The sequence below is a fragment of the Abrus precatorius genome, unplaced genomic scaffold (genome assembly GCF_003935025.1).
Source record: "Abrus precatorius isolate BTA unplaced genomic scaffold, Abrus_2018 Scaffold2, whole genome shotgun sequence".
Classification (NCBI taxonomy): domain Eukaryota; kingdom Viridiplantae; phylum Streptophyta; class Magnoliopsida; order Fabales; family Fabaceae; genus Abrus; species Abrus precatorius.
Window position 1 is genome coordinate 7,327,164 of NW_020874362.1, and position 72,089 is coordinate 7,399,252.

General features: G+C 28.0%; 5 protein-coding genes across 5 annotated transcripts; 3 read left to right on the forward strand and 2 right to left on the reverse strand.

Moving 5' to 3' along the window:
• Positions 1–3,598: 3,598 nt before the first annotated feature.
• LOC113859010 (rac-like GTP-binding protein RHO1) lies at positions 3,599–12,597 on the reverse strand. The gene is made up of 8 exons (XM_027491827.1): positions 12,568–12,597; positions 6,212–6,310; positions 5,627–5,714; positions 5,425–5,534; positions 5,193–5,256; positions 3,958–4,022; positions 3,787–3,852; positions 3,599–3,700 (listed from the first exon to the last, which is right to left on the reverse strand). The coding sequence occupies exons 2-8, from the start codon at positions 6,308–6,310 to the stop codon at positions 3,599–3,601; spliced, it is 594 nt and encodes a 197-aa protein (XP_027347628.1). The 5' UTR covers positions 12,568–12,597.
• Positions 12,598–22,869: 10,272 nt separating this feature from the next.
• LOC113859180 (GDSL esterase/lipase EXL3-like) lies at positions 22,870–25,375 on the forward strand. Its single transcript, XM_027491995.1, has 5 exons — positions 22,870–23,137; positions 23,254–23,384; positions 23,488–23,721; positions 24,380–24,635; positions 25,182–25,375. Exons 1-5 carry the CDS (start codon positions 22,870–22,872, stop codon positions 25,373–25,375), a joined length of 1,083 nt encoding a protein of 360 aa, XP_027347796.1.
• Positions 25,376–30,555: 5,180 nt separating this feature from the next.
• LOC113859221 (F-box protein At4g35930) lies at positions 30,556–33,116 on the reverse strand. Its single transcript, XM_027492034.1, has 5 exons — positions 33,076–33,116; positions 32,569–32,970; positions 31,419–31,493; positions 31,204–31,313; positions 30,556–31,125 (listed from the first exon to the last, which is right to left on the reverse strand). The coding sequence occupies exons 2-5, from the start codon at positions 32,941–32,943 to the stop codon at positions 30,864–30,866; spliced, it is 822 nt and encodes a 273-aa protein (XP_027347835.1). The 5' UTR covers positions 32,944–32,970; positions 33,076–33,116; the 3' UTR covers positions 30,556–30,863.
• Positions 33,117–45,342: 12,226 nt separating this feature from the next.
• On the forward strand, positions 45,343–51,220 carry LOC113858787 (protein MID1-COMPLEMENTING ACTIVITY 1). The gene is made up of 9 exons (XM_027491538.1): positions 45,343–45,539; positions 45,639–45,734; positions 45,913–46,340; positions 47,469–47,893; positions 48,186–48,286; positions 49,011–49,082; positions 50,336–50,442; positions 50,842–50,935; positions 51,154–51,220. Exons 3-9 carry the CDS (start codon positions 45,930–45,932, stop codon positions 51,204–51,206), a joined length of 1,263 nt encoding a protein of 420 aa, XP_027347339.1. The 5' UTR covers positions 45,343–45,539; positions 45,639–45,734; positions 45,913–45,929; the 3' UTR covers positions 51,207–51,220.
• Positions 51,221–59,786: 8,566 nt separating this feature from the next.
• Positions 59,787–62,404, forward strand: LOC113857956 (SKP1-like protein 1A). Its single transcript, XM_027490309.1, has 2 exons — positions 59,787–60,128; positions 61,497–62,404. Exons 1-2 carry the CDS (start codon positions 59,835–59,837, stop codon positions 61,668–61,670), a joined length of 468 nt encoding a protein of 155 aa, XP_027346110.1. The 5' UTR covers positions 59,787–59,834; the 3' UTR covers positions 61,671–62,404.
• Positions 62,405–72,089: the final 9,685 nt, after the last annotated feature.

Below are 72,089 nucleotides of genomic sequence, written 5' to 3' on the forward strand. Positions count from 1 at the left end.
TAACTCTACTTAGTGTGGGGACAAAAGTGATAGGAAAAAACACCACTAGATATCTATTTAAGTTCCTTGGAACATCAATTTCACGGTGTCCTAAGGAGCAATTTGTGGTAGTTCTAATAAGTTTGTATTTTGACATGCTTTTATAGCCTATTTATTTATGTATGGTCATTATATTAATTTAGTTTTATGTTGATTTATCTATTAATTATGAAATTTAGTATAAAAAGGCCACAGTTGAGTTTTTGGGCATTTTTTGCCCAAATTGGTTGAAAAATAGGATTTTAGTCAGCACATCCAGACCTCAACAACCAGCACGAAAGTGCTTCAACCACATGCACGGTTGTGCTCACCTTTGGCAAGCTTAATTATAAAGAGATTTTAGGATTTTCAAACCCTATTAAAAGATACCTCAAGGGCAGCAACGAGGCATCCTATTCATTATCCTGTTTACAAGTTGTTTTGACTTTATTTCCACCTCATCCTTCCACACCCCTGAGTCATCTCTTTCATCACATTCTTGGTGGAACTTGGAGTTTTGAGCAACTATACTTGAAAACTAGGAACTCATCTCATCCCTCAACCCTAAGAGACATTCTAATTTGCTATTTTTTTTTTACTATGGCTTTATTTATGATTGTTTTATTTATTTTCTTTAACATGAGTAACCAAGTCTATAGTTAGGGTTATGAAAATTCTTGTTCATGAATTTATGAGATTTTGATGTTTGAATCTAAATTTAATTTTCATCTGTGATTAATGTTTATCTTATTGCACATAATTGTATGTTGTGAATTGATCAATTGTAACATAACAATGGTTAATTATATCGTTAGGCAACCATACCTCGATTACTTAATGGATCTCTAGTAAAATATAAGGCAAATGATTAGGTGAACCAAACTAATTTTTCTCTTCCAATCGTTATTAAATTAACAAGTTCATAAGTGCTTTATGCATTCTTAAATTGATATATTGGATGACCATTATGGATATTAATTTAGAAAAAAAAATTATTAATATTACATGATCATTGAGCATTGATAGTATTTGTATGAATTATTAGTAATCATAAAGAAATCAAATTTAGAGTCAAACAGAAAAATAACATAAAGAATTGAATGAGTAAACTCACATGTCTTAAGTTCCTTTCCTATAAGTTTAACCAAGAAGTATGTTACATTACTTGCTCTTAATTTTAGTGATAATTGATTTAATTTTAATCCTTGTTTTTATTTTTACATCCTTTAAGTTCAAATTATTAGAGTTAAGAAATTTTTGGTACTTGAAACAATCCTTGTGTGATGATAATTCAAGAACTTATTTTAAAATATTTTATTACTTTTCAACGGTACACTTGCTCACAAACAAACTCTATCTACCTTTGAGTCAAAATACATTGCAATATCTTTTGTTGCTTGTCAAGCAATTTGGATAGACTTATTGTTGCATGAACTTAAAATTGAAGTTGACAAGCATGTGAAGTTGTTGGTTGACAACAAATCAACCATTAATCTGGCAAAAAATCTAGTGTCTCACGGGAGAAGCAAGCTCATTGAGACAGGGTTTCACTTTTTACAAGAGCAAGTCAATACTGAAAAGCTTGAAGTAGTTTATTGCATAACTAAAGCTCAATTGGCAAATATTTTAACTAAGGCATTAAGATTTGACAGGTTCGTAAAGTTAAAGAATAAGTTAGGAATTGTTTCCATGAGAACTTGGATTAAGGGAGAGTATATGGTTAATCCAAGTGTGTGGTAGTTAGTTGTATTGTTAATTAATTTATGTTAGTTGTTGAAATTGCTTTTGTCTTTAGTTAACACTATATTTTCAAAGTGCTGAACTTTTAATAAAATACACAAGCATTTTATCTTTCTTATTCATAATTTATTCGCCTTCTTTTTAAACAAACACATGTTTGTGAGTGTGAATGAAATATTTCTATAAAAAAAATCATAAATTAATAGACTCAACGAGTTAATATAATTTAGAAAAGAAAAAAAAACAAACATGGTATGAATAGTAGCAAGAGAATACTAGAATTCTTTAGCCTACCTATAACATAGTAGGAGACTACAATGAGGATAACTTATATAGGTTGTTGGTGATGAGGTAGCATTGAAGTAAGGAGGCATTGATTTCAAAACCTAAGGTGACATTATGTATTCTTAAGGGCTTAATATTGTGGAGTTGTGAATCAAAAACCATGAGATACGTAGGTGGAGGTTAGAATGGGTAGTGGAAAGTTGGCATATAACGTTTCAATAGATTTGGATTTCTATATATGTTTGGGATAGGTTGAAGGTTAAATTGCAAGATACTTGGAAGTTGAAGTTACTATGGTCCTAACATTTGTGTTAGGTTTTATTTAGTTTAAAGAGGAAAATGGGTCATAAAAAATCATTGAAAATAATTGCTTGCTTGCATTATAATATGTAATAACAGGTTTTAATTGAAGATATTTGAAAGAAACTCTTGTTCATCGAAGCATTTTAACGTTTTGTTTCATATCATCATGTGCATTGTTTTAAATTTGATAACTCGTTATCTTTCAATATTGTAAGCCTTATAAATATTTGCAGCTTAACTCAATTTAGCAAACTGTAGAAAATTTCAAATAATCTTATAAGCAAATATGGAGGCAGGTTCTTTTTAATTACTACTATTTTTTTTTACTCTTGATGATAATGTCTTGCTTGTAGGATTAAAAAAAAAAAACTCATACTATAATTTTGGTTTTTTTATTTGGTTTTTTTTATAACTAGTAAAATTTATAACTAGGAAAGTGTTTAATGTTCATATTTTTAATTTGTTACCGTTTGAGATAGACTATCAGTCACCCATGAAAAGTAGTAAAAAACTACGTCAAATCAAGTCTTCATTGTAATTAATTCAATGCAAAATATATAATATATGAAATCTAAGCATTTCCTCGTAGTATAAGATGAAGTTTGAAGTTTATATTGTAATGTATTTGCCTTATATTAATTAAAATAATGATACGTACTTATATAATAAAACAATTGTTAAGCAATAACAATATGTTGAGGCTTTTTAGCCTCACTTGTAAAACTGTTTGGTTGATTATCACACTAGTTATGAAAAATAAAACAATTGTTTTAAATTAGAACCTAACCCTACATATGTTAAAATAAAGCCTTCCAAATCACTATTTCAACAAAATTTAAAAAAAAATGATACAAGAAAAGGAAGAAAGAACTTCCGTTAACTAAAGAGTAATTACACGCCGACTAAGAAACAAAGATTATTTAAAATAATAATAAACATTATAGAAAATGCAAAATCATTTAAATATATATTCAAACAAACAAGGTTATTATCCTAACTGGGATATTCCAGTCTATTAATACATGAAATGTATGTTAAGAAAAAGGTGGGAACCATGAAATGCAATTTAGACAATTAGAATTCACAATAATTTTGAGAAACCAAAGCATCAACCACCTTATGCTTCAAAGCGTACGTCAAATGAACACCCAATAGACTCCAACTTCTTTAATAGCAAAGGAATGAAGAAATTGAAGAAGAGGAGGTAAACATAGGTAGAACAAATGGTTGTCAAATGATTAGAACTAGTGAATCACAATATTGAACATGCCTTTTGTGCTTTACCCTTCTTTTTCTTTTGCTTTGGTGGTTGAAGGACTACTCTTATGGCTGCATCAAAGACTCCTTTTACATTCTGCAATTGAGGCCAAAAGTAAAATTACTAATTAAGTTAACCATTGTGTATGAGAGAAGAAGAAAATTATATATTCAATTATATACCAGCTGTGTTTTTGAACTGCACTCAATGTAAGCTGGTGCATTAATAAGCTTCCTAAGCTCTTCTCCCTTCAATAAGATAAGCAAATTTTGATTAAATAGCTAAAATTGATTACAAACATGTACTTGAAGCATATAGACATTGAAGAATTACAAAAACCAATATTTACGTACTTGAGCAGAGGTAATAGGTACGGCACCAGGATGATCTACGAAGAATTGCTTATCATCTCGAAGGTCTGCTTCATATTAAATCACAAAATAGTAAAGGACTAACTCTTAGTTGAAAAAACAATTAATAGAATACTTAGAAGTTGAGAGAGTTATTATCATAATCATTTCTCCCTTAAACTCATGTACTACTTAATAACTTATATATCATTGTTATAAACTTTTTGTAACTTTTTTTTAAACGCCTAATTAAATTGTATTTTCAAAAAGACTTTAAACATGCTAAAAAAGTTAATTATTTGATTGTAAATGTCATTGTAAATAAACTCTCTACCTTGCAAACCATCATGATATATAGAGATATTAAAATAGAGTAATGTCCAATCAAAACAATATAAAAAGCACGATCTATCATGACAAGCGTTAAAAGATAAATGCACAAAAGTATTTGGCAAAATTAGCGAACAAGCAAGCTAAAAATTTAAAACCTAGTTGATAAATGTAAAATAATAAATAAAGATATCTTAAATTAAAATTTAAAAATCATATATAATAATAATAATAATAATAATAATAATAATTTAGCTAAACTTATTTTTCATCTTCAAATTAGAATAATAAATTTTTGAATGACTTCGTTAAATTCTTTTGAAAATATTAACAATTTATTATTTTCTAAAATAATGAATATTGTGACGTTTATTTATTTTTATTGTGTAATAAATTTCCTTCCTTTCCAACATATCAAAAATTTTTTAAAAAGTAAATTTTAAGAAATTAAATAAACAAAGAAGAGATTATTTAAATAATAGGAACAAAAAAAAAAAAATACTTCTAACTAAAAAAAAAAACTAGTATGTACTAGATAATTTTCTTAACTAGTAAAATAAGTTTTGTCAAACACACTTTATCTCAAAATTATAAATAAAAAGAATAAAAAGGAAAAATGCGTATATTAGAATAACATCCGTCTATTTTTAGAAAACAAAAGTTTCTTTTCCATAGCTCATGAATTATAAAATGAATGTTATCAACAAAGAATTGAAAATCAACCACTTTAATATTTATAGTTTCCAAAACTCTAAAGAAAACATTTATTGATGATGAAATTCACGTAATTGTATAATTACATAACACAAACATCGGTTAATATTATAAATTAATATGTTGGAAGAAAACAGGTATTAAATGCATGGTATTACAATATTAAACATCACATTAGGTAGCAATTAATTTACCAAGCTTTGTGCCAACCAGAATAATGGGAACACCTGGTGCATAATGTTTCAACTCAGGAATCCACTGAAAAATGAAAATAACACATACACAATTTATTAACATTTTTTAATTAATGTAAATAGAATATTGTTCTTTCTATCAAAACATCATATTCATATTAAAGGAAATATGTTAAAGTGCATTCTAAAACTCCAGAAATGTTGGGAACATAATATATTGTAAGAAAAGTACCTTTTTAGAAACATTTTCATAACTAGCCTTGCTTATGAGAGAGAAAGCCAATATGAAAACATCAGCACCACGATAACTCAAAGGTCGTAATCTATTATAATCCTCTTGTCCTGTTCCACAAAATAAAATAGTAAAAATCTACAAAGAAATTAACATCTTAGATTTACAATAAATAAATAAATAAAAATGCAACAATATATACCGGCGGTGTCCCATAAACCCAGATTAACAGTGCTTCCATTCACAACCACATTTGCACTGAAATTGTCGAAAACAGTTGGCACATAATCCTGTTTCCAAACAAAGTGAAGAGATGCAAAAAATGATAACAATCTTTCTTTTCGAATAGGCACAAATATATAATAATAAGATATCAAAACACTGCCCCAAAATCTTAGAGTATGTTTATTTGTATTTTTAAAAATCAAACAAATATACCCTTGTTGTTTTATTTATCACATTTAAACACCTTTTATTGCTTTGCAAATGAAGACATGCAATTATATATATCGAACAAATCATAAAGAATCCCAATATTTTTCTTTGGTTTTTTAAAAAAGTATTTTGTCCGAACTTATAAAATACTAATGTTTTAGAAAAGCAATATTTTCTTAATCCAAACAAGAGAGAGAGAATACTTTACTTTTGGCAACCAAAGTTTCCAAATAAATTAACGACAACCTTGCAATCAATTAATTCAAAATCCAAATTCAAATTCTCTTAAAAATTAAAACAACTTTATCAGCAATCCATTGAATAAAAGAAAAGAGAAAAGAAAAGAACTCACAGTAGGGAAGGTGTTGCTAGTATAAGAGATTAGCAAACAAGTTTTGCCCACAGCTCCATCCCCCACAGTGACACACTTGATGAATCTAGAAGCACTCATCTTCAATTACGCTTTATTCAACTCAACCTCCCAGCAAAAATGAAAGCCTCAGATCATTCACCTGAGGACCTTGATTACTCACCCTCACACACCCTTCCACTTCTTCTCCTCCAATTGTTGCAATTTTCTGCTTCAATCATGCATCTGTTTAAGGCAAAATCAAAACCAAGAAACTTCCATAAATGCAAAGAGGGGACATTGTAAAGCACACAAAAACAAAAGGACCAAAATGAATGGAAAAGTGTAATAAATAATGCACGAAAAGGGGAGAAATTTTGGAAGAAGAAAAAAAAAATGAGAAACCTTAACCCTTCTGGAGGAGATGGAAATTATGCATGAGGAATGTGAGTTGTTGTGGATTGAGATCAAAGAGAGAGAGAGAGACACGAATACTTCTAGCCCGAAAATTTTTGCTGTTGAAACGTTCATTATGTGAACAAAACTTTGCCAACAAACTTGTCACTTTGAAGTTATTACTATTGTTACTTTTATTATTTATTTTTTTAATTTTATTTCTATAATAATTTATTTCTTTTAAAACATATTTTTGTGTTTTGTCTATTTGTGTGCCTTTCCTTTTTAAGGAAATATTACATGGCACTTTAATCGCAACGAAACTCGGTTTCCTCTAAATATGTTTGGATCATGACCCAATTTTAAGTGTATTTAGAAATTGTTTTATTTTGAGAAAAAGTAAGAGAAAAGATTGGACAAGGGGAAAAAGAAATAGCATTGGCAAAACGAGCCGAAGATTTTTTATTATATGTATTATAAATGGATCTTTTTCTTTAAAATAATGAATTTTTGCTTCCTTATGTTTCTATGCATGATCCTACAGTGGAATGTAATAGTATTTATTACTTTAACAAAATACAAATATGATATTTAAACCAGAACAATTTTCTTACCGAGGTTCGATGAGCAGTTTAGGGGATAAAATAATTAAGCTAAAATAGAAAGATTAAGGGTTCAAATTGCCTATAGCTGTAACAACTTTACCAAAAAAAGAATAACCAATATTATGTATTTTAAATTCTAATATTGACATAAAAGTTATCATAGATATCAATTTGTTATTTTCTTTAAACAAAAATGGTTGTGAAATTTGATCTACTGTTGGTGAAAAGTTTTTAATAGAAAAAATAGTAAATTTCATGTTCTAAAATTTGACCTGTCACTGAAATGGATCTGAAAAATTTGAACACTGCATCAGTCTTTAATGAATTTTATTTTTAATGTATAAAGACTTTGTTGTGATTTCATGGCACAATACTTTTTTTTATATATATATCATTACACAATATTTAAAAACTAATATCGTGACCGATTGAATATTTAAGGGATAAATTTGGTAATAATTTAAAAAAAAACTAATATAAAGACATACACAACTTTAAATGAAAATGATGCGTTAGATAAAGGTAAAGCATATTTTTAGTGTTTATAAATATGATTAAGTTTGATTTTAAACCTCCGTTGTTTTAGTTTTGGTTATTATATATAAGTTTTAAAACTTTGAAAAATATTTTTATCATCAGTGAAAAATCACTTTTAATATTAGTTAAAATTGATATTGGAGGTAGTAAGTCATTGCTTTTTATATTGATTATAATAATTGATGTAAAAATAATAATTATTTTTACATCAACTATAAAACAATCGATGTAGAAAGCATTCTTCTCAACAAAATTTATTAATAATATTAATGTTTCTTTGACAATTTAGTAAGTAATTCATTAATAATGTCAATGTTTATTAGTGACATCAATATTTTTCAGTGTTCATCTTATTGAAAATTTCATCTTTGTTGAGTTTATAAATAAAAAATATATAATATTTTTTGATATTGTGTATCAAAATAAATAAATTAATAAAGAAGAAAACACGTAATGAAGCAAGCAAAATTCATTATTAATGTATATTAATGTGAGTAAAAGTTTGTATTCGTCGTTAGTATAACAAAAAAATGATAACAGAAATTTAAGAATGTAACAATTTGTATTTATCATCTTTAATTTATGTTGTTTTACTAACGCTGCCTCCAAAATCTTAAATTCTAAATCATTTTAACATTGCTTATAAGATAATCAATTTAGAAAGTGACATAGTTACAGGAACAATCGATGTAAAATGTTATATTTAAATTATTTTTTATATTAATTTTAAAATTAATCAATATAAAAAGTACTTTTTACATTAATTATTTAAGAATTAATTTATAAAATTCTACAATTTTTTACTTTTTTATCGTAAATATTGAAGAAACATAATTTTTAGCATAAAATTTTAATTTATACAAATTATATATTTATTTTATATAACTTTTTAAAATCTATTTTACTAAACATTTAAAGGGTTTGGAATAAATTATTTTCCAAAATTCCAACAATTCTGCCCATTTTTTCTATTTGTTTTGTATGTTTTAGTGTTATTTTCTTATGTTTTTATGATTCATAATTTTTGTAGAAAATAACAATATTAAAATGTATTAGGATAATTTATAGATTTTGGTCTCATATTAACTAAAATTCAAATGATGATTTTTTTTATTATTAAAAAATTAATCCATTTAAAAAGTAAAAAATTTATATAGTTCAAAAATTTAACTAATTTAAAATATATTTTTTATATCAATTATTTTGATAATTAATCTTTAAAAAATTATGTTAATTTAAAAAATGACACGATATTTTTTATTAGATCAATTAATAATTAATCAATGTAAAATTTTAATATAAATTTTTTTTTATATTAGTGTATTATCATTAGTATTACACACATGAAGTAATATAAAATGTGAGGCTCAGAATTTCAAGGGATTCTAAATTTCTTTTACTAATGCTTTTATTTTTTGTTCTTCTCGTTCTCTGTTTTTGTTTTTCTTGATATCCTCTAGCTTTTCAATTTAAAATTTGTTCCTTAATTTCCATTTTTTTACTGTCTTTCTTTTTTTTAGGTTCTTTTTTCTCTGTTTCCCTGTTTTCATTTTTTTTGCTTTTCCTCTCTATTTTTAATTCTTCCTTTTATAATTCCTCTCCTTTCTTAACCTTTTTAGACTATGATTTAGTATTTCCAATTCCTTAATTTTACTTAAAAGATTATCAACTTTAATAAAAATAGTATTAATTAAAAGAATTTTTTTGCTAACGACTTTTTTTTTCTTTTCTTTCTTTTGGATTAGACTACACACTTTGTCAACTTTGTTGGAGTTGGTAATAAATCTTCTTTTTATTTTTACTTTTATTTTTGTCTTGAGTTAAATCTAAATCTTTTTATTTAATTGATTAATTAAATAGAACTTTTTTGTGTTTTAATTTTATGACATAATTAATAAATAAGTGAATAAAATAAAAAGTAAGTGCAAGCGGGATCAAATTTAGCATTCACATTTACAATTATAGGTGTCTTACCATTTAGGTATTATTTCACAAACCATTACTCAATAACTACAGTATTCTTAATCAAGCATGCATCTTTAAGCTTTACTCTCCAAATTCTCAGGAGAGAAAAATTAATGTTAGATGTGAACATCTAATTTTACCTGAAGCTTGTTGCTTTTATTTTTATGTCATTTAATTTAATTTAATTTTTTTAAAAATAAAATTAATAATTTTTATTTTATTTTAAACCTTTATTTTATGTTAATTTTATTATTTATTTCATCTTTTTGTAATTAACTTTTATTTTTATATCTAGTTTTGTGTGTGTGCGCTTCTCTTGTTCAAATCATTTAATGTGTTCAAAAAGTTGTTATTGGTAACTTTTCTCTTTTGTTTAAGTAAAAGAACCTTAATTTTCTCCTAAGTCAATAGATCCATTCTCCTTAAACATATCTTAGAATAGTTTTATTGTTGTCATATTAATCCCTTGTATAAGTGATAAGTTTCTTCACCACCTCTTTAACAAATACACTATATGCAAATCCTCTAACTTGGTACAAAATCAATCTTTGACCGTGATAGAGAGACAATGTCCATTACATTTTTATTAGTGGGTTCCACCCCCTTTCTTTAAGTGATAAGTTTCTTCACCAACCTCTTTAACAACTACACCATATGCAAATCTTCCAACCTGGTCCAAAATTAATCCTTGACCATGATGGAGAGACAATGTCATTGCATTTGCATTAATGGGTTCCACCTCCTTTCTCTGAACCCCTCCTCTTTTGCGCACTTTTAGCATATGCTTGCACTTCATAGGAATCACCAATAAGAACGCTAGTAACATCGAGTGCCTCCATAGATTTCCATTGTAAAATTACAAGAGACAAAGACAAAAATGTATAAGTTAATTAACCATATTTTTTTTTCTAAACACTACCAGAAAAGTGGTATATACAGACGGATTTTACAGACGTATTTTTATCCGTCTGTAATACAGACGGATCTGTGGATTATTAATTTTTTTTTTTTTTTTGAAAAATCTGTCTGTATTACAGATGGATTTTTATCTCTCTGTAAATTTCGTCTGTAGTTTGCCCGCCATTTGGCGCGAACACATATAGATAGGAATTACATACAGATTTTTTCATCTGTAATTTGAAAATAGGAGGAAATTTTATAGCGGGAGTTACAGACGGATTTTTTTGTCTGTAAATATGGTCGTTTTTAACCGACCTTTCAGGTGGCAAATTACAGACAGATTTTTCCATCTGTAAATGGACTTGACAAATTTACAGATGAAAAAATCTGTCTGTAATGTGACACCTAAAACGTACCATTTTATTAAACCCTTTACAGACGGATTTTTCTGTCTGTAATGATAGAAACCCATAAAACGCTGCCTCCCCCTTTCCCTTCCTCATTTTTACATAACTCTCTCTCTCTCGCCCCTCTCTCTCTCACTCTCTCTAGGAGCTCAGTGTTTTGGCCTTTGCGAGTGATTGGAGCATCCATTTGAAAGAATATTTGCATCATTGTATTTCTGGTACGATACTCTAACTTTAAATCGGTTTAGTTTTTTAATTTTTAATGTTTTTAAGAGACTTAAAATTTTTAAGATAGAGTTGTAGGATTGGAGATTATATGACCGGGGGAAGGGCGTAGAGGTCCTTCTCTGAACCTGATTATTGTGTGCTGTGGGATTGTTTGTGTTTGTGGAGTTTGTAGAATATGCATGTTGTGGAGTTACAAGGGGATGTGCTCTAGAACGGTTTAGAATTGTGATGTGTTTGTGTTTGATGTATCGATTAATATATTGTTATATAATATATTAGTTATGTGTGGTGAAATTTTGATTTTTGTAAAAAAGTGGTAAGCAAATGTAAGGAAATTGACATGCATTAGGGGAGATTCTGCCAAAATTTATATTAAAAATTTGTGTAATGTATAATAGAATGTTTATACCACATTGTATATTTGTATTAGGTTTATATAGTTCTTGAGGAAGATGTTTCTCAGGAATCGTTAGTGGATGTATGATAGGTTGCACCCAAGTCGGGGGGAATAAAACCTGAATTCTTTGAGGGTGTAGAGGAATTCATACGTGTCTATTGTAATTCGTAGCAATTCATCACAAATCAAAAAGTTAGATGTCCATGTTCTAAGTGCAAGTGTAGAAAGTTTTTGGATATTGATTCAATTAGATATGATTTGTATAAGTTTGGATTTAAACATGATTATTGGATATGAACTGAGTATGGGGAAGTAGTTAATTTGGAAAATCAAGTAGGTAATTCAAATATATTGCAATCAGGTGAGGATGTAGGTAATGTAAGTTGGGAAGAAAGCAATAGTCGTTATCAAGAAATGGTTTATGATGTTGTTGATCCTCAATTTGAAATTTTTTGTGGTTTTGAAGCTGAACAAGAACCTAATTGAGAGACTACAAAGTTTTATAATATTTTAGAAGCAGCAAACAAGCCTTTATGGGATGGGTGTGTGCATTCAGAGTTATCTTTACCAGTAAGAATGTTAAGCATAAAGTTAGAAAGCAATCAAAGTCAGAGTTCATTTAATCAATGGGCAATGTTAATTAGTGAGCTTAGTCCTCAACCTGACTCCATCCCAAAGGACTTTTACCAAGCAAAAAAATTAGTTTCCAAACTTGGATTAAAGGAAGTCAAAATTGATTGTTGTTTGAAAGGCTGCATGTTGTATTACAAAGATGATGCTGTTTTGACCAATTGCAAATTCTATGGAGAGCCTAGGTTTAAACCAAGAAGAAGTGGTAGAAGTGGTAAACTAATATCTACTTATCTGAACTGAACTATAGGATGATTATGTTCAAAGGTTTGAAGAGGCATCTTCTCAGGATACAGAGTTAGTAGATGAGGATGCTATGTGGTCACAGACAGCGGGTGGCCTTTATAAAGGTCACATTTATGGCATAGGGGGCGCTTTGCAGACTCCATGTCCCCTGCATCTATCATTGGAAATGCCCCTTCTCTTGCACCTGAGGAAGTTGAGGACATGGTCCACACTCAGGTAAATGCCCTCAATGAAGAACTCCAAAAGCAGAATGAGAAGATGTGAAAGAGTAAGGAAAGTGCATGGAAGAAGAAATGGACAAAGAAAATGGAGAAGAAGGTAGAGAAGAAGGTGGCCTCGAGAATGCAAAGGGAGGTCCAACAGCAGATGAAGCAGTAGCATATGCAGATACAGCAGATGCATGCTTATTTTGAGCTCATGAGAGCAAGCAGCTTCACACCTCTTCTTCCTCCTCCACCAGCTACAGCACCATCGGTTTTCACCTACATGCATCATTCATCCTTTGACTCCTCGTCTACTGATAATGATGCTTCTTCGGATGATGATCATACAGATTATTCATGATGAAGACTTATATTTTATTTTTAAATGTATTTATTTGGATACTTTTGTCTTCCTTTGTAATAATATTTAAATTTTATATTTTATAAATCTTTTTTAAATGTTTAGATGCCCAATTTATAGTTATTATTATGTTTATAAATTGTGATAATCAGGAACAGTCAGAAATCACTATCTACATAAACAAAAAATACTAATAATAGTAAAATATATTACAGACGTATTACAGACGAATTGTGAAATTCGTCTGTAATTCCTTACCAACAACGATATCACAGACGATTTATGTCCGTTTCTGAATCCATCTGTAATTTCAAAAACTGTCTGTAATGGGTAAAAAATCCGTCTGTATATACAGACTTTTTAGTAGTGAGAAGATATAAAAATGAAACAAGATAGTAAACGTAAACATATAAAGAAAAAGACACCTTAATTTCTTGAGTGGTAACAAGCATAACAATCACAACAACAACGGAAGTCTCTGCTACCTCCACATATTTAGAACACAACTATTTGAACAATGAAACAATGTTGTTTTTAGTCAAGTTTGTAACACCCTTATTTTTTATTATTGCGTAATTATTTAATTTATTATTGCATTTCATTTTAAATTAGAAGAATTTTAAATTTTTGAAAGTTGCAGAAGGTCTCACCCATCAAGCGAGACAGAGTTTTTGGACCAAACATTTCAGAGCATTCTCGCTCAAGTGAAATAAATCACACCATAGTGAGAATGGATAATACCACCTCAACTATCCTCTCACCCAAGCGAGAGGCACAGGAGAAAGTGGGAGCTCTCTGGACCTGATTTGACTCAGACAAGAAGAAATCTCGCTCAAGTAAGATTATTAGAAACTTATTTAAAAAATTTTGTCTTCTATTCTTGCACAGGCGAGAGGTAAGAAGGGTCTCTCTCAGACGAAAATATGTCTCACTCAAGCGAGAATTAGCAGACTAAAAAGGGTATTTAAAGAATTTTTCTATTTTAAAACTTGTATTGTAAACCAAGCAAATCCTTATTTTTTTTCTCTCCATTCTCTCACTTTCTTTCTCAGAGAAACCTCTCCTAAACTATACATAGCGTAAGTTATACATAAATCTTTTATAATTTATTAGACAATCGAAGACAATATAAATTACACATCAATGTTGCAAAAATTTGTATAATAAAATGGAAAAATTAAATCAAGTAATCAAATATTTGGTTATTTAATTTATCAAAGTTAAAAATATGACTTAAGAAAATTTAAAATATAAATTAATTCCACTTAATGAAAGAAATAAATATATTTGAATTAATTAAAGAAAATAATTTTTTTGCTCATAAGAAGATAATTATTTAATAAAAAGATTAAAACTTTATTTAATAATTTTTTATTGCATAAGACTCAAGGTAATGTGGGTACACAAAATTCTTAACAATTTAAAGCGTATAAATGTAAATATGCTGCACAATAACATTATAAATTGATGTGTTAAAGTAACTCTTAACTTAATTTAATGAATCAATTAATAATCTAATAATTAAGGAAAAACATCTAAACAACAGTATTTTAAAAATTTAAAATATTCATCTAATTGATTAAAGTTAAAATGTATAAAATTTTCATTTCATAAAACTAGGTAACATAGGTACATGTAAGCTTTGTTAATTCATAACATATGATGATAGAAAAGTTACACATTAATGTTATAAATTGATGCAAAGATTATATTATTTATTTATTTAATAAAATAAAATGTAATTCACTAACTACAAAATAAGAGAATACTAAATATAAAATTAAACTATATTAACATTCTAAAATTGTGCAATACAATAAAGAATAATAATGCTAAAGAACAAATAATTTAAAATTAAAATAAAATAAATAACTCAGATATAAACAAAAGCATAAAAATTATTGGCAATTTTTTTTTATGTTACGCTACTTATCTTTTATGATTTTTTATGAAGAGATAAATTTGACAAGTAAAAATAAAAGGTCAATATGATATAATAAAAAAATAATAATTAATATTATATTTTAATAAAAAATTCTCTTATTATTATCATTATTATTATAATTATAATTTTAAGTTTAAAGAACTAAATTTAAAATGTGTATATGGAAAAAAGATTAGATTAGAAAAAAGATTAGATATTTTTATTAAGATAGATTCAAAAATACTAATAATAAAAAATGGAGCAATATAAAAAAAAAAAAACTAAACTAAAATCTACCTTTGATATAAATAATGCAACATTTTCTTTATACATACGAGGTCTTCTTTGACTACAAAGATCAAGAATAAAAAATAATATAAAGTATCGAAAGTTGCTTTAAGCTTTTGTAGTGGTTGCATGTATATCGTCTGTGGATCAACGATTTTTATGCAACTTTATAAATTATAAAAAAGAAAAACTTAAAAGACCATAGAGCTTTTATTGTGCATCTAGTAGCTACTCTTCTCCTCATTTTTGTTATATTTGAATGGGAAGTAAGTTTTATACTTAGAGAGAAGGAGAATACCTAAGCCATAGTGGAAGATGGTAAAATGACAAAAATGGTGACCAACTATGGTAGTTTGAGTGGTAATCAGTGAAGCAGTTTTCTTTTCTTTTTCTTCTTAGTAGTTTTCTTCCCATCTAAAGCACTTGTTTTTCATTTTTTTTATATTCTATCTTTTGAAAAATTTTGCTCTCTCTTTTTCTTCTCTTTGATTTTAGATCTCCTCTCTTAAAAATTTTGCTCTCCCACTGAAAACTTGTTGCTGCCATCTCTAAGAAATTTGTGTTTCTCCTTCTGATCCCTTATTTTACTATTTATATTTGTTACATTTTAGGGTTTCATAAGAGGTTAAAATTGAGTTTTTCTCTTTTTTCATTTATAAAGCATATATTAATTTATGAGTTTTATTTTTTGCGATGTTTCATTTTTCGTTTTTGAGTTAATTCTAAATTTTTTTATTTTATTAAGACCAATGTATTTTTAAAAGCTTTTTTTTCCATTCTCAAATTTTCAAAAATGTAAATATAGGGATTTTTAGGCAAAATTGTAGTATTCACACAATTCTAAAGAAGCCATTAATAAATATCAATAAATACCTATATCCATGCATAGTTGTGGATGAAATAGGTCCACCCATATTCGAATGAATCAAATGCAATACACAAAATTCCTTTCTTAAAGAGTCTCTCAAGACGAGACTTAGAAATATGTCCCAAACATATATGTCATAACATAGAAAAGTTCTCATTAATCCTACTATGTTTGTGCCTAACAACAAAGTTCACGACATATCATTCAATTTCAACATATATAAACAATCATATAAAACTGCAAACTCAATAAAAGTGGAATTAAAACTAATGTCAACTTTTTCATTTCCAAAAACAAATAAATAACCATAATTGTCTAGATTTGAAATTAAAATCAAAGTTCTCTTTATAAAAGAAACATAAATAGTGTCTTTCAAAACTAACACATGATCAAAAGGTAAACACAAAGATATTACTCATGTCTTCAACGAACTCCAACTCCATCTCCCATAATAATCTTCAATTTAGTATTACTTAGTTTCCTCAAACTCATGAACTCCTGTAAAAAATTCACAACATGAATGATTGCAGATCAAGTATTGGGAGTAACAACAATAACAATTGATTTAAAACAAGTTAGAGCTAAAAGTGTACCCTCTTTTTTGTTCTTCTTAAGGATATAACAATCCCTCAACTTATGTCTGAAAATTTTACAAATACTTGCAATTTCCTTTAAAGAACTTTTTATCAGGTACAAGATGTTGAACGACCTTTCCAACCTTCTTATTTTCATTCTTAATTTTTTTTACTTTAATCCTTTTGATCATTCTTAGTTTTAGATGCAGAGGGAGTAAACTTATCTCTATAGAATTTTTCAGCAAACTAAACTATCTATTAAAATGTTATATGTGATCTTCAAAATATCAACCTAAGGAGACAACGACTCTAAAATCTTTCAGATTAGATAATCAATTTAAATTTTAATCACTTTCAACTTATTGCAAATAATGCACCATTTTTAACATGTGCTCATGAACCTCACTCACGCCAACATATCTAACTTTATCAAAAAGTGAGAAATAATGACTCTTCTAAACTTTATCAAAAATCTTGAACTTGTCTCCACTAAACTTCAAAAAAGTCTTATCACTAGTGCTCTTTGGAATATTCTAGCAAATGAACTTTTGCATGGTAAACTTAATCACCATTAAACACACTTGATTTGAATATTCTCAATTCTCATGAGAAGTCCTCAAAATTAAGTCAATATTTTCCATAAACAAATACAAATCAAGAGATTATTTAAGGTAGAGGGCATAATAACTAGTGAAAAAAATAATAAAAATTATTATTTAATACACAGAAAAATTTAAAAAGTGTAATTAAATATATCCAATACAAACTATTTTATATATTATAACCAACCCAAGAGTCCCAAACCATAATAAAAAATATAAAATATAATGTATAAAACTTTGTGTCAAAAAAAATCTTAACAACCAATAGGTATCATTATAAAATTGACACAAACAAAACAAATATACACTATATTTATAAAAGAATTACATTAATAAAGTAATGCAATATAAATTTCATTAAATAACTTTAATTATTTCATTTACACGAAATTTTTGTATAACTGTTTTCATAGTGGGTGAGGTCACAATTATACAAATCAATAATATTCATATGCATAAAGACATGATTAAATACTTTAAATATGAAAACAATAATTATCATATAATTATTATCATAATTAATTCGCATAAAAAGTACAGAATAATTTATTAACCGTGTTAGCATATGAAAGAGAGTCCAGAATGCTACAAAATTATAAAATAACTTTAAATTACCCATAAAAATCATAAAGCCAAAAAACTGAGTACAGTATCCAAATTTGTGATTTATTACTAAATAATTATTGTAAAATATTTATTGTAAAATATTTCTCAGTACCAAAAATTCCAAAGAACATAAAAATATTAGAAATAATTAATTATTTAATTTTGACCCTGGAAGTAAAGAAAATGGCTCCAAATTGGAAATACACAGGCATTACATACTCCATTGAAAATCGAACTAAAAAAAGGAGGCAAACAAAGTACATTCTTGTGAAAATCCGAACAATTCTTAAACATTACATAACGAATGAAATCAACTCAAAATTTGATATGTTTTTGGTATAAACTTGTGAAAAAGAAGCCCTCAAAGATTTCATTGAAGAGATGCTTATACGAGATTGTTAGTTGTTAGTGACTGCATACATTGGTTCATACGAAGTTCACTGCCTTAGTGAAGCCAAAGTGTGATCCAATGGTAGTATACTGTTCTGGTCAATAGATACATGCATTCAGTTAGTTAAAAATTGCTTTCAGCACATATGTACAAGCACATGCCAAGAATATGAGTAGGATACATGAAATGTTGCAGATCAATCAGAGTTGTTGCATGTAGGCGAATCCACTATTTATTGGACTATTACTATATACAACTTTCTTATAATGTTTACGTATGATACCCATATTTGTCTTTCATGCAAAAGCTAATCTTCACGAATTTCCTATATACGTTCAAGAAGCCTAACCTATATCATCATTAACTTTGTTGGGTTTAGCTTTTGTCTACGTAATAGTTTTGCTATGCTAATCTGTGGCCTCTTTTTATCACCTCGTTTTGCTTCGCCTTTTCTTGACTACCACATACCCTTACCCTTATATATTATGTTTCTATATTTTTTTCACTTTTTATTTTTATCTTACTCTCTTTTTATATTGTATCATTTATTTTTATTTTTTTTCTTTAAACTTAAATAAAAGAGTATCAAAATAACGTCACCATGACTAAAACTAAATTAGGGGTTTTTTTCCCAATAAAGTCGGGGTGGGACAAGTGATTACAAGTATGATCTTTTTATCATTTTCCAGAATGAGTAGCATTGTTTTTCCCTAATATTTTTTTTTCCAGCTTAGGAGCTATGGATTCGGTTCAGATCTGCTAAACTCCTTTGCTTTGTATACCCACTAAGCATCTGCGTAATCAATTGACGCTCACACTGAATCTTATGTCAATTAAGACAAAAAAATTTATTCTGTGTCTACCAAATGGTATAATATAGGAGGAAAACAAACGAAAAAAATAAATAAAAAAAATTGTCATAAATGAAATAATAAATATTTGACAAAATTAATGTTTTTATTTTCAGTTAGTAAGATTTGATTTCATTTTTTATTTTTCATTTTTAAATAAATCCTTTGCCATTGAGAATGTTAACTCCATTAAAAAAAAATTATTTTTTTCTGCTTCATCTTTTTCTTTGGGTCTGAAATTATTTTCTCTCATAGCTTTTCCTCTTCTTCATTTTTATTTTCTTATCTTTTTTTTTTTCTCATCTTGCTTTTTTCTTTATCTTCATCCCTCCACTCTGTGGAACTTTTGAAAAAGATAAAAAATGGTATGTAACCAAACTTACCTGTATTTGTGTTTGGATTGGATAAAGGATTGAGATTGCTATTACAAATGCTTCAACCATTGATTTTATGAAATGAACTTTCGCATTTAGGATATTCAGATTCATCAATATTATTTTTCAAAATCTCACACAATTGAGGAATGAAGAGGAAGAAAAAATTATAAGAAGAGAAAGGGAAGAGGTGAGAAGAAAGAAATTACATATTTAAGAAAAAAAGATAAACTATATAGAAAAAATACAACAAAACAGTTAACATTTTTAACAGTAAAGAATCAAAATAATTATTTTAAAAAAAATTAAAAGACAAATTCAAAACTTATTGTAAAGGTGGAAGACAAAAATACTAATTTTACTTAAATATTTATTATACTATTATATTCTTAAATATATTTTTTAATAAATATTTATTAATTTTATTTATTTAAAATTAATTTGAAAAATTCAAGGTATTACTTTATACTACTAAAATTTTATATCTATTCACCCCTAGGTTGCCAATAAAGTAAAAGGAACTTTAATATACAAGAGGTATATTTGTTACATAATACAATATTGTATTGATGAGTCAGGTCTTATTTGGATAATTTTTTCAATAAGTTTTTATAAAAAAAATAATATAAAAAATTAATAAAACTGCTTTATAAGTTAGAAGTAACTTTATATATATATGTATGTATTAATTAGAAGTTCTAATAAAATTTTATTTAACTTTTCTAAAATTTAAAAAAAATATTTTTAATTTATAAAAGAAGTTTCATTAATTTTTTATACAATTTTTACTAATCTACCAATGCAAAATAATAAGATTATTTTGCATTGGTAGATTAGTAATAAATTAAAAGATATATAAAAAGTATACAAACCTAAATTGTTAGATAAATAATTCACTTAGGTTTAAATATTTTCTCTCCATTAATGCCAATCTTATTCTTGAGATAGAAAAAGTTACGTATTCCTTAAGAATTTTCCCTTATAATTTGGATGATCCAAAGAATGTCACCTCATTATCCTATAACAAAATATGAGTTAGTTTATTTAATATTGATAAATTTATTTGATATTAATTATGAAAAATATAGAAAAGATTAAAAACACAAAAGGATGATGCAATGCAATGAAGATGCACAGTTGAATCAACTTCTCTCGATGCTCTCATAAATATTTGATGACTTTGTGAATCATAGGCCATGCGATGTGCCCAATTGGCGGTTCCTCTGCTCCTTTCTCAGAAATTTACTTCATCTTAGACATCTAAGCCTCCTTTTCTATTCTTCAAACGGAGTTTTCGTGACGGCAACAAAATCTCTTATCATTCACTGCGTTTTGAAGTTTGTGCCTTATCTAATCCTTTTTCATTCATCTTTTGTTGGAAATTGAGTTTCCTTCGCTTAACTTTTTTACTTTTAATTTTAAGAATTGAATATTTAAACTAAATTTTAAAGATTAAAATTATAAGAATGGTTAATTTTATGGTAAATAATATCTAAAATTTTATTATTAAACAAAGCAATTAATTAATATACATTATTTTAACAATATATAATGTCGACTTTTAATTAAATTTTATCCAGTAGAATTTTATTTATTTTATTTTATTAAATTAAAGAGTTATTTACACTTTAATAAATTTATCTATTCGTGTGTTTATTTCGTTTAAAATTAATTTTGACTCCTTAAATATAATTAAAGTGCATAAATTAATTTAAATCATATATTTTTATTGATATATATATATATATGTATATATATATTAAAAATGCAAAAAATAATTTTTAAACTTTTAAACAAACAAATCACACCTTACGATGCAATTCATTTAAGAACATAAAATTCAAGCCAGAGGCTCACATCTTTAGTACCAAGACTTGTAAAATATTCAACAATTAATGGATACATTATATACTAAAATTACTTCATAACTACACTCGGATGCTAACCTAGAACTATAATTTACATGCATCCAAAGTTATACATAAGCTATCTGCTGCAATAAAACGACTTTTATTCTATATATGTTATTACTCTACTAAAAAAGGCTTCAACATTAAAGTTCCAAGAAAGTATCATCTACCTTTACATGATGGTTACACCAATATTTTCACCTTCACCTCTTTTACTTAAAATGGATCCGTGAGCTTTTGGATTACGGAGGTTCATAATCATCATATTTCTTTTATTGGTTCAGTGCACGTGGTTAAAGAAGACTTGTGAAATGACGTACTGAGTAAGGTCTCCTTGTTTTGAGCTTGTCTTATTTTGGAAATTTATGATAAAATGTTTGTAGTTTGGTACATTTTAGCCCATGTTAATGCCTTGGTTTCATTTTCTTTTAAACTTGGGTTAACTATCATTTGGTGTATGATATAGTATTCAATTTAAGATTTGGTAATATAATCTTCAAAACAAAGATTAAATATATTAAATAAAAACTTAAATAGTAAATAAATAGAATTTTTACTTATTTGATAAAATCTGTATATTTAAATTTCACATTTAATTAACAAGGAAATCAAGCATCGTTTGAATATAATAACCAAGGGCACAACATAGATAATTCTTAACTTTATGGGTACAATATAATATTTTTTCAACTTCTCATTCTAACCTTATTAATACTTCACTCCAAAATGTTAAAAATGGGAAAAGTAGTGTGGATGGGACGACTAATGTGCAATGCTACAATTCAAGTTCCAATTTAACATGTTTATACCCTTTTCCTTAAAGAAAATATTTCATAAAATTATAAAACTAATATTTTTAATTTATTATTTGCATTATATTTAATAATTTATCTGTCAATGTTGTTTACTTTTTTAACCTTTACAACCGTTAGTAATCACTAATTTGATATGCCCCATTAAGTTTTAAGAGATTGATCTTTTTAGTTTTTAAAATCTGATTTGGCTACTTATTTTAAATTCAGATGTTATTGTGTTATTTTATTAACACAATAACATTACAAAATTTATTATTATTTGTGTGGCTGCTTTTTTCAAAAATATAATATTCTCATGTTAATAAATAATATTTTTTATAGGCCTGAAATTGAAAGTCATATATAATCTTAAATGTAAAATAGAGAAAAGTTAGTATATTTTATAGTATTTGATCAAATTAAAAAGGATGGCACAAGCTAATATGTCAATATAACAAATATAAAGTCTCTTGCTTAGGAAAAGACAATGATGAGGAAAGAGACACCAAACAGAATAAGGCTTTATATAAGTTGCTTCCACATAACTGAAAATGGCCATTGCCACTCTCAAAAAGAAAAGAGGGAAGCAATAGTCCAAGAAACATGAAGTTACTCTATCAAAAGCTTCGGGTTATTCTTTGGTGTGCTGCCATACCCATACCCTTTCTACATGTTTCTGCTGTGAGCTTACCAAACAATGAATCTGTGCCCGCAGTGATTGTATTTGGGGACTCTATAGTTGATCCAGGAAACAATAACTACATCACCACTCTTATCAAATGCAATTTCCCACCATATGGTAGAGATTTTGCTGGAGGAAATCATCCAACTGGGAGGTTCAGCAATGGCTTAGTCCCATCAGACATCATTGGTAGAAAGTTACATGCACTTATAGCAATATCTTGTACATTTTTAAGTTATGAGTAATGAATAGAATTAACTTATTCTTTGTTCATTTTCTCATAAACTTCCTTGGTTCATTTTCAGCTGCAAAATTTGGAGTCAAGAAGCTTTTACCTGCTTATCTTGATCCAAATTTGAAACTTCAAGATCTCCTCACAGGTGTAAGCTTTGCCTCAGGTGGTGCTGGATATGATCCTCTAACAGCTGAGTTAGTGGTAATTAACCATATATGTAGCCTTTTGTACGTTTTATATCAATAAACAATTATCTTTACCACATCTCGATGCTAACTCCAGTTTACTTTCTCCTTGTCTCAAGTCTGTGAAATCATTGAAAGATCAATTAGACATGTTCATGGAGTACATAAAGAAGATAAATGAAGGAGTTGGAAGAAACAGAACGGCATTAATAGTGTCCAAGAGCATATACATAGTGTGCTTAGGAAGTGATGACATTGCCAATACCTATGCTCTAACACCATTTAGACGTGCCCAGTATGATATTCCTTCTTACACGGATTTAATGGCTTCAGAAGCCTCAAACTTTTTGCAGGTATTGTTTGGAAAAACAACTATAGGGAAGATAAAGAGAAACTTGCATCTTTCTCTCCTTAGAATAGTCATGCATGTGCACACTACTTGTGCATTTTGAAACTAACTGTTCTGTAAATGCAAAATTATAGATAAATGTTACGGCACGTTTGTTTTGAAGTTGAATAGAATTGATTTTAATAGAATTGATTTTGAACCATTAAACATGATTGGGATGTGTGTCAAAGCTAACTTAAACCATATATTTTTATTAGAACGTGTGTAATCCATTTGAAATTATGAGAATATATTCCGAGTGTAAAACAAACGGGCACTTAATCTTTCAATCATAGGCCATGTTACTGTTACCCTTAAACAGCAATAAATGTAGTGGTAGACAAATGACAAACTGAACCAACATTTCTGTTTATGGCTAACATTGGCTGTTCATTGGTAGCTAAACAGGAAATGAATGCATCTTGAATATCAAACATAGATCTAGTGATGTACTGTATACTCAGAATACCAAACTTGGTTTTACTTATTGAATGTCTCTTCTTTTCAACATCTTGATGACCCACTTACCAAATTTTGGCATTTGGAATTTTCTTTTCACATTTTTTTATTTATTTTTATTTTATTATTTTTCAGTAAAAAGAAAATTAATAAGTGGGATGCAGGAACTTTATGGACTTGGAGCTAGAAGGATTGGAGTATTTGGTTTACCAGCTGTAGGGTGTGTACCCTCACAAAGAACAATTGGTGGAGGCATGCATAGAACATGTTTTGATTCTTCTAACCAAGCTGCAACACTCTTCAACTCGAAGCTCTCATACCAAATGGATGCACTTGGAAAAAAGTTTTCAGACGCTAGGCTTGTCTATCTTGATTCTTACAACGCATTGCTGGACATGATTCAAACCCCTGATAAATATGGTACTTACTAATAATCAAGTCTTACAATTATCTATGTCTATTATACCTTGTTGCTTATATGCACCAATTATATGCCAATTATTTGTGCCCTCAAAGTCACACTTCATATTACATGGAAAGATTTTTTGACGTAAATGAAAATAGTATCTAGCTACATCATATTCATTTACATGTTCAAATAAAAATTGACACTATATATGACATCATACATAATTATTTTCATCTTTTTTATATATACATATATTTAAAAATACAAGAAACATTTTCCATTTCCTCTCGGTCGCTCCTTCATGCACTTCCCACGGGACCTACAAATTAGCATGAGACAACCATCAACTCTCAAAAAGCTATGATATGGAAGAAATTATTGTTATGTACCTAAGTTGTATTGGTTTTGTTATTTATTTTATTTTGGTGCATGATTTAGTGATTTTAGTCTCTCTTTTTTCTTCCCTTTTGGTCTGTATTTAGTCTATTTATGAATGTTTCATTATTAACATTTTTTTTCATTTATTGAAATCATTGCTAATGACATTTGGTGTGAAGGTTTTGAAGAGACAGAGAAAGGATGCTGTGGGACAGGGAATATAGAAGTTAGCTTTTTGTGCAACCCTTACAGCTTTAACACGTGCTCTAACTCTTCAAACTACATATTCTGGGATAGTTATCATCCTACGGAGAAGGCTTATTATGTGCTTAGCTCTCTGGTGGTTGATAACAAAATCAAAGACTTTTTCTGAGAAAGTTTCGGGTTTCTATCTACTATTGTAGCCTTGTTATCTGAGTCTTCTTGTTCTCTTGCCATTATTTTAATGTGCTCCAATTAGAAGTGGTTGTAATGAATGCCATAATCTGAATGCCTCGATGTCACCATGGACCTTGATTCCGGGATATCAGATGTATTTTTTCGGTGAATATAGTGTCATAAGCATGGATCTACCTTTACTTTCTTATGGGAATATATCATTATATTGGACATGTTTACCTTTTTATTATTATTATTATTCAGCCTTTATTAAAGAATAGTTTTAAATCTATTTAAATTGTGTGCCAAATAATAAAAGTAATTAGAACGGATTTAAATTGTTTCAAGCTATTAAACCAATCCAAAAAACTAAGTAAATTGTTAAAAGAAATTATATTTTCTTATCTATTTAGTTCAATTTTTGGTTTAAATATAAAATTGAAGAAAAAATTTACTAAATTTATATTATTTTCAATTCTATCTTTGTATAATAAGTGACTTATATTATATTGAATGCATTTGAATTTTAAAAAATTAAAATTATTTTGATAAGGGATTTGTAATTTAGACTCAACTATGTTTTATATGAAATGCAATACTTTTTAAAAAAAAATCTTATTTACTATGCATTTTTCGTATTCGTACTCTAGTTGACAAAATTTTATTTGTTTATTGACAAACAAAAAAATATATAATTTTCCCTCCAAAAATAGAGTAAAATTTAAAATAAATGATACAATCTAAATTACAAAAGATTGATGTAAGTAGATTCAATTTTAATATTATTCTTAAATCAATAAATTAAACCACTAAATTTTTTATATCAAAATAAGATGATTTTTTTTTATAAACGAATCCAAGCTAGTCTATTTAGTAAACAAAAATTATTAAACATTCTTTATATTATTGTTGTTAGCATGTTTCATCTTTTTATTTATTTATTTAGTTTACGAAAGAGTTTGATGTTTTGATGATATTACAAAAATTAACTTACATATACTTTGTCAGTTTGGGCAAAGTTTTAAAAAAGTCTTTATATAAGAAAAAAATTTAGTATAAAAATAAATTAAAAAAATTTCATTATTTAAAAATAATTTGTTGTTTCAAATTTTAAAGAAATTAAATAAAAAACTTTTTAGAACTTCTCAATAAAAAATTTATTCATTTTATATTACTTTTTTCTTATAAGAACTTCTTTAAAAGTTAATTCAAACTAAACCATTGTAAATGAGAGTATAGTATTTGAGCCATGAAAAGAAGGATGTATAAATTACACTCTTTTATTAGAATAATTTTACTTTTTATTTATATCTTTTCTAATTTTATTTTAAATTTTAGAGATTAAAATTATTACTTATTTTTTATTACCTAATATAAAATTTTTAATTTTTTGTGAACACCTATTTTTATATTTTTAAAAACATATTTTTTCTATTTTTTAATTTTGGATTTTAATTTTAGGGCTTTTTTAGTAAACATAATATGATAGAAGAGTTGGATAAAAAAAAGATATAATAGTATTATATTATTTTATCTTATGTTTGAAATGAGTCATATAATAATATGATAACATGATAGAATATAAATTATATATAAATGACAAAATTATTTTTTATTAAAATTAAATATAATTTTATTAAATTTTAAGTTTATTTTAATATGTATGACTTTTTAATAGAACTAAATAAAAATATAAAAAATACTTATAAATTCAACTTGTGTCAAAAAAATATTAAAAGTTGTTATAAAAATTTATTTCTTATAGTATAGTTTAAATATTTTTTATATAAAAACATAATTAAAACTAAACATATGATTGAAGAGTTGAGTGACAAGTTGTTACATTATAAAAAAAAAATACATAATTTTATTTAGTTTGACATGTATGGAAAATTTGAATGAATAGCTTTGGTTATTAAGGTAATTCTATATATGAGATTCTAAAATTAGAAGAGATTGGTATGCTTTCAATTCTTGAATGATGTTAAATATTCAAGACTCTCTAATCACAAGATAAGGTTAAAATCTAGTGTTCCTGTTATATTGTGAAAAACATTTATATTAATAAGTTGGATTATGAGCTTTTTTATTTAAATAATACAGTTTTAAAAACTAATTCTTAAAATAAATTTTATTTAAAACTAATTCTTTGGTGTATTTTTTTGCCATGTCTCACTAGTAGGTCATGCATGGATGGTAGTATTTTTATTATTATTATTTAATAGATTATTGACTATCTTGAGTCTATACACATCTATAGCTTGACATGTGTCATCATTATAATAGTATCAAAAAGAAAAAGACAATAGCAGTATCGACCATAAAAGTGCGTAAGGACTATCATTCCAAAATGAGTGATACTGCTGTTATATTAACATATGTCTCAAGAAAATTTTATCACAGTAGATATGGATATTATCCAATACTAAATATAATAGTAGGTGATTCAGGTGACAAACTTGCTTCCATAATCAACATGGGAGGGTTGGGTAAGACCACTCTTGCATGGAAAATTTATAACAATGATCAAGTGAAGAACAGTTTTTCCACTCATGCATGTGATTATGTGTCTAACAATTATAGAGCCAGAGAGCTTTTGTTGAGCCTTCTCATGTGTTTTCTGTCCACATCTAAATATTATGATTTGTTCAAGAAGAAGGAAGATGAAGTTTAAGCTATTGCTACAAGTGAGAAAAAAACTGAAGACAAAGGTGAGAGAATGCTTGAAGGGAAGAAAGTACCTAATAGTGTTTGATGATATATGAAAAACTCAAATATGGAAAAACATAGAGGATGCCTTCCCAAATGATAATAATGGCAGCATCGGCAGAATACTAATAACTAGTCATGAAATGAAGGTCGCAAACTACGTTGGAACCACATCTCCCTACCACTTTTCTTTCCTCAATTACGAAGAAAGTTGGCAACTCTTTTCTAAGAAAGTGTTTCAAGGTAAAGAGTGTTCTTCTGATCTCAAGTCTCTCATCAAGACAGGACACGTGTCACTAAAATAGCAAGTATCGCTTGCTTTAGAACGATAGATTTTATGTACTTTCACAGTCAAAAAGTCAACACTGCTATTGTTTTTTTCTATTCGATACCATTGTGATGATGATACATGTCAAGTTATGGACATGTATTGACCTAAAATAGCCGATAGTCTATTAAATAATAAAAAAAATATTATCATCCATACATAGTCGATATTAGTGTTGATATGGCAAAAAAATGCATAAGACAAAGAATTGATTTTAAATAAAATATATTTTGAGAATTAGTTTTTAAAATTATGTTATTTAGATAAATAAATAAATAAAAAAGCCTGAGTTATGTAATGGTACCAAAGTAAAAATTGATGAGATAGGAAGAAATGCTTTTGGTGCAACAATTATTACAAGAACTATTTGAGACAAGATTTATGCAGGATAAATAAGATTCCTTCAGATTCAAAATTTCTATTTAGATTTGAAAGGAAACAATTTTCTGTATCTTTGTGTTTTGTAGTCACTATTAACAGAAGACAAGGATAGTCATTATCTCATGTAAGTCCCTTCCTTCCAAGACCAGTTTTCACACATGGAAAATTTTATGTTGCTTTGTCTAAGGCGATATCAGAAAAAGGTTTGAAGATATTGATAATCGATGACAAGGGAAATCCATTTACTTCTACAATAAAAAGTTGTTCAATGTTGGATTTTTATAACTTCATTTTCTTTAATATTTGAATTATTGACAATGATGAATAATATTTATTACTTTCTTTTATATTTTCATTTATCTTAAATGGGTTATTTCGAATATTTTATTTCTTTAATTAAAGTTATTATAGGGAAGACGAAAACTTGTACTTCGTTTTATTTACTTACGTTTTTAAGCGTAAAAATTACATTTTTAAACAAAATCATATTTATCATATATTTATAAGTAAATATTGATATTTGTTTTGTTCATATCAAGAAAAGAATTAATTCTTAACATGAACAAATTTAAAATCCTCGCCAAAAAAGACTATGTATTTATTTCAATTATTTTAGAAGATTCATTTAATAAAAAAATGTGTGTGAAGAAAATAGTTTTTAAATAATATTTAGATGTGATGTGAATTATGAATTAGATAGAAATAACTTAGCTAGAATAATATTATTGTGAACATTTAAAAAATAAAATAAATAAATAAATTATATCTCTAGTCTGCTCTTCTGGTTTAGGGGATTACTTATAGTGAGGAGAGCGTTGATATATATAAAGCACTTTGATTCTCAAAGTTGATTTAATTGGTACAATGTAACTTACCTGTACATCCATATAAGAAGAAAATTCCAATTGCACATTTTGGATTATATTGGGTACCAGTAACGGGTCTGCTACGGATTGTTTTTATATAATAGAGCCAATTTTATTGTCATGTAGAGACTATCAGGCCTCATTCAATTTGCAGAGGTTTACGGATTGAACGTATGGATTCATTTGGAACACATTTCATCATGTTCCACTTCATCTCTTTTTAATTTAAGCAACTCAAACAATGAAACTTAGTGTTGATAAAAAAATAAAAACAATGAAACTTATTATAATCTCTTGGCGCTATGCTTTATTACTTTAATAACAGTTCATAACATTTTATTATGTCCTGCAGTTACCCTTAAGTGTAACTAATTATGTCAATTTTGGCTAGTTTATCTATGTTACCGTGTTGCATTAGTCTGATCCCCAGGTACTTGTTTAGAATAAACTATTCAGTTAAAAGAATTCTAACATGTTAAAGGTTTCCAAAGGGACAATTCAAGCAGACACCATGAACTGTGCTACGGCAATCACGTTGAAATGTCCCCACATTACATTCGCAACTTAGACATTTTCTAACATTTCTGGAAAAAATTAATTCAATAAACTTTCATCTAAAGCACCACAATATACGTGTAACCGAAGCAACCAGGTCGTTCCCAATAGTAATATGAAATGCTTACACACTCCCTGTAATTGATCAATATCTTTAAAAATAATAACACATATCTCATAAATTGATCACTCTTTGAAAATTCCTATTTAAAAAAAAAAACCAATTATTAGAAAATGTATTCTAGAAAGCATATTGCTAAAAAGAGTACCACTTGGACAAAACTACTTACCATTATGTTTCAACTACACACTCTTTGCGATGACTTGAGAATATAGGCAAAAGAAAGCGCAGCATTCTATACTCGTTTGGAAGATCTTTCAATTGTTTCTAAGAGAGAAACACCAAATTTTTCAGGCATCCAAAACATATACAAGTAATGAGTATAATAATATTATTTCCACAACCACCACCTACCCTCCACATCTATTTAGACATCTGAAATATCCACACCAGCTAAACTTCCCCAAGACAGTCTACAAAATTGCATCTTTACTATCCTAACATCCATTCACTAGAGACCAAGAGACTATACACAGAAGAGAAACATGAAGCAGTAAAGAAAAAGAAATGCAAGAGAATAGCATCAGCGAAGTTTATTCTGAGCAACTGCCTGGCAGAGTTCATCTTCATAGAAGAGAACTCTATTAGAAGCCAAGGATTTGCACAGGGGCTTTGGTATAACTGATGGCACCAAGCAACGAGGAGGGAATGCTGACTCCTGGAAAAGAACAGCGGCAACCTGCCGCATCTCAGAAACTTTTAGGCGAGAAGGAGGTCGAGGCCCGTGTCTAGGTGCTTTAGGTGCGTGTGGGCTTGGAATCTTCACTCCTTTTCCATCACCCTTGCTGCAAAAATTTAATAGGAGTGTGAAGAATACGTGAATTCGAAGTTGCAGAAAAATATTTATTGTCAGAAACAGTTACCACAAGAAGGGCCAATGCTCAGTAGGACGGGGAGTCATTGTACTTAACATCTCTTGCCGAGAGCGATCTGGGGTAGTATAATTGAAGTGAAACTGCCTTGCACTTATAACCTAACAACATTAGAGAGAGTAATCATTACACAACTAGCCAAAGTACCTCAGCTAAACCATAAGCAAACATTTATAGGCAATAAATACAGCAGGGACACAACTTACAGCTTTTCTAATTCTTCGAGAAACATGGAAGACAGCCCTCAGTTGATCGTGGTGCAGGTGGCATAGTATTTTAACCTCAAATTTGTCAAAAAGAATGGGTCAACATACACAAATAGTAGTTCAAATAGAAAAGAATTAATACAGAAATACATGACATAAACCAAGCTATTTACAAACTTTAATAATTTTCATAAGCTTCCTGACGGTCCTTCACATGTAAAAGCAGCAAACACATACAGACAGAGGGATACCGGTTAGAACTTAGAAAATAACTCAGCAATACTGAACAGAAAACCACATATACTCCGGCATCATTAAAACAATGAAGGCAAGAAAGAAGGCCCGTCTTTCATCAATTCAAACAGTTTCTCCAATGGCATCCGCACCAATTTCAAAACACAAATGGAGGAACAAACTAATACTTCTACAGGACTACTTCATCGTGGTATTAGCACACACCTCTATATTCAAACAAATCAGAATATATCACTGAAACCCACATACAATAATACAAAAACATAAAACACTGGCAAGACTAAATTCAACAAATTAAAAGCAACAAAACTCAACCAAAATGCAAGAGACAGAAGCAAAACATCTAAGGCGGCATTGACAAATCTCCCTGACACCAGATCCATAATGTTTTGAGACTCAATCCTAAGCTAGGTAAACAAATCGAAACACAAGTATATCCAAATACATTCTTCAAATCAAGGCAACCCCAATACAAACAACTACGATCATAATCCACTAACATTTATTTTCAACAATAGAGAATCTCAACCTCTATACCACATTGTCACTGTTCAAATTAACTTCTATGGAAAAATAAACTTCTTTCTCAGCTCCCCAAAAGAGCTTTTACAAAAGGGGAAAACAACATTATTGGAAAAATAGATAATTTTTTGTTACCAAAAAAAAATAATCAAGCATACAAAAATAAATGATTATTTCCCCAAATAGATTAAACAAACCACATATTATTTCTCTTAATTTAAACATTCCCAAACAAGCACATATTTATTCAATAAAACTATAAAAAGAAGTACAAATTTCCATAAGCCATTAGATAAATTGACAATAAATGCAGTGAGTAAAGTCAAATTATCAAGTCTAGAAAACAAATTTCAAAGCATGGCATTAAACATACCAATAAATCCATAGGGAGAGACTCGAGCCTGGATTCCGAGATGCAATCTTCAGCACGAGGGGATTTCGGTGTCCCAACCCAACCACTCTGTTTAACCAAATTGACAGGGGACAACATTACAGGACTTCTATCAAACAGCTTATTATCGTGATCCTCATGGCGCACGTTTCTACTCTTCCTCGAATTCAACAGCGCCACCCTTTTCTTCCTTATATCGGTGCAACACTTACCTACACCCGAACCCGAACCTGAGGATTTGTTACCCCGAAGCTGAGAAAGTGTTCCCGGCTTCAGATACTTATTCCCGGAGCTACGTAACTGCCTTTTCCCTTTCGTAACCTTCCAACTCTTCTCATTCGGCAACGCTTTCCCCATCGCTTTTCTTCGCTTCCTCAACGAAACCTGAGAAAACAGAACCAAATTAGAAACACTGAAAATATTGAAAAATTGAAATGGAAAAAAGAAAGAAGAAAAGAGGAGAGAGAAGAGAGAAGAGAGAAGCGTTACATGACGATGTGGAAGAGAAGCGTAGCAGAGAGGGAAAGTATTGAATGGGGCCGCTAGGGTTTTTATTGTTCTTTGTTTGAATTTGGGTAAGTGCTTAAGGTGCCCGCCAAATTTTCGTGAAACTGTTTTGCTCCACTGAACTAGGGTCGTGGGGTACCTGCACAGGATCTCATTTTCGTTACGTGGCGTCCTGTGATTGCGTGTTTTTGCATCATATGTCATGTGGGTCCCACTTCAGATTGATGACCCTGTGAGACGGCGTGATTTCGATTCATTGAAAATATTAAAAATTCATTTATCTTTGTCGTTTATGTGTGTTTGGTTAGATTAATTTTTGAAATAGCTTCATACAAAGTTTGAGTTTTAAATTTAGATTAAAAAATTTAGAAATTTTAGAGTAATTTTAGAAGTTAGTTTTTTTATGTGTTTGCTGTGACATCAGTCAACTTAAGAGTAAATTGACAGTTATGACTTTTTTTTAATATTTAAAGATTAAAAAATATTATTATTATTTAAAATAAATTATTAATTTTCATTATTTATTATATCTTTTATTTTAATAATTTATTTAATTAATTAATTAAAGTTTATTAATATAATAAAATATTTACTCTTTTTCAAATTTATTAAATTTAAAAATAATTATATAATATATCTTTAAAAATATACTGTTTAATGATTGTGTATTTTGAAAAAATAAGTTAAAAGTTATAGAGTAATTTTCGAAGTATTTTTTTAAAATGCTATGACATCAGTCAACTTGAGAGTATATTGACAGTTATGATTTTTTTATATTTTAAAAATTTAAAAATATTTATATTTTTTAAATAAACTAGTAATTTTTATTATGTATTATGTTTTTTATTTTTTTTAAAATTATTTAATTAATTAAATTTTACTAATATCATAAAATATTTACTCTTTTTTCAAATTCATTAAATTTAAAAATAATTATATAACATATCTTTAAAAATATACTGTTTAATGATTGTGTATTTTGAAAAATAATTTCAATTAAGAATATGTTAAAATGAAGATACACTTTTAAAAATAAAGCATATTAATAATTATCTATTAAAAAACAATAGTTAAAACTTTAATAATTTTAAACTTTGTTATATATATTCATGTCTTATTATAATTTTGATAGTTAATTTTTAAATTAATAATAAATATTTTTACCTTTTAAAATAATTGTGATATATATTCATGTGATAGCGTGGAATAGTAGTTAGATGGCAGTGCCCGCAGAAGATGGCAACCCTGATGTCGTCACGACAGTTTGAATGCTCATAAAAACACGGATTCAGCCTTTATTAATTCAGCATCCACACGTGAGTACCGCGCTTTTCGCCAAATCTACCCTTCGCTTACTCGAAGAATTAACTCAAAGTGCAAAGAGGGTTGGTCAATGGCACGTAGATGTAGTTTCAACTTTCAATGATGCTTTATTTTAGTCTATATTTTACTTTATGTAAGATTGTAATTTCTTTAATTATTTATTTCATTATTTAGATTAATTTTTTATCTTAAAAATTTGTTTAATAATTATTAAATTTATAATAAAGATGTAATATTTATTATTTTTATATAAAATAGTAAATAAAAAGTGTATAAAATATGTTTAAAATAATGCTACTTTTATTTATATATTTTAATTTTTAAACCTATATAAATAAATGATACACCATACTGCTATTATATTTTTTATTAATAATTGGATAAAACTTTGAGATGAATAATTTAATTTAAACCATTAAAATTTTTAAAAAATAAAAAATAAATTTTTACATAAATTAAAAATATAAAAAACTAGAAATATTATTTAGTTTTTTAAAAATGTTGCAAATTTCATTTGAAAACATTTTTATCGTTAAATAATATATGATGAATATTAAGATATGGACAAAATTTTATATTATTTTTTTAATTAAAATTAAAATTTCATGTTAATAATAATAATAAATTGATATACATTAATGAAATGAAACTTTAATTAAAAGTAACAGTAAAAAATAATTATTATATTACACTTAAATTTTATGTTTTAATATAAAATTAAGTTGTGCTATTGGAGAAGTCAAAAGTATGTAGATTATAATCATAAATTTAAATCTAACAATAATTTTACAGTAAAATTGAATATAACAGGGATACAAATGATTGTTTGACTCCTTGCGACAGAGCATAGGATTCCATGTTCAATTGGCAATGAAATTCCTTGATTGAAGGTTTAACTTTACAACATCAATAATGGTTAATGAAGACCATGTTTATAGGAAGAAACGTAAGTTTCAAAAATCCATAAATTTTTAAGTACGCGAAACCAAGTTTCAAATCATTCAACTAAGAGTCATGAACGCGTGAAAACAAACAAGTGGGAAGAAAAAGCTCTTACCTGTCTTTTGAAGCCTAACAAATAATAATGTCATACTTTTTATATTGATTTTTTTAATGTGGTTTTATTTATTTTTTATATAAAATATTTATCAATATTTTTAATTATAAAAAATAAAAATATGAGTATTAAATGTTAATTTTTTTATATGTATATTTACTATAAAAATTTGTAATAAAATATTTACTCATTACCCATATAAATAAATATATTTAATCATTTAATATATGTATAGGATTTTTACCGTTTAATTAATATTATATATTTTATAGTAAAATATATAACTTTTTTTATCAGTCTTGATATACTAATTATTTATTTCTTATAAAAATATAAAATAATAAATTTGTATTAAAAATTATAACATTCAGTGTTATTAATATAATAAATTTTATAATTATTAATAAAACAATATCATGTATCGAAAGTGTATGAGTTTGTTGGTATAATCAAAATCTATAAAGAAATGTTAAACAAAGCTAAGTGTTTAAATTATAGATTTTTCTAACTACAAATGTTTTCGTGTGTATGAGTTTTGACTGTATGAGTTTGAGTCAAAAGATTTTGAATACTCAATATTAAAAAAAAAAATTGATACCCTAAATCATTATTACTACTAATATTATTACAATTACAATAGATGATATTATTATTATTTATTATTATTATCATAATTATCATTTATTATTATTGTAAATGTTAAAATTATTATTATTGTATTATCATTATACTACTACTACAATTACTAAGACCTACAATATTATTGTCACAATTATTATTGTCATCACTACACTATTGTTACCATGCATGATTGTTATAATCTTCATAATTGATGTTATTATTGGTACAATAATTATTATTATTGTTATTTTTACTATGATCATTATCATTGACACTATTTTTATCAATACCATTATTATGGTCATAGTTATAGTTATTCTCTCACTACAATCACTTTTTATAATAATAAATTTATTATTTGTATATAATTTATATTGCTATTTAGTAGGATATTTAGTGAGCATCAAATATTAGATAGGATTAGAATATATTTTGTTCTTCAAATAAGGAAAAAATTTGCTTTGTAATAATTACTACAGATGAAGGTAAAGAAATTTAATATAAACATATTCTACTTTTATAATAACATATTAAACAATATCTCATGAATAATTTTTTTTTTCAAAATAATATAATAGAATATGTGCATTAACGATAGTTGTGTGATTAAAACCTTACAAAAAAACATAAGGAAGATTTAATATTTTAAAAAACTACATTAAGAAAAATAGATAAACGAGTAGCTTATGTATCTAATTTGTTTTATCAAGACATGTAAAAAGTATGGGTAAGAAAGTTTACCATAAATTAGGGATTATTTTATAAGGTTGAAGTCTTATCGCAAGGTTAGTTATAGATATCATACTTTTTAGGTGCGGCACATTAGTCAATTGTTTTGCTTTTACTCAAATTTATGTGCAATTCATCCTTCATGCAAGTTAATGTTAATCAACAATAAACATACATGTATACAGATATATTTATTCATATTTTTTCTTCTTGTAACACTAATCAAAAAAGAAAGTTCAACTCGACAATACTATCAAAGACATCAATAATATATTTCATTTTGATAATTTGGAGATGGTTGTTCTCCACCATGAAGGCTTTATGTTTTTATATAATGAATATTGGAGACATTCAATTATCACTTCTATATGTCTATTGTCACTAATTTTAGAAATTTTTGTGTAAAATATTCCTATAATGTGGTTATAACAAAGAAAAAAGAATATTTTAGACAAAAATTACTTAAATGATAGTGATAATAAACTTTTAAAATTAACAATGAACACACTCCAATCCTCTAAATAGTTCTGCAATTTTTTATTTTAAAATTTTTATTTTAATATATTAAATATACCTTTTATTAGTTAAAGAAATTTAATTTCTCGTATTGATAATAGATAATTATTTAAAGTCTTTTACTCTCAATGATGCATTTTAATATACAATTATCTAAATGATCAAATTATTACACATATCTTTACACAAGTCGCATTAAATGTATATTATACAAAATATATTTTTTAAATTTAAGACTATAAAGTAATAGCATAATAATTTTATAGTATCTAAAGCATTGTCATTTGATCTCTCATTTCACAAAATAAAAAATCCATTATCTCTTGCATATATACAAAGTAAGCAACTCAATCACCCATTAAACTTAAGCACGCAAATCCCACTTAAATTTAAAGAGGTCCTTACATGACGTACAGGAAGAGTTAGATTATGGAGTTATTTAGAACAAATTATTAAAATTGAAGAGATTAAAGATTAAATGCAAAACAATGCAATGAATAACACAATATAACAACAATCACATGAATACAACATACATAGGAATTATTCTAAATCTCACTTTGTGCAAAATAAGTGTCTATTTTAGTGTTTACACAAACATTGCATAATCTTAATAACATTGATCACATTAAAACCTTAATATTTATATCTATGCTACTAGAAAAACATTATAACTTACTTCAAGTCCATAAAGCCAATGTGTCCATTGTGAATTATACTCTATTCATCCAAATGAAGCATTAAGTGAAAAACTAAAGTTATACACTTTCTCATGCAAAATAAAAATAGAAACAACAAATTCAATCTAGTTTATCAATGATATTTGCATGGTCCAAATTTCTTGTATAGTAAAACTCAATGTTTCGATATTCTATCCTGATTCATAGTTAGAAAACCTTCAAGGCTCAACAAAATTCAACTAAGTACTAATGTGTAGTAAAAAATGTTAACAATCATAATGCATCTTGATCCTTATGTTTAGACAATGAAAAAATAGGGAAGACTTTACTGTAAATTTGAATATTAAACCAACATGTCTATTGTGATTAATAATACAATCATACAAGTAACCTAAATCAATTGAAACATTAAAAATAAAAATAATCATTTGCAAAGTGCTAGAAAATCAAAATCAAATGCGAAAGATATACACAAAGTTTAATATAGAATTTATCCTACAATAATTTAGACACACATACGAACAAATAACACTACAACAACAATAATGATGAAAGAAAACTCTATCAAGAATCTAAGAAGACATAATAAAATCTTCCAAACCTTTAGGAAAAAAGAAATTTGAAAGAATAGAACAAACTAATTCTAATTATGCTATGGTGTTTTAAATATGATATGATACATAAAAATAGCCTCTATGACATCTTTTTATAGACTTCAAAGTCATATTCAACATTGGAACGTTGAAATAAGTGTTGAGATACTTAGAAGTCTTTATTCAATATTTTGCAAGGAAAAACTAGAGTTGAAACACTGAAGTAAGTATTTGAATGTGCACTAGTCTTCAAACTATTTGGGCTATGGATGTTTTGAAACTTTGTTATTTTATAATTGTATATGGAATACCCAATTTTAGTGTTTGAACATTCAACATTCTTTAACCAACTCTTATATTTTGTAATTTATTGATTCCTTTTAAGGCAATCTCCATTCCAAATGGTCCTAAATAATAGAAAAAGTATTAATTAGTTTAATTTACAACAATTTTGCTTATGTTTATTATTATTTTATAGCTCAAATAAAAATCACAAAATGACTTAATTTATAATTTTCAAATAATATAAATAAATAGGATAAAATATTAGGTTAATTGTGATTTTATCACTCATCCTCATCCATACTTCTACAATTAATTTTTCACTCCTTCAAACTTTGACAATTTTTTAAAGATTTTTTCTATTTGGTCTCAGGGTCATAGGAGAAAACACATAGATAAGCAATAATAGTAGGCATCAAGCTCGTACCTCATTTGCACTCAATGCTATTGTTGTTGCCTCATACATCTTATTCTTATACGACCTAATAAAAAAATTCACTAAAAAAGAAAATATTTTTACTAAAATTCAAAGGAGTAGAAAACAAGTTGTGGATAAGGGTAAAAGAAGAAAGAAAAAGAGAGATGAACTTATTTTTTATTTTTTTGTCACTGTTCAAAGAGAAAAAGACATGGATCATGAAAGTATATATGAAAGGTAAGAAGAGTAAGAAAAGGAGAAAGAAAAAGAAAAAGAAATGAACATTCATCATAATACTTTGTGTTTTTGCCAATGTTTAAAAAGAAGAAAAATATATAGTAATTTTTTTTAATAAAGTTAATATTTTTGTTAAAAAAATAATGTATTTCAAATACTTTTGAATTTAACAAAAAAAAAATTTAAATTAGAAGACAAAATTAAATCATAATTAAAATTTTAAGAAACCAATAAATTATTGTAGTCTTTAATTAACCTATAAGACTTCATCTAAACTGAATATCAAAGTTGTACTACTACTTTTCTCTTTTGCTTATATTTAAACTTTTATAATTTGTCTTAATCTTTAAATATTATATTTTCTTACTCATTACTTAAAATGTTATACTTTAATTTTGTTAAATATAATTTATTTTTCTAATTTAGTAGCTTAGTAAATTATGATTTTACACACTTATATATCTATTAAGTATCAAATAATTAGTGTATATCATATGATATTAAGTTCAAAAAATTTAAAATTTTAAGATATTAAATTTGTATGAGATTATCATCTGATTCTCTTTTTTAGAAAAAATCAAAACTAGAAAGTTTGATGTATCATTGATTAAACTAAGTTTTTTTTTTTCACTTTATGACCACAAATTCTTATTATGATAGTTAATTTAATTCAGATAAAACAATAAAGTTAAATTTTTAAATATTTCTATGTACGTAAAGTCTAAATTAAAAACTTTAGAACTTGTTTAAGAATTGTTGATTTTTAATTTAATTTTAAAATATTTTTATCTTAATTTTTAAAATAACATAAAATAGTGTTAGGTCATGTTCAAGATTATTATGGGTTTTAAGATTGCTCTGTTTTTAAATGTAAATTTTAAATGAAAACATGTTGAGCGAAAATATAATTAAATTTTTTTATTCATTTTAAAAATAGTTTTACCTTAATTTAAAAAAAATAAAATTAGATCTAATTGTAAAAATAAATCATTTACCTCTCATCTCTTCTAAAAAGAGACATAATAATTACCACTTATATTGCTTTTGTTGACATTGTCTCCACCATATCAATTAATGTTATAATTATTATCTTTACTAATTAATAATTATTATTATCGTCACCACTTTAGTTATCACATGTATTGTTACTATATCGTTACTGTTAGCATCATAACATTTGTTATTTTTAATAGTTGTTGTTAATATTATCATTACAACTATCACCATTATCATTGTTACATTAATAATTATCATAATTTGAGTCATTTAATTGTGACTATATCACTATCAATATTATTATTAAGTCATTGTTACTACTACTAAATTATTCTTCATCACTGCTACACTTTTATTACCATAATTATCATTATTTTGTTTCATTACCACAAGTAGTTTGTTATTTTTATTGTCATGTCCCTCTCTTGTTTCTTGTCTCCATTGTCATTCTATGAACAAATAAATTTAGATTAAAAAAAAGTAATTTATGTAATTTAACAATTAAAATTACAAAATTAAAAATTAATTTTAGTTTATAAAAGTTCTTAAACTTAAAATTAATAACTCTGAAATAAGGCTCTGTATTCTAGATGTAAAAAAAATATTCAACTCTAAAATCTCATAAAAAACATACAATAATTACCACCAAGTATTATTTGAATTTAAAATTTAAAAATAAAAAAGTTAAAACTAAAAATTATATAATTAAAATTAATTTTATATTTTAAAAATTTCAAAACATAAAATTGATCATCATGTCAAATAGAGTATGATTTAAAGAGAACCATACATATAAGTAAAATTTAGAACGCAATTAATAAAAATATGAATAAAAAGTAAAGTTATTACAATAGTAGAGTGTGTAATTTACACATCATTTTTTATTAATTTTAATTTTAAAATATATACATGATAAATTATAAAAAAGAATAGCTCCATAAATACTCCATTTTTCATATAACAGATTTTTATTTATAATATAGAATTAGTGCATCTTTTCACTAAAAAAGTTATATTAAGTATATTGAAAGATGAAATAGCTCTAAATGCTCTACTTTTTATATAATATATATTTTTTATAATATATTTGACTAGTGTATCTTTTCACTAAAAAATATATATTAAATAAATTGTGAAATAAAATAAGTCTATGAATAATTTACTTTTTCGTACAGTAAATTTTCATTTAGAACATAAAATTTGGTTGGTGTACTTTTTTTTAAACTAAAAAACTATACTAAGTGGGCACAATTTTTTTGGGTTTAGGCCTGCTTGGTATGGACCGTTGCCTCGCAAAATGTTATACAAAAACTTTATCTATTGAATAAAAAAATTTTATCTAACGAAAATGGTAGTTATGAATCCTATATTATAACAATTATTAAGTTAAAAAATTTAATTTAACAAACTGTATAGATTAAATAAGAGTAAATATTTTTATCATCGCTAATAATATCTTATTATGTTAATAAAATTAAATTAAAGAGATAATATTTTTAAAATCAATAATTAAATTATAAAATAAAGTAATTTTTTTTTATCTGATAAGTATTGAATGTTCTCTGGGAATAATATTTAATTTAATATATATTTTTAATTAAATTTGATGCTTAATATTTTTAAAAATTATAATTAATTAAAATACATATTTAATTTTTAAAATTGATACTTATTTACAAATTACTCTTTATATTTAAAAAGTTATATTTTAATTTTATATGAGTATTTTTATTACAACTTGACATGTGCTGTAATTATAATAACAGAAATTAAAATATTAATGATAAAGATGTAAAAATATTTATATAAAAATTCTAAACTTAAATTTTAACAAATTTTTCAATAACAGATGCAGAAGAAAGTTATGCTAAGCACATGACACACGGGTGTTGCAGTGTGAGGGACAAAATGATATTGGTTGAGCTGTGACTGTGAGAGAGAAAAAGACATAAAAGGATGAATGCCACGTGGCATTGAATGTACATGCACTCGTCATCATGCTCGTATCGCGGTAGGTCCGCAGCAAAGTTGCCAGATAGAATTCACACAAATGACGTTCAAGTTACATTTTCTTTAGTATTTTTCATTAAAAATAAATTAAATTATACTTTTAATATTTTTATATGTCAATTTATATGTAATTTTGAAAATTTTAATTTTAATTTCTTAAGTTTAAATTTTTTAGTTATTCAAATCAAGGCGTACAACTCAAAAATATAATTTAATATTTAACAAAAGTATAATACAAGTGTGATATATTATTATTTGTACAATTATTAAATAATGAATACATAAAATATTTGAATAAAAATAGCAAATGAAATATATAAAATATCATATTTTTCAATTATTTTATTTTCCTTTTTAATTATATAAATAATTAATTTATTATATTATATTAATTAGTAGATAAAATTGATGGACAGGAGAATTAATTAAAAAAATGAAAACAATAAAAAATATATATGAACAATTAAAATTAAAAAGTTTAAAATTTAAAAATAAAAATATAATTAAACTTAAAAATTATCATTATGCCATTATTTTCAATACGCTTTTAATGTATTTTTAATTAAAAAAATACTGTTTATTATTCTTTAACCAAACAAACACAACTAAATTAAACATGAGACATCATTTTTGATCATTTTCATTAGCTATTTTAAATGAGAACAATTTTAGGAGCTGTAATTTTTCTCTCACTACATCATGTGACTTATTTTAAAGTTTGGAATTTTTAATAATTTTTAAAATAATTTACTTCTATTTGTATAATAAAATATTAATTATTGAAATATAAATATATACTTTAAATTATTAAATTTAAAAATATTTATATGATATAATTTTATTTTTATTTAAAATCTGTTTTAATTTAATAATAATTGTGTAGTATACAATAATTTCAGTGATATTTTTAAATCACTAGTTAGCAAAACCTATTTTAAAATATATACTTTTCTTTTTGCTGAAAAATAGACACAAGTTATATTCTAATTTAATTTAATTAAATAATTTTTTAAGATCTTTTTCTACTAAACGGGACTTAAAAGTTCAAAAAATACAAATAATTTAGATTAAAAATCTAGAAGATTAATATTTTTTAGATTTATTTTGCTAGAATTCTTTGCATAATATAATTGACGATGTTTTAAGTATTTTTTATTAACTTTATTATTTTAAAATATAAAACAGAAAATTTAAATAAAACAATAGTGATATTTAAAATTTAAATCTACCTATTAAAATATTAAAAATCAATAAATGATCTTAAAACAAGTTGCTAGTGACGATGTTTAAAGTTATACAAAAACATATAACATTATTAATAAATACATTCATAATGATATATAATCATTAAGATACTTACTTATATTAAAAAAATAATTTAGAACTTATATTTGTCTCTAAAAGAAGGAGATTGTATATTTTATAAGTGCAATTTAAGTATTATTTTTTTTAATAAAAGAGAAAAATACCTTACTGATTCTCTATGTTCATTTTCAATGAGGTAAGATTGCATAAAAAATAGATAAAATATTGTTAAAAAGGTCACTAATGTTATAATAGACGTATTTGTTTATGATATTTAGTTTTACAGTAACCCTTCTTTTCACGCGAAGTTATAACATTAAGAAATCACCTTAAAGGAAGTATTCCATGTTAAATATTACGTGTTTGTAATTGGTCAATGTTATTCATAATTTATCCTTAAAGGTAGGTCTGGTTGGTGAAAAGTTCCTCTTTCATATCCATCTCAACTCGTACCCTCTAATCCAACCCACTTCTCTTTCTTTACTCCTAATAAATGGTATTTGGATACTCATGTACTATTATTTAATTATGAATTATAATATTAGCAAGATTTTTTATTTTTGATAATTATAATAATTAATATAAAAATTATATTTATGATATATTTTAGTTCATTGATGGTGAATTTTTTTTACATTGAGTGGATTAAAATTAAACAACAACATTAAAATAATTAATGATTTATTTTTATTAAATTAGATTCTACAAAAAAATTATAACATGTAAATAAACTAATAAAGTTATTTATTAACAGATATTGATTTGAGTGAGAAGCAGTGAATAATTTTTGTATGTAAAAAATCTTTTAATAATAGATTCACTCAGCTCATTTAAGCGTACTATTTAAGATAAATTCAAATTAAATTAGATTGAAAAAATAATAAAAATATTTAATTTACTGAATTTTTACTATTTATTATAATCTTACTTGACTTGTGATCATATTCATCTTTAACAGAATTGCCCAAGTGAAAAAAAATACCCGTGTTCTTAAAAATAAAATTAATACTACAAGTCATTAGTGATACTGAATTACATTAAAAATCAGGAAAGTGGACCCTTAAGAACATATTTTGGGGACATGGCGAGGTGAAGTGAGGTAGGTGGCTTGGCACTGGTCACCTTTTGGCTGCCTCAGAACAGAAATCTGCTCCTCATTCACGCACATTGGTTCCACGTCGGTGTCAACTACCAGCTATCTTAACACTCTATTTGGATTAGTTTGTAAGTTTTCTGCTTTAATCAAGTTACAAACATAAGAAACCAAACACAACAACACTTTTTCCGTTTTCAGTATCGTTGTCCATCAAGTTATAAGGGATGGTAGAGAGAAAGGGCAGTTGCGTAATTGCGTTTGGATGTAGCTGGGCCACCACGTTGGGCAACAGACAGAACAGAAGCACTCACACTCTTCTCTGTACAAAACAACACCGAATCGAAACCTTACCAAGAAAAAAAACAGTTTATTGGACGTTTCTGTTTGTTTCTTCCACACAACAACAAAAGGTCCTTCGCGCAAAGCAATGTCTTATGTTCGCTTTTTCCCCTGATTTTGTCGCTGTTGCGTAACGTAGCTTGTGAGTTTTTTAAAACAGTGTTTTTGCTATATTTGTTTAAAGCACAAGTGTTCCGTGATTCCGTTACGTATTGTGAACATGAAGCATTGAACATTCTATCAGGTTTCTTAACGGATAACCGAGCTGCTGTTTTTCTATTTCTTGTGAAAATATCTGAACAGGTTTTGTTTGGTTTTGTTTTCTCATTTTTTTTAATCTCAGAAAACCCAGGATCTTGCTTGAAGGACAATGATGTCACTGGAAAGTGAGAACACCATGCAGGAGAAGATTTCAATGGTATTATTTGCATAATCAAAGGTAAAATGAACTCTGGCATATTCTAAAGTCTAAAATGTTTTTTTTTTTTTATGCCTTCCTCTGTGGGGGAATCATATGCATTTCTCTTTTTCCTATTTTTCTGATTAAATCATGGATTACAAATGCATTTTCTGTTTTAAATGTTTGGAGCTGTGAACTGATTAGATGGGCATTTTAGGCTGATTTGCAGAGAGCATGGCATCCTCATGGGAACATTTTGGGGAGCTTGCAAATGTGGCCCAGCTAACGGGTATAGATGCTGTGAGGTTAATTGGAATGATTGTAAAAGCTGCAAATACGGCACGGATGCACAAGAAGAACTGCAGGCAGTTTGCACAGCATCTGAAATTGATAGGGAACTTGCTGGAGCAGCTCAAGATCTCGGAGCTAATGAGGTACCCCGAAACACGGGAGCCTTTGGAGCAGCTAGAAGATGCTCTCAGAAGGTCTTACATTTTGGTTAATAGTTGTCAAGACCGCAGCTATCTTTATTTGCTGGCCATGGGATGGAACATTGTTTATCAATTCAGGAAGGCTCAGAATGAAATTGATAGATACTTGCGCCTTGTTCCTCTCATCACTCTAGTCGACAATGCTCGAGTCAGGGTATCTGCTTCTGCTATCCTTTGCTGTGATAATTGGTTTTTGAGTATTGATTCCCTGCGAGTTTAGCGGGGAAAAAGAGGAAATAGGTTGTGGTATTACTAAAAAATCATTGGAGTTATTCTTTGAACATCTTAGTTGCCATTGATCAATCATGCAAAGGTTATTTCAAATGTGTATTGTTTACATAAATCAGCTTTGCTAGTTAGCCATGAATTTATTTTTGGAGGAAATTTAATTACTTCCTAGGGATATGATTCAGGGGTCCTTTGGCAAAAGCTATAAAGAATAAATTCAACTTTTTGGCTGATTTAAAACATTTGTTGAAGGTTATTGCCAGCTTCTTTAGAAGTCTATTGAGCAATGTTAGTTTGAGTATATCAAAGATTGAAATGGGAAATGTTCACAAAAGGTTCCCGGTGGTAGGACTAGCACACAGACAGGTGCCTGAACCAGCCTAGCCTGAGAGTCCGAAGGATGAATATGTCTTTGGTTGGGATTTTGCTGAGGTTGCCGAGATTCATATGTAAAGATGAATTATGTCTCTTCCGTCCATGTAGATTCACAACTTTATCCCCTGATGCTACGTTTCATTACATGCTATGAAGATAAGGTGGCGTTTGACTTAATGTAGAACTCTCAACTCATTAGTCAACATCAGGGTTATTGATATGGCATAGCTGCATCAATTTTTAAATTTAGATAGAATTGGTTGTTAGTTTTACTGAAGGATTTATATGGATAAAAGAGAATAAAGGGGTTGGGGAAGGCTTATAAGTGTTTAAAATAGGCTTTCTCATCCATTTCCTTTCAGTCCATTCTGTTCCATCCTATCATAGCCCTAGTTGTCTTTTTAATAAGCATCGTATATAAAAGTCAGTAGTCAAGTTCTAACTTGTAATTTAAGCATATAGTGAAATCCCAGTTCCTTTTCCTCATGTTTGTGAGTATGTATGATGGTGTTGCCCACAAGTTGCAGCATTTTTCTTTTGGACTAATTAGAATTTGCAAATTTCTGAACCTTTCCAAAGACTGATCTGCTTTTTGTAGTAACTTTCATACAGACTTTGGTGTTTATAAATTTGATCTGAATACTATACAAACAATCTCTTGCTTATTTGGAATATTCAGGACAGACTTGAAGTTATTGAAAAGGATCAATGTGAGTATACTTTGGATGACGAGGAACAAAAAGGGCAGACTGTTATTATGAAACCTGAGCCTGACAAAGGAGATGCTGTGGTGCTGAAGAAAACACTTTCCTGTTCTTACCCCAGCTTTTCTTTCACCGAAGCACTTAAAAAAGAAAATGAAAAGCTTCAAGTGGAGCTACAACATTCACAAGCAAATATGGATATAAATCAGTATGAATTTATTCAACATTTATTGGATGTGACAGAAGTTGCAGCTCATTATCTTCCAGAGAAGTGTTCATCCGAAAAAAGTCATAAGACAGTAGGGTACAGCAACTACAGTTACTCTAATGGCAACAGCGACAAAGCTCATTCTTCTGATGAAAAATATCACCAAAAAAGTGATACTCTTTCCAAATCAAGGTAATTTCATCACTCCTCTTAGGTAAACTCTGGAAAACTACTTGACCAAAATTATAGTAGTTTATACGATGTTTTAGCATTATACCTCTGGCCTCTCGGAAGACTCAACGTTTGCCCCTAGTTATAACTCTGACCAGCTTACACAATGCTAAGTCTCCTGCAGTCCTGCTTCCTCCATCCTTTTGTTTTGTTGGCATGCAGATGCAGTCAATTTTTTTAAATTGCTGTTTTTACCTATATTATTTCTAACTTATATTGAAGTACGGTGCTTCATTTTCCTGGGCTCAAACAGATCATCAGTTTCAGAAAAGGACCGGTTATCAACTGGAGGTTCATATCATCAGGAAGATTGGCATGCTGATTTACTTGCTTGTTGTTCTGAACCTTCTCTTTGTATGTTCTCCTCTGCTGTTAATTTGATTTTCTTTAATTTGATAAGATATAATACAATAGTTTCTTTTTTGACCAAGAGTGTTATTATAAGTATATTTATGGCTCACTATCTGTAGCCTCATCAACCAGAGTGGCATCATTTTACTTTTCCGTTGAGTCATCAGTTGTGTTTCACATCCCTTTATTACTTTAATCAGAGTGGTACAAAAAAACCCCTAATTCACATATCTATTAATTTGTACCAGTGTGAAGATTGGTAGTTGTTTTTATTATTATTTTTTTGCATATATTCTCCACCTACTATTGTGTGGTTATACTCAGCATGTCTTTGCTGAGGTTCATGAGAATCTGAAGAGAAGTTTAGGAATAAGATAGAGGTAACTTGCATGATGTGCATGAAATATTTATGTTGGTGGACACGTGTTTCACTGTGAAGATTGAATGAGACTAGTAGTGGTGGTAATTGTTGGATCTGCATTTCTTTCACATTTTCCTTGTGTTAAATTGTAATATTTGAATAGATGTAGTTTCAATGAGCATAATAAGTTCCTTTTTTTTTTTTCAAAGTTATTGAGGGAGAAGAGAAAGACAGTAAAGGAGGATCGGTGGTTCTCTTAGCAGCACTGGAAACTAGAAAATAAGTTAAAAAAAAAAATCTTAACAAAGCTCTCCAATCCTTGTGTACTTTTCATCTGAATTAACAAGTGGATAATTCGACTTGCAGGTTTGAAGACATTTTTCTTTCCTTGTGGGACATTGTCAAAGATTGCGACTGTTGCAGCTAACAGGCCAATATGTAAGTGAGCTATAATGTTTTCTGGTGCTTGCTATGGTACTCTTATGTCTTCTTCAAATACAGCACTAACTTCACTACTAAAATTAATGATTATGATTGTTCCACGTATACAAGAGCATAAAATACTTACTCATTTTTCAGAGTACCGTAGAATTAATCATATTTTTTTAGCATCAAAATGATCTGAATTGTTTCACTTTGCGTGTTTTTGCTAACAAGGCTAGAAATTGAATTGATCAAACTGATAATAAGATCATATTTCTTCACCTGTAAAAATTATCTTTTCTGGTTGCCATGACTTTGCCCGAACCTATAGTGACAAAATTAAAAATCTTGACTTCCTTAAATTAACTGAAACAAGAAGCCTTGTCTACCCTTCTTTTATTATATATAGCTAAGACTGAAGTGGGGTGATATATCTTGAATTTTATGATAGCATAATATCTGCACTCCCTGGCCTAATTAATTTTTGTCATATACATTAGTTTTATGTAATGGAGTAATTATATTTTAATCAAGAAGAGTGTAAGCGTAATTAACTCTAACTTCAAGAGAGATCAGTGTAATGAGCCCTTTATATTATTATTACGTAAACTTAATATTATTTTTAAAGTTTTATATTAACCGTTTGACAATATCTAAATTAGTGTAAAACGATATACTATGGAAGTTGTTACCGAAGTCTGTATAAAAACAAAATTAGTTTAAAAGTTAAGCACAATCAACAACTAATATAAACTTACATAAATCAACAAATAAAAATAGAAAATCAAAATTAAAATATATTTTATTTATCAATTTATATGTAATATATAATTAAGCATTTTAATTTATACTGTAGTTAATATATTACATAATGTTATATTAAGGTTATAAGGTAGTTATTTGTCAACTCAATAAAATTTTATATAAATATAGAATATTAAAATCATATAAAAATATTGACCAAATTCATCATCATCTATCTAACAAAATAACCTTATTATGTATAATAATATTAACAACATTATTTAACAAAATATTGATCCAAATTCACTTTATCTAAAAATTTCGTATAAAAATCATTATTTAATATTCTTCATATTTATATTTATATTGAAATAAGCTTATCTTGTATAAACCTAGATTATATATAAGCGCTCGTGCACACAAGTATTTTGTGCTTTTATATTGTTTTCACTATCTATTTCGTTCGTTTTCCCCACTTAAAATTGAGATCGTGCTGCTATAATTTCAATTTTGTGGTTTTTCAGCTTCTGCAGAAGCATGTAATGAATTGATGGCATATTCATTAATTTTATCTTGCTGTTGCTATACTTGCTGCATTAGGAGGAAGCTTCGGAAGATGTTGAACATCACGGTATGCTTTCTTCTTTTCGCATAATATGACCTTGGGTGCCATCTTATTGATGCCTTGTAATTATAAATATTCAAATAAAACATTTTTAGGCAGCATTTTCCATTGTATAGTGAGAAAAATGTTCATATTACTCTGAGGGGAATAAAGACCATTGTTTTAGGTGATAGGATCCAGCTAGTAGCTTTTACCTAGTATATCTAAGTATTCTGTAAAATTGCCTTTTGTTCTTCTTTTCTTATGGAAATTTATGCCGTGATTTGTTTTGGTGCGTCCTGATTGTCCAATTTACAAGGCAACTTATATTTGTTGAAGTTTGAGTTTTCTTTCGAATTTAGTGTTACATGGAGACTTGTTTTTGCATTTTCTGGGATTTTGATGACCATTGACATTCTATGCCAGGGGGGCTTTATTGATGATTTTCTTTCTCATTTGATGTGTTGCTGCTGTGCCCTTGTGCAAGAATGGAGAGAAGTGGATATCCGTGGGGTTTGTGGTATGACTTAATCATTCAGCTTTCTCAACATCTAAGGAATTGGACTTGTCTTTCCTTTTCTAGGCAAAACCTATTGGATAGGATCTAGCTTGGTATTATAAATTTCTATTTTACTGTGGTATGTTCTGTTGGCTTTTTATAGCACTAAAAATAATGCTTAATTATTGGTGATCAAACAACTGCATGTAATATGTGTTTTTTGTTAAATCATAATGCAGGTCCTGAGAAGACCAACACAAGACCTCCACCCTCACAGTACATGGAATCTTGATTAACAAATCGAGGCAATTGGCTATTAGAACTGTCACAGGACCTATGTATATTGATTCTCACACCACCTGGCTTTACTTATCTGAATGTGAAGTAGTTTTCTGTTTATGTACCCAAAAAATGTAGCTTCTAGATTTAGCTGGTGGTGCATCATGTTAATATTTCTTTTCCTGGTTTAATAGTTCTTGTTTTTTTGGCTTATATTTCCATGATATATATATATATATATATATTGTGGTATATTCACTTTTACTAGTTCATTGAGTTTAACGGATCCAGCCACGCTTTCCTTGCTCTTATTGATATTGTTATACTATACATTTGAAGAATAAGGTAATTCCTAGAAACTTTGAAATTTGGTTGGAAGATGTCGCTCGTACATGGAAAAATATCAAAACAAGCATATTAGTCTATTTTGTAATTTTCAAATTTTTTTAAAAAAGGTGGAAAATATTCTCTCCTAAAAATAGTTTCATAGTGCCAAACAAAATGTAACGAGGTGAGACACAGTTCGGTATGACTATCATTTTTAAGTCTTGAAATTTTTAAAACCTAAAATTAGTTTTCAGATTTACAATTTTTAATTTTAAAATTTTGATTTTTAATTTTCAGATTTTAAAACTAAATTTTAAAATAAATATTATCAATTATTTTTTTATTTCTCAATTTAAATTTGTTTAATGATAGTAGTGATAATGGCAGAGAGATAGACTTGTGATAAAAAGTGGTGGCAATTGATGTGATAATTAGGATAACAGTGATAGCAACAACAATGATTGTGATGGTAAAACCTCTAAATAAATAAAATATTTTTATATCATGAGTGTCCTAGTCTAAATTCGGGTGGGTTCAACAATAACGTGCTAAAATGTTATATATAAAACTTAAACTCATTCTTATACTGTTAAACAATTTTTATTAGATAATTTAATTAAAAAATTGATTAAATTAAAAATTTTAATAATGTATATAATATTTACAAAATTTTAAATCAATTCAAAATTGATTAATACCTTATTTTTATTTATTAAAATAAATGTAATATATAATTTTAAATTTATAAAAATAAAGACTATTTTATTAAATTCTTGTAATTGTGACAAATTTAACACAGATAATTTAACTAAAATATTATTATAATTTAACGGTTGAATCGGTAAAAATTACATTTTATATAAAGCTACTAATCACGTATGAATAAATTTAAGTTATATAAATTTAATATTATAATTTAATTTTTAAAATTGTTAATATTAAACATTTCAAAATAGTAAATTTTAAAATATTTTTGATTATCTTTAATATGTATTTATTATAGTCCTTCTTATTGTCTACTATAAAAAAAATAATAAATGAGATGTCATGATAATATATGATTAATTATATGATAAAAATAAAGTTATATATAATGTGGTACGTGTTTTTCTTTTTATTTATGTTTTTTAAATTATTTATTTATTTATTTATTATTTTTTTAAAAATATTATATCGTCAGAAACAATCATTGTTGGAAAATCACCATCATTAAAATTTGGACTATTTTTCAGAGCCTTGTTCAAGCTTAGGGCTCCACTTGTTGAGATGAAACGAAATCAGTTTTAAAAAATAAAAATTTTGAGAATGAAAAAGAAAAAGAAAAAGAAAAAAAACCTTGAGAGAGAATTTGCATTTGAATTTATTTCTCGTAAATGTTGTTTCCTTCCTGCATTGTTTTCCATCATGTTGTTACTTGTTGCATCAGGTTTAACTTCATAGGAACAAGAGATTGATTGAGAATTTGCACCATTGCCCATAGCAGCTTGTACGTGAGTGTGACTTCAAAGAATGAATAAGGAGTAGATCACGAAGATGAATTTGATAGTGAATGTGGAGAAATTTGAGAAAATCTCATAAAGAGAAAATGTATGTTATGATCATTTTTAATGAATGTAGTTTTTGACGAAGATGGTTATTAATTGATAGTATGAATAAATATCATTAATTATCATAGAGTAAAGAGATATTATTAAAAAAACCTATAACTAATGTCAAGAAATAATATTCAAACCAAATACAATATAAAAATATTGATATAAATCATTTTATAATATTCTTAAGAATATTTAAAATATATTAAATAGATTTTTCTTATTTCCAGAAAATATAATTTTTGAGGAAAAAAAAGTACATAAATCACACACACTTAAGAGAATTGCAATTTTTTATTATTATATAGGTCATATTGTATGTGAAATACATTAAAAATGTAATTTATAAGAAAGAATTTAATAACTTCCCTTGACATATTTATGTTTCACATATTGTTTTTTATCCATAACCTATTACAAGGATTGTAATCTAGACTTTGATAATTATGAAGATACAAATGTTGACTTTAATAATTATGAAGATCCACATGTTGTATTAAAATATTAAATATAATAAAAATTATGATATAATTAAATTAATAATTTTTTAAAATAAAAAAAATAAATATGAAAATAATTCACAAATAACACATAAATACACAAGTGCTAGTTTCAATATGATAGTTTTATATTTATGAGAAATAATGAATTTCACTTCCTTCTTAATTAGTAAATTCAAATATATTATTTTTATAAATTTTATTTTTTATTATATAAATTTTGTTAGATTGAGTTAAATATAACTACTATAAATGAATATAATAATTTTATTTAGTAGATTTGAAGAATTTAAATCTTATAAAGATATTAGGTAGAGAGATCCTATATCTCCTTACATTTTTGTTCTTTACTTAGAAAGATTGATTTACCTAATTTAGGATAAAGTTTTTAATGAGAACTTGACTCCATTCTCTTTTAGTAATCAGGGACCTAAGATTTATCATTTTTTTTGTTGATGACATAATCTTAGTTGCTAAAGCTTATAGGTATAATACTAATTTGATTAGTAATGCTGTTAGTGAATTTTGTTTTGTTTCTAGCCTATCAATTAATAAGGATAAGTCTTTTGTCTTCTTTACTAAAAATTGTGATAGTGTAATATCTTAGAAAAATTATCCTATGCTTAGGAATTAATCATGCTCCTTTGGTTGGGAAATATTTGGGTATTTCCATTGGCCATCCTAACCTTTTAGACAATATTGTTCTTTTGTAGTGGACAAAGTTAAGAAAAAGGTTTTATTGTGGAAAATGAAGTCTTTATCCACGGTAGGAAGAGCCTTCTAGCCCAATCTTATATTATTAGCATACCTACCTATTTTATGCAGCTTTTGATTATTTCTAAATTTGTTTGCAAGGATATTGATACTATCTATAAGAGGTTCATTTGGGGTCCTTTAGGTAGCAGAAAATGTCATTTAATTAGTTGGATTAAGATTTGTAAACCTAAAGATAAAGGGGATTTAGGTTTTAGGAATATTAGTCTTGTGAACCATACTTATGTTATAAAACTGTAGTGGAGGTTTATAACCTCTCCCAATGACTTGTAGGCCCAGGTCTTATGTAGGAAATATAAATTTGCATTTAGCAGAATCCTTTGCATTAGTACAAATCAAAATTATTCTCATTTATGGAAAAATTTGTTGTCTATTTGGAGTTCCTTCTATAAAGGGTTAGGGTGGATTTTAGGAGATGAATTGGTCATTAGATTTTAGGAGGACAGTTGGATTCATAATCACTAGAATCTTTCTAATTATGCTCTAGAGCCTATTCCTGAGAATGATTAAATGTGCCTATTGCTATGTTTTCTTTCTCAAAATAGTTGGGATTGGCCTAGAAATAGGTCCATGCTTTTTGCTACTTTATGTGAAATCATGTCTCAAATTTCTCCTTCTATTGGGGCTTGGGTTAGGACTTTTTTTTTTCTTTTTTTGGAAACATTCTAGTAATGAAAACTTTTTCATTAAATTTGCCTATAACCTGATTGTCTCCTCTAAAAAACATTCTACTAATGGAAATATTTTTTTTTTATGAAAAGAGATGTTAAATAAAAGCTACTTTTCAATAGTGTTACAAATTTTCAAGACACACATACTGTGTTTTTAAAATTATAATCACAATATATTATGAAAATATCTCAATAACTTCTTAAAAATAAAAAAAAGTTAAATTTTAATTTCAATTTTTTTGAGAACTTAAAACAAATAAACTCAATTTTTTCAAACTATTAAAAAGTAATATTTCTTAATATTTATATTTTTACTTCCTTTTATGTCTATCCTCTAAATATCTATAAAACGATTTGGAGATTCTTATTTCCATAGCAATTTAGAGATTGAATTTTAAATCTTCTCTTTCTTCCTAGGTGCACACCTTCCATAACTTCTTTCAACACGTACTTGTACATCTTTCGTAACTTCCTTATTCTGCGTAACTGTCATTTTTACTTTCTTACCCATACATATCTTCCGTAACTTCCTTGTTCTACGTAAATATTGTGTATGCATAAATGTCACTTTGCTTTCTTACCATGTGCACATTTTTCCTTGCATAACTGCACTTTTTTGTTGCATAACTGTCATTTTTTTGTTATCTTTTTTTGTCGTCTTTGATCACGTGTTTTGCTCAAGATGCTTTGCACATCTTTTGTAACTTTGTTGTCCTACATAAACGTTCTTACATAACTAAAAATTTATATTCTTTGTCGCTTTTTTTTCTTCTTCGATCACGTGTTTTGCTCTACAACCGAAGATGCTTTGCACATCTTCCACATCTTTCGTAACTTCCTTGTTCTGCATAACTATCAATTTTTTGACATCTTTGATCTTGTAACTATCACTTTTTTGTCATCTTTAATCCTTATCACGTGTTGTGCTCTACACATTGCATAACTGTCACCTTCTTTTTTTGTTGTCACTTTATTTTTTTTGTCGTATTCAATCTTGTAATTGTCACTTTTTCGTCGTCTTTTATCTTGTAACTTTCACTTTTTTGTTATTTTCGATTCTTGTCACGTGTTTTGCTCTACCACAGTTGATAACCATTAATAATCACTTTCAATGAATTCTTACTACGTGTACATCTTCAGTTACATAACAATCACTTTTTTGTCATCTTCTAACGAAAGTGGGGATAATCATAATAATATTTTTAAGTATGTTTGGAACTAGGGAGTCCACCAAAAATTTTAGTTTTCCTTTGAAAAGTTGCTCATGGTAGGTTATTAACAAATGTTGAGAGGTGTAGTCGAGGTATGGCTAACTCTCCTTATTGTTCTTGGTGTATGGATGATATTGAAACTATCATTCATGTTACGGCCTCTTTTTGGAGAGAATCCATGATATACCATCCAATTAACACCTGCAAAAATTTTAAGCTTTTAAAAAACACTAACATAACTTAAAATGATTAATAGAAATAAAACAAGACCTCAAGTCTCAATAATAAAATAAAGCCTCATTATATATATATATATATATATATATATACATATATATAAAAACATATGTAGTTATCCTTTAGCAATATTTACATTGGAGTTGCTCGATATGGAGCTCAAAGTACAAGTTATAATCAAAGTTATATTTGAAAATCATAACTAATTAGTCTAGTCCTACTACTAAGACCTAAACTAACAAAATAAATAAAGCTATAATTCTTCCAAAAAGTATATGACTCTGACATTCCTCAGCCAGAACTTCTAGCATGAGAAGTAGATGCATCACTTGTCACATCTGCTTATGTACCACCGTACGATTATTGTAAAACACACATACACAGACAAAATGCATGGGCGGCCTGGCCTGTTTCCATTCCTAATCATTGGCCATTATTCTAACTAGATGTCAAGAATGTATTCTTACATAGAGACTTACAGGAGGAGGTGTACATCGAGCAACCGTCTGACTTTGTTGCTCACGGGGAGTGTGGAAGAGTATGTCGTTTAAAAAAGTCATTATATGGCTTGAAACAATCACCTAGAGCATGGTTTGGGAGATTCAGTGACCTGATTCTAAAATTTAGATTAGTGAGGAGTGAGAGTGATCATATATTATTTTACAAATAGACTAACCACGGTTGTATTTTACTTGTTATTTATGTTGATAATATTATTATTACAGGTAGCGACAAAGAAGAAATTAGCAACCTAAGAAAATTTCTTTAAACTAAGTTTTAGACAAAAGACTTAGGAATTCTGAAATACTTCTTAGGTATTGAAGTCATGTACTACAAGCAAGGAATCTTACTTTCACAGAGAAAATATGTTTTAGACTTATTGACTGAGATCAGACTAAAAGGAGGTAAACCATGTGAAACACCTATGGAGTCAAGAGTGAAAATGACATCAGATGGAGTTTTTTTTTTTTGTAGATCCACAGAAATACAGAAGATTAGTAGGCAAGATAAATTACTTGACTGTCACAAGGTCGAATATTGCTTTTCTAGTGAATGTTGTTAGCCAGTTTATGTTATCTCCTACGAATACTCATTAGGAAGCACTAATCCACATTGTGAAGTATTTGAAGAAAGGAACAGGAAAAGGAATTATGTAAAAAGATCATGGACATGCACAAATAAAGGCATTTTCTGCTGCTGATTGGGCAGGACCTATGGATAGAAAATCTACTACCGGATACTGTGTATTCTTGGGAGGTAATTTAATTTCATGGAAAAGTAAGAAGCAAAACATTGTTTTGAGATCAAGTGCGGAATCAGAATACAGAAGGATGGCTCAGACTACTTGTGAGTTAATATGGTTGAAACATATGTTGGAAGAGATAGGATTTGGTAGCACTAAGTCTATGCAACTTTGGGGTAACAACTAAGTAACGATACACATTGCCTTAAATCCAGTTTTCCATGAATAGACGAAACATATTGAGATATACTATCACTTTATTCGAGAAAAAGTTCAGCAGAAGCTTATATTCATTTTTCATGTTAGGACAGATGACTAACTAGTAAATGTGTTTAAAAAGCTTTAAATGGGACGCATAGCAATTATATTTGTACCAAGTTGGGCATGATTAATATATATGCTCTAGCTTGAGGGAGAGTGTTATGAATAGTTAAAATAAACGTATTAGGATTAGGATTTATTTTAGTATTATAATAACAAGCTTGACCTAGTAAGGTTACATATATATCCTTATAAATATAAGAGTCTCTACATATTATAGATTATCCAATTCTATTGCACTAATCTGTCTCTCTCTCTATGCTCTTTCTCTCTTAATCTCTACAGGGTGATATTATCCTCTTTTGCTAGAGCGAGATTCATTTCGCTTGAGTGAGAGTGCCCGAGAGTGTCTGACCCATAAACTCTGTCTCGTTTGAGTAAGAAACCCTACACTAAAATTTCTATTTTGTAAAAATTTAAACAATAAAAATGAGAGTGTTACATAATCTAAGGCTTTAGTTGTTTTTGGGCTTTTAAGGCCCTGTGTAATATATTTTTTAAAAATAAATAAACATGTAAAACACTAGCATTGTAAATTCTTATTATTGAATTTAAGTTCCCTTTTGTCCTCAACAAAATGGAGTGAATAACTATAGATAATATATATACATTTTAAATATTAATACAACTCATGCAAATTATCTATCATATATCAAAGGAGATGATATTTTTTTATATAAAATAAAAAAAATTATATAAAAATGAGAAAGACAAACTTTAATTATTAAATTTTATTAAAAATAATTAATATTAAAATATATAAATAATTTTTTTTAATGATTATCTATTTTTAAAATAATTATATAATTTTAAAAAATTTTAATCTTATTATTATCATATAATTATAGAATTTAAATTTAGCCTTGATACTCTCAAATAAAATATTTTCTTACTAAATACGTTATATATCTCTTATTTTTATAATATAATATAATATAATATAATAATAAGGTCAATAATAGTGTATGATATTTAACATTTAAACATGCAAATAAAATTATTTTAAAATATATTATTGTTTATTATAATTTTTATTTTATAATTTGAATATTTATAGATAATTATCTTATATTTACTTATTAATCTTTGATTTTGACATTTTTATCTATTATATTAATAAAAGTTCAAATATTTTAAAATTCACCTTATAACTCAAATTTAAGATTATAATTTAAATTAAAACAATTTAGTACCAATTGATCTATGTATTTAGTGGAATAATTTTTTTAGTTTGTTCTTATCTAATAAAAATAAATTTTTTATTAATAAATAAATTAATGCATATATTTTATTTTTAAATTTTATTTTAATTTAAAATATTTTTATCACATAAAATTCATTAATTAATTAAAAAAATTTCAAAATACTTTTAATGCATTTTAAAGATATACAATAAAAATTTGTAGGAAATTTTTCTGTTACAAAATTTAATATATTAATATTACGTATCTTTGAGTGAATACTAAAATAAAACTGTATTTTTAAAAGTGAACAACTGAAAATCACGGATAGATGGGTAACTAAGTAAATTTTCATAATCTTTTTATCTAGAAAATCCTGAATGACAGAGTCAAATATATTACTTAAAATGTAAAAGCCTGCAACCAATAAGATAATGCCACGCAACGTTACGCAGAAAGCGCAGTTCCTATGGGCACACAAAACAACCTTCTAGTAGCGCTATAAATATAGCAACGACTACACTCTCTACAAAACTTTCATCGCTAATACAAAACTAGGATTAGGGATTTTGGATTGTCGAGCCATGGCGTCGACGAAGAAGATCACGTTGAAGAGTTCTGACGGTGAGGCCTTCGAGGTCGAGGAAGCGGTGGCGTTGGAGTCGCAGACGATAAAACACATGATCGAAGACGATTGCGCCGATAGCCACATCCCTCTACCCAACGTCACCAGCAAAATCCTCGCGAAGGTTATCGAGTACTGCAAGAAGCACGTTGAAGCCAATAATTCTGATGAGAAACCCTCCGAAGAGGATCTCAAGGCCTGGGACGCTGATTTTGTCAAGGTCGATCAGGCCACGCTCTTCGATCTCATTCTGGTGAGTTGTTTTTCTCTTTTTTGTGTTTCTTCTTTTATTATTTGGCCGTTGAATTGTTTTGTTCTTTTATGTTTTGGTTTTCGGATTGGGGGTTAGGGTTTTTGAGATTGGGGATTTGGTGTCGGTGGGTTCTTTGATTTATTTTTTGTGAGATTTGGGTTTTGATTTGATTGTTTGAAAATTGGGTTTCGATTTACTGAGCACAATGGATTGGGTTTCGTCTTGCGAGAGGAATTCTTGATTTCAAACAAGGTTTTAAGTAACTGTCGCGGTTGGCTGGACATTATGAAAATTGTGGATAAACTACAATTGAAGTCGCAATCGGGGATTTGGAGACTCCCGAAACCTTGATGTTGCGTTCAAACTCTTGAATCTGGCCAGTACTGACCCAACCAGAGATACAGCATGGTGCATTTTAAATAAGAACAGGACGTGACACAATTAGTACATGTTATGTTAAAAAAAGTTAATATATTTCAATCACAGAATAAAGTATCTCAAACATACAAACTCAAAGCTTATCTTGCTTATTCATCATAACATATTAGACATATCCGTGTTGGAGACATCCAACACGTCTGACACCGATATGGCAAACTCCTTACCAAGGTCACCGCATTTCTATTTAAAACGCCGGCGGGAACTGGGTTTATATTCTCTCCCACTCTTGCGGGAACTGGGTGACTGAAGTTGGACCTTCGAGTAAATTCCCTTATATTTTCTTAAGCAAACGGAACTCATGCAAATTTTAAACACTTTTTGTTTAAGTGAAATGAAACTCGTCCTCTGGTTTCTGCTACAAACCTGAGAGAATCCGGCGTTTTTGTCAGATTTTATGATAGGATTGAAATTGATTCTGAACACGAGATTTCTGTTTCTTTTGATATAATCGTTTGCTGGATAAGATAATCTTCTGCAGTGAGCATTGGACGTATTGTTTTATTAATTTACAAGTGCCTTGTGAATTTAAGAATATGTATACTCGTGTTCAGGCAAATTCAAGTGTAAGGAATCCATTGTTGATTATGGATCTGTGTTTATATTGTCTATATTTCATGAAAACCACATTATTTAAATGCTTGATGCCTTTCTGTTCCTTATTCCTCCCTGTTCATTGGATTTCCACTAATATGCCTGATATGGAAGTAGCATTAAAATTGCCCATGATGACAACTGTTTTGGTTGTAGTGGTCTCTGCCAGTTTGCATCGAATGGTGTAATAGTATTCCATTTTCATGCCTGTTTTGCAATATGTATTAATTATCTTAAAATTGCTGTGGTGTGTATCTGCAAATTTAAATCTCTTGTTTACTGTGTATAATGATAAGGCTGTGACATTGCTATGTATTGTGAAAATTTCCTTTTCAGGCTGCAAACTACTTGAACATCAAGACCCTTTTGGACCTTACTTGCCAGACTGTGGCAGACATGATCAAAGGGAAGACTCCAGAGGAAATACGCAAGACATTTAATATTAAGAATGACTTCACCCCTGAGGAAGAGGATGAAGTTCGTCGGGAAAACCAATGGGCTTTTGAATGAGTAGCTTTTGAAATCTCAATGAAATATATGTCATGTGCCTAATCTATAGTTGCTAGTCATGTTTCTGACTCTTTATGTTTGACTATGTTCGTGTATCAGACTTATCTTTTCCGTATTGAACATGTGAGCAATGGTGAAATTGTAAGTAAATAGTTGAATATGGTTGTGGGGCGTAATGGCGGAGGCTGGTATGCGGTTTATTGTTAATTCATTGTCATTTCTCTGTTACTCATAATTTTTCTCTACATGGTAGTGCCTGTTCTTTTTGAACTCGTATCCTTTTTGCCTGTCTCTGTTCTCTTTGGAAACGATTTGGCAATTAACATATTTCCGTCAATAATACGAGTGTGGCTCAAGTTTGATCTGTATGGATTATTGCATCAGGTAACACTAATAAGCTGCTAGTACAAGTTAAAATAATTATAGAAGGAAATAAAATTATGTATCGAGGAATTTTACGAAGTCATAAATTTTAAACTAAAAAATGCCAAAATTATTCAAAAAAGAGGTGAGTTTTTACCCGAAAGAAAGTTGAATTATTGTATTTCAAAGTATAAGAAATTATTGGAAGTGATTATTAATGGTTATCACCAGAACAAAACATGAGACAAGGATCGAAAATAACAAAAAGTGACTTTTACAAGATTAAAGATAACAAAAAGGTTATAGTAGAGTAAAATACATTATAAGGGCAAAACACGACGACAATAAAAAAGTGATAGTTATATAAGATCAAAGACAATAAAAAAGTAAAGTGACAATTATGTAACGTGTAGAATACAACACGTGACAATTATGATATAAGATCAAAGAATATAAAAAAGTAATGTGACAATTATGTAACGTGTAGAGCATATTACATGACAATTATGTCACTTGTAGATTGAAGATGACAAAAAAGTGATAATTATGTAATTGAAGATGCACACGTAATAAGAATTCATTAGAAGTGATTATTAATAGTTATCAGCTGTGGTAGAACAAAACACATGACAAGAATACAAAATAACAAAAAAATGACAGTTACAAGATAAAAGACGATGAAAAAGTGACATTTACAAGATTTAAGATGACAAAAAATTAAAGTGACAACAAAAAGTAAGGTGATAGTTATACAACATGTAAAGCATAACATGTGATAAGGATTGAAGATGACAAAAAAGTGAGTGACAAGATCAAAGATGTCAAAATAGTGATAGTTATGCAGAATAAGAAAGGTAAGAAAGATGTGAAAGATGTGCAAAGCATCTTCGGTTGCACAGTAAAACACATGATCAAAGATGACAAAAAGCGACAAAGAATGCAAAGTGATAGATATGTAAGAACCTTTACGTAGAACAAGGAAGTTACAAAAGATGTGTAAAGCATCTTAAGCAAAACACGTGATCGAAGACGAAAAAAAAATGATAGTTATTCAACAAAAAAGTGCAGTTATGCAAGGGAAAATGTGCACGCGTTAAGAAAGCAAAGTGACAATTATGCATACACAATGTTTACGTGGAATAAGGAAGTTACGAAAGATGTGTATGGGTAAGAAAGTAAAAGTGACGGTTACGCAGAATAAGGAAATTATGAAATATGTACAAGAACTATTCAGAATAACGAATTTACAAAAGATGTACAAGTACGTGTTGAAAGAAGTCATGGAAGGTGTGCACCTAGGAAGAAAGAGATGATTTAAAATTCAATCTCTAAATTGCTATGGAAATAAGAACCTCTAAATCATTTTATAGATATTTAGAGGATAGACATAAAAGGAAGTAAAAATATAAATATTAAGAAATATTACTTTTTAATAGTTTGAAAAAATTTAGTTTATTTGTTTTAAGTTCTCAAAAAAATTGAAATTAAAATTTAACTTTTTTTATTTTTAAGAAGTTATTGAGATATTTTCATAATATATTGTGATTATAATTTTAAAAACACAGTATGTGTGTCTTGAAAATTTGTAACACTATTAAAAAGTAGCTTTTATTTAACATCTTTTTCCATAAAAAAAATTGTTTTATAGAATTTTGAATTTTTTAGTTAGTTGAAAGTGAAAGTTATATTTTAAAAAGAGAATTCACTTGTAAAAGATAGGGGACCAAATAGCTAAAAGATAGAAAATTGTTTTTCAAAGAAAAATAGGTTCTACTGTTGGTAAGGTAGGTAAAATCTCATGTACCTTTTTTTACATGTGGAATAATTGTCATAATTCATGTTATATTGATAGATAGTTAAATTAGTGATTTAGTTGAAAAAGACGTTAATACCCTCTAATCTTTAAGATATGAAAAGAATCACAACCCTTAATCTAAAAAGGTATAGAATACCTTGGAGTGTACATGTGAGTTAAGCGTTTGGTCAATAATAGTAGATTTCTTAAGTTTTTTTTTTAAGTCTTTTTTAAAAAACATTGTTTTTTTTAGGTCGTTGAAATAATTTTTTAAAAAATATTAAATGGGATCAAAAGACCCAGCAAAACAACTCAAGAAACAATTCTAGAACGCCAAACACCACCAACATCCAGGCTTAAGAAAAGGAGGAAGGGAGAAAGGGGAACCTTAAAATCTATATAAGGTGATAGTTCCTCAAGACCAATCTTAGCTAATAGATCAACACACTTATTAGTTTCTTTGTAAACATGCAAAATTCTAATGAACCTAACAAATTTTAGTAGATCCCTAATTCTACTAATAAGGAACCACAAAAGGTCAGAAGGCTGATTCCCACTGAGTATAAGACTAATAACCTTCTTGAAGTCATTTTCAATCCAAACATTATGAATATCATGATTGACCCCAATTAAACGCCTAAGAGAAAGCTCTAAAGTTTAGCAACTAGAGGTGAGCAAGGCTCTATTTTGCTGTAGAATCCAACAATCAACTTTTTTTTTATCATCATTTAAAACATCTGGGATGAAGGACCATGATCAGGAGAGTTTTAGAAGTAAGCCTGCAACCATAAAGAAAGTAATCACTCATATAGAGCTTTATGGACAATATCCTTAGTTTGGACATAATGATTTGAGAATATGAAATCATTTCTATTTTTCCATATGAACCAAATAACATAACCAAATAAGCTTTTCCAATTTTCAAAAAGGCTTAGAGATGAATTAGAAAGGTTTAGCATTAACCAATCAAAAAGACCCAGGCTAAAAAAGAAAACCACTGATTTAGAAAAATTAAATGATCACACACATCCTTGCACTCATTCCAGCACTTAGTCTAATCATAGCTACAAATTTTCAGGTGAATTATGTATTTGGATTTAGAAACAACAAAGATCTTAATCTTATTGGAATTCTAAAGACACTAAATCCCTCATGAGAATTCAATAGCATCTACTTTTGTAATTCCTTTTAGATTAATTGTATTTAGGATATGATCAATTCTATCTAAATTGACTCTAGGTTCAAATAAGGCTAAGAAATCCGGATTGTACATGCCTATCAGATCATTAATAAGCCTTGCAAAGGTTTTACCCTAGCCTCCCTACCATTCTAAAAAGACTTCATTTGAAATGGAAACTAATTAAATAGTATCTTTAAGATACTACGAGCAAATCAAACTAGAATCTAGATTTTCAAAAAATATAGGGGATACAAATTCTTTATTAGGCAAGTTATCCTCAATATCTATTTCCATAGGAGAGGTCCTATTAGGGGGTCTGTTAGTAGGAATATTGACTGAGTTATCAAGATTTATCCAATGGCTATTAAGACTAAAATCCATTATATTTTGGATGGAACTTCCTTTAGAAACATTATTATTGATTTCTTGTTGAAACTTGTTCATTAAGGAAAGTTTTCCTTTTGATTTTGGTTATCATTATCTAGAGAGGTCTTCTCAGTTAGGTTAGGATTAAGATTATCATCTTTAGTATTAGTCTTCCTTTCCTCCCTTATCTTATCATTTTTAGACTTGAATTTGGTTTTATTACCTTTTTTTAGGATAGAGGGAGGAATTGGGGTCAGAAGAACCTTTTCTTATGGACTTAGTATTAAGAATTCTAGAATGGCCCTTCCCCTCATTATAATCTAAATTACGATCAACAACTAAGGAGTTATGGGCAAGGAGCAATTTTTGTCCTTCATCAAGGGCAAAATTACTTAAAACCTCAAATCTAGAGCCTAAGGGAAATTCTTTACCCTTACCATTATAGGCAGATGTTCCTAAAGTTCTAGGGTTCCATGCTTCTTCCTCAAAGGATTTTTAGCTAATATCCATAGGCCAAATTTTTCTTGTTCAGCTATATAATTATTCTCCATAGTATTTTGTTTGCACTATCCAAGTTAGGCTTATGGGTTACTAGGCTCCTTTTCATTATCTATCATAGGGTAACAAGAATTAGAACCTTGGCTGTAGTAACTAGGAAAGTATGTTGGCAACAATTTAGAGGCCCATGAGTATCTAGAGTACTCTTATTTGGTGAATGATAAAAAATTGAAATGAGTAAAGTGACATGAGCTTAGATGTTGAATGATTGTATTGATTAAGTGAGAAACTGATTTTGTTGAATAAAGGAGAAATGAATGTATTTGATTAAGTGATAAATGGTGTGCATGAATGTTCTTTGTTGAATTAGAATTGTTTTATGAATTTTATATATATTATTTGAACTGTTTTAATTAAATGAAAGTTAGTGGGGCGGAAAATATTCACCTTTACTAATATTTTTCAGGTAATGAAAATGAAAAGATAAAGAAGGTTGATCCGTTCTAAGATCATACTCATCATGTCGTTCTAAGATCATACTCATCATGTATTGTATGAGAAAGAATTGTTTTATTAGGATTTTTAATTTTGAAGAATGTAATCATATTAATTGAGATTCCATTTAGAACTTATGATATTTTGATGAACCCTATTGTAAATGATGATTCAATGTTTATGTATAATGTTTAATAGTTAACTGTTTGAATTTTAATTCATACCCAGTTTTAGTTAGAAATTTATATTACTAAAAAATAGATTGTTTTTATCATGAATTTGAAATATATATATATATATATATATATATAATATAATATAATATAATGTGAAATTTTTGTCTTCATTCTATTTATAAATTTAAGTTAAGAAAATGAATATTTATTTTTAAAATGAATGAAACTTTTATATAGACACAATTTTAAAATTTACTGACCTTCATTAGTTTATATTTGTATATTTGCCCAATCTTCCAAAATTTAAACCCCTTACAAATTTCATCAAGTTTATTTCAAAAATATTATATATTATTATTGAAAATAATTGAATTGTAGTAACAATGTTACAACTCTTACTCCCATACCCACCTCCTATCTCTTCTTCTCATACCCAATTTCTCCACCTTCTCTCCCTCCACCTCCATCCCCATACCACATGCTCTCTTCATCTCCATCCATCTTCAGAGATATTTGGTTTAAAATTGAGTATGGAGATTTACATTTACTCTGTGCAAAGTGTGGTCATTATGGACACATGTCTTGTCAATGTTCTGTTGCAAGTTCATCTGGAATCGATACAAGTAAGGGTGATCAGGGTGCTAAGAATGCTTTCATGGAGGTTTCACTGGCAATTGCAACGACTAAACCTAGCTAGGAAGTGGTTTCAAAGCCATATAGGGTCCACGGGGAATGGATGGTAGTTTCAAAATTCAAACAAGGTGGCAAAATGAAAGGAGTAACGAGCAGAGATAATAAATGGGGTTATAGAGGAGGAGATTCACAATTTAAAACTGGAAATAACCTATTCCAAATATTACGGAGAGACAAGGATATGGAACAGGACAATCTTAATGGGAATCTAAATGAGAAAGAGCAAATAAATTTTAATGGGAGTTCAAATGAGAAAGAATCTTTTGTTTTGGGTAATCATGTCTCTAATCATGGGCTGCGCATTATGAGCCATACCCCAAAAGTTTGGAAAAAGAGTAAGGGTAAACGGTCAAGACATGAGCCAAAAGAGACTCTGCATGCGGGCACTAAGTTTTCTAAAGAATACCAAATCGCATATGGAGACAGAAACAAAAACAAAAAATACAAATAAAAACAGCCAAAAAAAATAAAAATAAAGAAATCATAAATCCTAAAACAATGAATCAAAACTGACGAGTATCCTTGGCAATAGTGCCAATTTGATAGATGATGCTGAGTGCTATCAAAACAACTAAGTTTTTTAAAGATTTTGTAATATAGAGTCAAACCTAAGTCGATTCACGGAGATACATTCTCAGTTAAATTCAATTTTAGATTTTCATTTAAAAAATAAAAATAAGGTTTTTGAGATTTTAAAAATTACAAATTAATTTACGGACAGAGTTAAAGTGAGTAAAAATGAATTAAGAAACATCAATCCATAAAATATTAATTGCGTATAACTCCGGCTATCACAGTATCTAAAGATTTAAATTTGTATTTGAACAATCACCCAATTTAATTATTAATTCAATCGAATAATCAATTGAATAGAGTTATGAATTAAATCAAATAATCATTTAACCTAATCTATATTAATTATCAAATCAGAGCATCAATCGAGTCATAATTTGAATTCTAACAATAGAAAAGTCAATTACTATCGCAATACACAATTTTGAGATTAGGGAGAAAAGAGAACAAACTCGGAGCAATTTAGCGCAGAATTCAATTCAGAATTACAGCATTTGGATTTCGCAGATTGAACGAGAAGTTTAACCTTCCATCGAAACGCTTAACCCACGCAAGAATGAGAAAAGAACGAGAAAGTTTGACAGAAAGTAAAAATAAGGATTCTTATTTCGGTCAAGTCTCAAAATCTCAAAATGTCTAATCGTATTATCATAATTCAGAACTTTATTAGTCTATTTATAGCTTATGATTAGAGTAAATTAAGTGGCCAAAATTTAGGCCTTAATAATGTCTAAAAGCCCAATTACAATTATTAAATAACAAGGGTCCAAATGCAATCCCGTAATAATATTCAACAAATCTGCTTCAACTTAAAAAAATCATAAAAAATTGAAAACAATTCCAAATCTAGCGATCCATATATGCTTTTTGAAGCCATGAATGTGCAGAATCCAATGCAATGGAATCAGTCAAAAAAGATATTTGTAGACAAAGTTATGACCAAAAGAGTAGTCAGAGGTCAAAATAACAAAAAATATGAAATTAAAGAATTTATTTGTAACAAGCCCAATTTATTCAAATAACTAGAAAATGATAAAAATAATAAAAATAAAGCACATGAAAAGTGTTTATTAATCAAAATAAAACTAGAAATATAAACCTAAAATATGATACATCAGTCTCCATCAGCGACACAACAAAAGTCACAACCTCAAACTCATGCGAACGCTAATATGGAGTCTGGTGTTTTGAATAGTATTCCTGTGCATCTGAGAACTGTAGCTATCTCGTTGCATGCGTTTAATACTCAAGCGCCATGCAGTCCATGTGTAGAAGTTCTTGGTGATCAAGTGCAGAATTGTCTTTCCCCATCACATGCACCTCGACTTCCTGATGAGGTTATGAGGGATTTTAGGGAGACCACAAGTGATAGGGTTGTTCAGGATTTGGATGGAATTACTTCTAATGAAGATATGGATGATGGAGAGGATGTTGTGGCTCACCCTAGCACTTAGTGGATGTGTTCTTGGGTTAGTGATGCATATGGTTTTATGATGAATCCAAATAATTGTGATATTCTAACATGAAATGTGCGCGGGTCAACAGGTAGGTTGAATAAGTTGTATATTTGTCAAACTATCAGTATTTATCAACTGATAAATGTATAAAATGAGTAATTTTAGATGATGACTTGAGCACTTTTCATGTTAAAAGTTTGGATTATTTTGTTAAATTTTCCCTAAACTTGAAACTTTTACAATTACTTGTATATTTCAAGAAAAGAATGCAATTGTAAGTGTTTTGATTCCTTTTTTATATATTTTGTAGTTGGAAACAAAAGAGAACATCACTCAAAGTTGAAGAAAATTGGAAAAGTAAGAAAAAGGGTACTTAAAGCACAAAGTTGTAGAAAAACTAACTTTTGAAGGTTTCTCGCTGTAGCGAGATACCTTCGCTGTAGCAAAATTGCTTATTTTTGTGAACGCGATTCTATGCTCTTCTTGCTACAGTGAGAATGTGTCACTGTAATGAGAGTTCTTTATATCGCTGAAGGGATACATAAATCTGCAACGAGAGACAAACAAAATAACCTAATTTTAATCTCTATGTCTCGCTACAACCAGGAGGTGTCACTGTAGCAAGAGAAGCTTCATCCAGACCGGTATAAACAACAACTTCTATGTTCTGAAGAGGGTTACTATTCCATTTCATGATTTAGAGAGAGAAAGCGGCGCAGGGCAGAGAAAAATAGAAGGAATAAGTTTTGATGTTCTACACCATTTGTATCTTATTTCTTGTCACTATAGTTGCAATGAGCAGCTAAAATTTGCATGAGATTGAATGTAAGTCTTCAAACTTGATGTATTCTCAGTAATTTATTTAAATATAATTGTTTCTTCTTCACTTCTATTGATTTGGTGATTTCAATCCGTATTAATGTTTGAATCTATCTATTTGATAGTTTCTTGAGCTCAGATCTGAGTTATATTTGAAAAGGTATTACTTAGATCCAGATCCAATTGAGATTACTCAATAACTAGTTACCTAAGAATAGATTTCAAGTTATTGATTGCTTTTAAATCCTGATTTTAACGCTGGATAATTTGTTAATTGTTTGAGAAATAAACATTTAAGAAATTATCTTAGAAATATATTTTCAAGGAATTGAAATATATGATTTTTATATTTTGCATCAAATTCATTGGAAATGATTGTTATGTTTATCACTAAATTACTAGAGTTCAGAGAGAGAGATAGATGAAATTCAATCTCAGTTTCTTTGATTTGAATTTTACTATATTTTACATTATAATTGTTACTCAAAATTTCATGAAAATCTTCAATCAATTCTTTTGTATATAAGCTCAATTAATTTTTATCTTAAAAATTAATATATTTTGAATTGCTCTCTGAGGATGATATTCCGGTACTCTTCCGGTTATTACTTGCAACAGATCCGATACACTTGCTGTGTTTGAAAGAAAAATTACAAGTTTTTGTTAGAAAATCAAGTTTCCAACTCCAACATTTTTAGATATTAGAATCTTTGATGTTTTCATGAACCTTAGGAACTAGAGGTTGAATTCTTTGCATTGTGATGAAAGTGGTCAAGATATTGTAAATTTTGTTACAAGTCTATTAGGTCTTTGTGCTTAATTGTTATGATGGATTGTGTAAAATTTGTTTGGGATTGAAATATTTCTATAAGATGATACCATTATAGAATTCAATCAAATGAATTGAGTATGCTATATTGATATTGGATTCGAATTGAACTGAATAAGATTATTTGTTCTGGGATTGTCATCCAAATAGATTTGAACATAGCTAGGTTAATACATTGAGTTGAGTTGATTTTAGTGTCATTGCAACTTACATTACCCTCTTACACTTATTGATGAACTAAATTGTGATTTTACTGGAGAATCAAGGTTAGAGCTCATAAGGACCTAGCTCCTGCACGAAAGAAACAGAAGGGTGCTTCCTCTTCATAGCCACCGCCATCCGATTCAAGGAAATTTAGGGACAAGGACAGAGAGGACAAATTCAAAGAGATTCAGAATTGGTTAATCATTGAGGAAAGGAGAGTGGATCTGAAACAAGGTGAATTTGATGAATTCAACAATGAGATTGAGAGGCGAGGATGGAAAACCTTGGCAAAACCAATAGGCTATTATGATCCAGAAATTGTTAAAGAATTTTACGCCAATGCTAAACCAGATTTCAATTCAAGAAGACTTGATACAAGGTATAAAGTGAAAGGAGTATGGGTTGACTACTCCAGCGATGCAATTAACAATTATTTAGGGAATCCATTACAGCTGGAGGAGAATGAGAAGGACTACTTCCACACCAAACTTAATTCTTGTACTTAGCCTTTCACTGATGTTGCCACTGCTCAAGCCTTATGCATTGCAAACAGGAGTTTCACCACAAACCCTGAAGGAAAGGCTTTGAGAATTTACTGGAAGAACATGACTACCTTAGCCCAAGTATGTACCACCTTCATATGCTACAACATAGTTCCCAGATGCCACACTTCATCCATGACCATGCGGTACTACTACCTCTTGTACAACATTTTGAAGGGAGAATCTGTGGATGTGACTCACATCATCACATATGAGATTTACATATTTGTGATCAAGAAAGAAGAGAATGGCTCACTTGGGTACCCAGCATTAATCACAACACTCTGTCAGGAGCAAGGAGTTTGAGGTATTCAGTACAGTGAGCCTATGAAGCTCCCTATTACTCTAGCTTACATTCAGAATCATTGCATAGAAGACTAGCCAGGAGCTCCACCACCCTCAGCCTGAGGAGCCACCAGTGCAAGAAGT

Coding starts and splice junctions, on each gene's coding strand:
- LOC113859221 (XM_027492034.1), bottom strand. CDS start 32,943: ATGGGGAAAGCGTTGCCGAATGAGAAGAGTTGGAAGGTTACGAAAGGG. Junction 31,494..32,568: donor CTCTCCCTATGGATTTATTG/GTATGTTTAATG, acceptor GACAAATTTGAG/GTTAAAATACTATGCCACCT. Junction 31,314..31,418: donor CTCGAAGAATTAGAAAAGCT/GTAAGTTGTGTC, acceptor TAATGTTGTTAG/GTTATAAGTGCAAGGCAGTT.
- LOC113857956 (XM_027490309.1), top strand. CDS start 59,835: ATGGCGTCGACGAAGAAGATCACGTTGAAGAGTTCTGACGGTGAGGCC. Junction 60,129..61,496: donor CGCTCTTCGATCTCATTCTG/GTGAGTTGTTTT, acceptor TTTCCTTTTCAG/GCTGCAAACTACTTGAACAT.
- LOC113858787 (XM_027491538.1), top strand. CDS start 45,930: ATGGCATCCTCATGGGAACATTTTGGGGAGCTTGCAAATGTGGCCCAG. Junction 49,083..50,335: donor TGCAGCTAACAGGCCAATAT/GTAAGTGAGCTA, acceptor GTGGTTTTTCAG/CTTCTGCAGAAGCATGTAAT. Junction 50,443..50,841: donor GGAAGATGTTGAACATCACG/GTATGCTTTCTT, acceptor ATTCTATGCCAG/GGGGGCTTTATTGATGATTT.
- LOC113859010 (XM_027491827.1), bottom strand. CDS start 6,310: ATGAGTGCTTCTAGATTCATCAAGTGTGTCACTGTGGGGGATGGAGCT. Junction 5,715..6,211: donor CTAGCAACACCTTCCCTACT/GTGAGTTCTTTT, acceptor GTTTGGAAACAG/GATTATGTGCCAACTGTTTT. Junction 5,535..5,626: donor GGGTTTATGGGACACCGCCG/GTATATATTGTT, acceptor TTTGTGGAACAG/GACAAGAGGATTATAATAGA.
- LOC113859180 (XM_027491995.1), top strand. CDS start 22,870: ATGAAGTTACTCTATCAAAAGCTTCGGGTTATTCTTTGGTGTGCTGCC. Junction 23,722..24,379: donor AAGCCTCAAACTTTTTGCAG/GTATTGTTTGGA, acceptor AGTGGGATGCAG/GAACTTTATGGACTTGGAGC. Junction 24,636..25,181: donor TCAAACCCCTGATAAATATG/GTACTTACTAAT, acceptor TTTGGTGTGAAG/GTTTTGAAGAGACAGAGAAA.